This window comes from Coregonus lavaretus, assembly GCF_964263955.1.
Source record: "Coregonus lavaretus genome assembly, chromosome: 24".
In the NCBI taxonomy this organism is placed as follows: domain Eukaryota; kingdom Metazoa; phylum Chordata; class Actinopteri; order Salmoniformes; family Salmonidae; genus Coregonus; species Coregonus lavaretus.
Genome location: NC_140011.1, coordinates 30,369,840 through 30,427,853, shown reverse-complemented (window position 1 = coordinate 30,427,853; position 58,014 = coordinate 30,369,840). Strand labels below are relative to the sequence as shown.

Sequence of the window (58,014 nt, the reverse complement as noted above, 5' to 3'; positions counted from 1 at the left end):
ACCTAAAATATATATTTCAAGCTCTATATGGTACCTCTGAGTGACAGTATGTGGGTGCATTCTTGTGCTGCCCTCTGTCTTCATTTCAGTCATGTCCATGAAATATATCACTTTTTCCTCAATAAAAAGTATTACTGTAATGCTTGCTGATTGACAGGTCCCATGATTTCTCAGCTTGCTTTAAGGAACACGGTAACTGAATCAAGCCAGCAAAAGTACAAAGTCAGTGAGAAGAAGCACTATTTTAGTGCATTATCTTCACACCCGGCCGGTAACCTTGCTGTCCTAAAACTGGCTACCTCTGCATAGAGATGGAGTATAGTTCTGATAACAGCCCCCATCGATAGGCCTAATCGTTTTTTACTGAGGAAAGCATCATTTTCTATGGTCATGTCACCAGAGCAAGGATAACAACATCTTTTGAGGTAATAAAAAAACAGCATCCCTTTAAAATCCATTGTCCCGGTAACTCGGATTCTGTCATCAGAATTTGGATAATACTTATTGAAACCATAAGGCTTTACAATAAATGAAACTTGGCCATATGATGGCAAAAGTCTTCTCTGTAGGTGTTCCCCTTGGACTCTAGCTGCTCTCGGAAGACGTGGGTGGTGCCGTGGAGGAGGACCTCCGTCTGGACACAGACTGCGATCGTTCAGGGCTGTGTTTGTCGTACGGCTGGAACTGCACCTCCAGGAAGTCCCTGTGTTGCTGGCTGATGACCTGGCTGATGAGTCCTGGCAGGGCCTGCAGGTTCCCCAGCAGTGTCTCCAGCTTGGTCTCCAGCATGGCGATCCTCTTCTCCATGTCCTCCCCTCTCTCGTTCAGGTCTGAGATCAGGTCATACATGATGTTCTGAGTCTGGAGGAGGAGAGACACAGTCAGAGTAAGAGTGCGAGAGCCTTCCAGAGCATGGGGTGCTTTAGGCTAGAGGTTGCAGGCAGTTGTAAAATTATTTGTTTTATTTACCTTATTTTGTATATTTTATTAACCTTTATTTACACAGGCAAGTCAATAAATGAGAACAAATTCTTATTTACAATGACGATTTGTCCAGAGGCGAAGACAGCAGCAACAAAGAAAACAAAACAAAGACATCACAAGAATACACATGGCATTGTTGAGCCATTTGACGGGCAAATCCTAATTTAGTCACATTTTCACTTAGTCATGGATGTCAAAAGGCTAAGTGAAAGTTTGACTGAAATGGAAGTTAGGAGTCACCCCTTAGCTGAAAAGAACCAGCATGAAATGTATACTTCTTAAGAGATACAGCCACTGTTTGCCACTACAACACTAAACTGTTCCCTGGAGATGTTAATTTTTTCAGACTATTAGTTCTGCCCTCCCTGGCAGAACTGAACTCAGTCTGCAGCTATTCTCAGTGCTACAAGACAACTGTCTCGGTGACTGTTGAAAAGACAACAATCTTGAAAAAGTGTTAGAAATGCACAGCTGAGTCAATGTAGACATAAATATAATAAAGTGTCTGGATACGCGTAATTCAAATTTCACAGAGATCTCCATCACAACAAACAAAACCTGATGCTGAAGATAAGCAAATACAATATGAATTGATAACTTGCAGAGAAATTCTGCTGTATACACTTACTAACTTCTGCATCATGAAGTTGATCTTCTTCCTCTCGACACATGGCATGTTATCAAACAGTGAGATATCCAGTTCCGAGGGGGCTGGAGAGTGGGAGTGAGTGAATAATGGGCTGGGTGGCTTGTTTAGAATCACAGTGATCCACCAAGGGCCAAAACAAAACTGGCAGCTTTTCACCACCCTGGCACTCCAACTTGGGCGGGCAGATATGGTTTCACTACGTTGCATCACTACCAGAGCCACTCATCACTTCCTATGATGTTTTAAAAGGCAATGATTTTCCACAGATGATCAAGGAATTTAGAATTGATATGCTTAAAGGGTTTAAATCTATATTGGAACTTTATGAAAATAAGGATGGAACCTTGAGGCAATAGCAAAAAGCAACATTATGAGATATAGAACTGCCAAAATGTTAGCCTTTCTGGAGGTAATAAGTGAATTGGATAGACGCATAGATGAACTGACTCAAGAGTTTGCCTCAGTTAATCATAAACAAATTAAACTGCGAATGAATTAAATCTTTATAATAGAGCACTTATAAAATATGACCAGAACTCTGTCAAGAGTAGACTGGGACTGTAAGTATATTCAGTTAAGGCACAAAAACGCTTATGTAAGCATACACGCCTGTGCATTGTGGGCTGATTTCAAAGACTCAGATTAAGCGACTCTGGGTGCAGGAAATGACCTGTGGGTATACATAGGCCTTTGATGTACTAAAACCATGTTACTGAAACCCAAAACTACAAGTAGCTGAAATTATATAGGCTCCAAACTCAGTAAAAAAATTTTGGGGAAAATTACAATAAATTATAAAGAAAATAATATCCTGCATTTTCATTTTCAATAATAAAAGGATTATTCAAGGTGAGGACAAATGCTGAAAAAATAGTTTATGATGCTGTAACTGTAGGCCTACTACGGAATTAATGTATGCTGACTCAAGTGATAACCTGCTTTATGTTGCGCCCCAAATAGATATAAAAATTTTTTTTTACAACTGCTATGTAAGAGATTTCTCATAGCTTTGCAGAGGCTATGCAGCTGCCAAAGTTATTTTAAGCTCCATTTTACAGCGCTATCGATCCACAGGGAGCTCATGTACTGTGATGATTAATGCTATGCTGCCCTCTGATGGCGATAGCCACTTATGACAAGGATTAAAGATGGCTGAATGGGCTGTGTGAGTCATCTTCTTCCCAAATGTCAACCCCCTTTTTAAATAACTCACTGTGAGGCTGGCTCTGTGCCAGGTCTTTCCCTAAAGTTTGTCAACTTCTGTTTAGTGCATCACAAGATCAACACCAAAGAGAGATTTGCTGAAACATAGCAATGTGTTCATTACCATCAAGGGGCGGTTTCCCAGACACAGATTAAGATAACTCCTGGACTAAAAAGCCCTTTCAAGATTCTCCTTGACCATGCATTTTAATCCAGGACTAGGCTTAATCTCAGTCTGGGAAACCGAACCTTAAGGTATTTGACAAACTGATGACATATAAATTCAAATAAATTACTGTTTGACTTACCTATCAGGGTGGGGATCCTGACCTCATAAAATAATACGCATACCTTTATATCATCTTTAAAACCAAGATACTGTAGGTTTCCACCAACAACCAGGGTTGGAAATGGAGGGGAACCTGGGGGAACCGGGTTCCCCCTGGGAGATCGTTTTGACATGCAGAAATGTACATTTTTACATTTTCATGAATAATTTTGACATGCACTGAATTCAAGGATTTTTCATTGGAGGGTTCCCATAGGGATTTTTTTTCCCTTTTCCACCCATGATAATATACATATCTTTCTATAATTTTTGAAACCAAGATACTGTATGTTTCCACCAACAACAGTCCTGCATCTAGCCTGAGTGCCAGTCTGTTTAATGTGCTATCATGCCAACTTCTTGTCAACGCTCATTGTCATGCCAATGACAGCAATGGAGTTGGCAAGAGCTCAAACAGATCTGGGACCAGGCTATCCTGCACCCAGTTCAAGAAGTGGAAATATATTGTGTCTTATTTCTTCCAATGACAGTAAACAACTGGTTCTTAACATTCATATGGAAACGTCTGTTTATTTGACACCTGTAGATTTTGTTTGTTTATATGAAAAGGTGTTATTAATTCACCCGGTGCATTGATATCACATGTATCAAATGGAATCCTTCAAATCAAAAAGTGGGTTAGATAGAGATCAATCCAAATGCACAACCAAACTTCACAACCAAAATAAACTGGAATATGTGACGTTTGTCAGTCCAGCTTACCTTTGCAAGGTCCACTAGTGAGTTTGCTTGGTCATTCAGCTTGCGTTGCTCCATTTTAACACTTCTCAATCTGAACAGAAGACCATTCAGAACCCAATAAATGTATCTATTCGGTAAAGATGGGTTTAAAAAATATGTGCACACAGAAGGCATACACATAGAGAGCACTCACTCCTAGGACATGCACAGGATGTGTGTAGAAAATGCAGGAATTGGTTTAAGACAGTTTGATTGGTTGAGCTGCATGCAAGTGAAGACCACAGAGGGTAGAAGCTGCCAGAGAGGAGAATTTGTCTATTACTGCAATAAATCTTCAGCCCCTGAACTCTACAACAAAGAAACATACAAGGGCTCAACTAGGGAGATAAAATCACTTGCAATGGGATTTTGCTGAAATATAGGATTAAAGCAGTGTATATAAACTATAATAATAAAAGCTTCATCTAAACACCTAGGGGAGGTTTCTCCATTTGATTCTAGTGAATTATTTAATCCCTCAAAAAGCTGCAGATAGTTCAAGTAGTTCAAGTGAGATAGTATTTTTCTATTTTGAGAATCAAAACTATGTCAATCTGAGCAATTCCACCTAAAGTGACATGATAGCCAAACTCTACATAAAAGGGGATATGAATTCATTTTTCAATTAAAAGTAGTTGAAAAACGTAAATACAGCATTGTAAAATATCATAAAAGGATACAAAAAAATTGATATAAAAATTACAGATGGAGCTTTATGCAGTTTACCAGCGCATATCTTTAGACTGTGTGAGTGTGTTATTGATAAAAGAGAAAATCCATTTGGTATATTATGTAAAATCACCTTAGTTACTGAGTACAGACAGTGATATGCTACATTGTTACATAGTGGGAAACTCATCCAGCTGGCATGAGGCTTTTCTGTGTTGGTGACGCAGACTCGTTAAAAAATAAATAAAAATACCCCTCTTCAAGAGCCAGAGTGAAATTAGTAACTTTCTTTAATCCATAAAGCTGTCTTAAATAATTCAGATCTCCTGTTTAATTAGGGTACTAAAGCAAGTGATTTTCACCCACACTCACTGGCACGTCGAAAACAGCAAATGTGCAGTACTCAGGAGGACCACACTCGATCTTTCAAGATATCAAGAGAGCTTTTTTTCCTGCAACCACCCGTGCTGCATGCTAAATCAGAATGAGACCAACACACAGTGCGAGTTGGAGGTAGGACTGTAACATAGCCCTAGTGGTCAGCTTTTTCTTTCAGATAAAACCCAACGCTCTCAGACTAATTGTATAAACTGATGAGATGGGCTTTTGAGTTAGCAGCTCTAATTGGACTGTGTGAATTTGATGGTGTACAGCACAGTAGATCAAGGGGAAGAATATGAGGGGTCTTTAGTGACCCTCTGCTAGATTAATCCATTCTCATGCAATGGAGCATCATTGTTAGGCATTCCAGTGCACAGGCAAAGATGTGTGGAGCTAGATGACAGGTTAGACCAACAGGGGGCACTACAGGAGCCACTGAAGGACAATACAGGCAAAGGACGATGCCTCAACGACTAGAAAGAAGCACATTCTAAAACAAGTAGCCAATGTTATTGCAAAAATAACACTTTTATTGTTCAAGTAATCTGGCAAATTGAAAGGAAAACATGTACTATAGGGTGAAAGACATCGGCATTAAAATGTTTGTGCAGCTGAGATGTTAGACTTGTAAGAATTCTCAATTTCACAGTTGGATGACCAATAGCTGTCAAATGGTGTTGATGAACAAGGCAGGCAGGAAGCTGGGGTCAGAATGTGAAAGTATCCTGCCCCCTCATACTCAATATTCTATGTTATTCTGTGATTCAGTGCTCCTGTGCGGACCTGCATTTTCAATAGGTGCTTATCTGCTTTGCTATTCATCAGGGGAAAAACAGCTATGCTAAGATTTTCAATACCCCTTTGAATTCTTTAAAGGAGGAATCTGCCGTTCAAACAATAACAAAGTGTGACCCCTCCACTGTTTCAAAAGCTGAGGGATGGGGTTGGAGAAATGTAACCACTCAAATTCATAGACAGAGCTATGGATGCAAGGACTGACCATCCATGATATCAAAATTATAATTTTGAGGCTATACAGTGTTTTCTTACAATTACATTGTTTACAAACAATGTTGGGTCTTTCCACCTCAAAAAGCACAAGAAAGAGGATTTCGACATCCACCATCTCAGATTGTTCTGAAATCGTTTCTGTAGTTAGTAACATATACGATTAGCGTTCCTGAAACATTATCTTGTTGAAATATAATTTGATCTCTTAAAAAAGCTAATTGATTGCATCCAAATTGCATCCAAATTGGCCATTCAATAAATATAGTTCCCAACATTTGGACCAAACTTCTTCCTACCAATGAGTAAGACATGAGGAATACCCCTCCCCCCCAAAAAATCTAAAGCCACCCATGGACCCCATGCCAATCCCACCCCAACAACCAGTATACAGTATCAGTTCTCTATGTTTGACAAGTAGTATGAAGCTGTGGCTTGGAGCATTGCTTTTCCATACTATGTAATGTATTCCCTGTGAATCTGTTAATGTTTTTTGTCCCCTTTTCAGAGAAATTAGTAATTGAAGTTGCTTGCATTATTTACCATAAAGTAGTATGAAAGTACCAGGATTTGACCAATAGATTACATTTACATTTTAGTCATTTAGCAGACGCTCTTATCCAGAGCGACTTACAGTTAGTGAATACATATTATTTTTTTATACTGGCCCCCCGTGGGAATCGAACCCACAACCCTGGCGTTGCAAACGCCATGCTCTATCAACTGAGCTACATCCCTGCCGGCCATTCCCTCCCCTACCCTGGACGACGCTGGGCCAATTGTGCGCCGTCCATGAGTCTCCCGGTCGCGGCCGGCTGCGACAGAGCCTGGATTCGAACCAGGATCTCTAGTGGCACAGTTAGCACTGCAAAGCAGTGCCTTAGACCACTGCTATACCACCACACTATCAATTTTGCTGGTCTCTTGTGTTTATTAAATAGATCACATTTACTTTGCAACTTTGGGTAGAAAACCTACATATTTGCCTCATTATGAAAATAAATTGTGTGGTAAACCTCACAATTCAAGCCAGTCCTCCATGAAAGCAATTCAGTTTGTCCTTCTTTTAGCAACATAATGCAACCCCAACTCTCCTTGAATAGTCCAACAAGTGGCATCTCTCTGAGAGGGCTATCTGTATGGTGCAATTCTCATATGAAGTCTTTTCCTACAAGCCCAGAACTTTGATGGAGAAATGGGCTAGGGATTAAAATGTTGTGACAATCCTAATAAAATAATACTTTGCATGGCAGTCTTATGATTTTCAATTCAATTATCAGGAAACAGCTCTATATGTATTGTGATTAGTGACATTACCATTTAACCCAACCCAACGCAACCCAATACCATTACCATTGCAAAACACTATACAGTGTGTGTTTGGGACTTTTACCAGTGAAGACCATTAGAGACCATAACATTGAAGCCATCAGAACTGCTGTAGCCTAATGGTTTGCTTGTTCACAAGGAATGGTCTAACAGTAACGAATCCAGATTTTTTAAAAAGGGAATAAACCACATACAAAGGGGCCATTTCCTGGACAAGATTAAGCGTAAAAGAAGGACAAACTGAATTGTATTCATGGAGGACTGGCTTGAATTGTGAGGATGACCACAATGTATTTTCATAATTAGCCAAATCTATTGGTTTTCTATCCAAAGTTGCAAAGGAAATGTTGTGATATACAGTATTTAATAAACACAAGAGACCAGCAAAATGGATAAGAGGGTGTGGCGGTATAGCTAGTTGTCAAAAGCTGATACTTTCGTACTATTTTATGTTAAATAATGCAAGTGACTTTAATAACTAATTTCTCTGAACAGGGGGGAAAAACATCACCAGATTCACAACGAATACATTACATACTATGGAGAAGCAATACTCCATGCTGCAGCGTGATACTACTTGTCAAAGATAATGTAGAACTGATACTGTATACTGGTCGTTGGAGTGGGATTGGCATGGGGTGTGTGGGGGGGGGGGGGGGGGTCAGTTGGCGGCTTTTGACAATTATTTGGGATTCCTTATGTCTTACTCATTGGTAGGGAGAAGTTTGGTCCAAATAGGATGTTGGGTACTATTATTATTGAATATGATCGGAATCCTATACATTTAAATGGACAATTTGGGTACAATCAATTTGCTTAATTTCTCTGCGATCAAATTAAATTTCAATAAGATAATGTTTCAGGATTGCTAATCTTACCTGTTTCTAACTACAGAAACGATTTCAGAACAATCTGAGATGGTGGGTGTCATGGCTTGCTGAAATGACATGGAACGACTCTGTAGTAAAACAAGCTTATATTTTGGGTTCTAATGGGGTATGACAGTTAAACTAATCCCATGAGGCATTGATAAATTATGTTCTTGAAGAATCAATGGGTATATTTCATTATTTTAAGAGTTATAAAATGGATGTAGCAATCACAGATTGCCCCTTTAAGGCAATATCAATAGTGCTGCACCATATATTATTTTGAGGTTGCTCTCTTTGTCTTGACCCCTGTTTACCTCGCTGTAGGAAGACTGATGCTAATTCGTCTTCAGTGTAATGGACAGGCCGTTCTGCTGCCTGACTCTGCCCTGCCCTGGCTGTGTCTGTCTGACAACTGGGATTCGTGCTGAGGAGGAGAGTGAGCCTCACGCTGTGTCAGTTACAGCACAGCGTCTCTAAAGCAGGATGAGATTTCGGAGGCTTACCCCGACCTTTGCCTCTAAGGTCGTGTCCCTGTTTTACACCCTCACTGAGTCACCGAGCTAACGGACACATGCTGCTTCCTGTCCCGCTTACTCCTGTACCCCAACCTTCCTCCCTGCCTCTATCTCTTCCTCCTGTACCCCAACCTTCAGCCTACCTCTATCTCTTCCTCCTGTACCCCAACCTTCTTCCCTGCCTCTATTTCTTCATCCTGTACCTCAACCTTCCTTCCTGCCTCCTGTTCCCCAACCTTCCTCTATCTCTTCCTCCTGTACCCCAACCTTCCTCCCTGCCTCCATCTCTGCCTCCCGTACCCCAACCTTCCTCCCTGCCTCCATCTCTTCCTCCTGTACCCCAACCTTCCTCCCTGCCTCTAAGAGTGTACGGGTGATGTCTTTATAAAGAGGACGATCTGGTGCCACCGAAAAAATACTCTCATCTTCTCCAACATATTGTAAGACATCTGGTTGTGTACATGCATCATGCTAGTTGTAGGCAAATGCATCACACCACTATGGGTGTTACGAGCCATTATGCTAGACTAATGAGTGTGGATAGCTCAGTGCAGCTATGCATGTCAAATGCATCTCCCTGAAATCTAAGAATTCTGCTGGTAGTCATAATGGCCACTGTCTTTATTGCTACCAGTCATCCAAGAGAAAAATGGAGGAAATGCAAATGTTACAGGCGTCACAATTGTTTCACAAGCCGAAAGATGACCCCTAGTCCTGGTTAATGTAGCTAAGGCAGACTGATAGGGGGAGTAAGCATTGACCTGAACAGATATTCTATTCTGTAGTTATTAGAGCAAGCTTCTCATCTCCTCAAGCACCAGTGGTCATCCTTCGGTTCATGAAAGCACAGTTTATTGGAGTTTAATCAGTGTCTTTCTGATTAAAGATCAAATTCTCATCACATTCATGCAACAATGGAAAGAAAAACACCCTCTATCACCGATAATTGAAATTCATCAAAGGAAGATACATGGGAACATTAGCAGTGTAGGTGTCTTCTCATTAATGAGATGCACAGGGAAGGGGTTGGCATTAATGCTTAATTGGCAGATGTGTAATGCTTTGATAGATAAAAAGTAGGACAGAATTGATCGAGAGGTCTTTGCTTTCTCTAAAGAAACCATGCTGGGTTTCTGTAGGCTAGTGCATCATATGAACTTATTTTGGCCTAATCATCATGCTGTTCAGGTAATGATCTAAAAGAGAAATTAAAATCTTGACAACGGTGTTGTGTAACTGGCTATATACAGTGAGGGAAAAAAGTATTTGATCCCCTGCTGATTTTGTACGTTTGCCCACTGACAAAGAAATGATCAGTCTATAATTTTAATGGTAGGTTTATTTGAACAGTGAGAGACAGAATAACAACAAAAAAAGCGCATGTCAAAAATGTTATAAATTGATTTGCATTTTAATGAGGGAAATAAGTATTTGACCCCTCTGCAAAACATGACTTAGTACTTGGTGGCAAAACCCTTGTTGGCAATCACAGAGGTCAGACATTTATTGTAGTTGGCCACCAGGTTTGCACACATCTCAGGAGGGATTTTGTCCCACTCCTCTTTGCAGATCTTCTCCAAGTCATTAAGGTTTTTCGAGGCTGACGTTTGGCAACTCGAACCTTCAGCTCCCTCCACAGATTTTCTATGGGATTAAGGTCTGGAGACTGGCTAGGCCATTCCAGGACCTTAATGTGCTTCTTCTTGAGCCACTCCTTTGTTGCCTTGGCCGTGTGTTTTGGGTCATTGTCATGCTGGAATACCCATCCACGACCCATTTTCAATGCCCTGGCTGAGGGAAGGAGGTTCTCACCTAAGATTTGACGGTACATGGCCCCGTCCATCGTCCCTTTGATGCGGTGAAGTTGTCCTGTCCCCTTAGCAGAAAAACACCCCCAAAGCATAATGTTTCCACCTCCATGTTTGACGGTGGGGATGGTGTTCTTGGGGTCATAGGCAGCATTCATCCTCCTCCAAACACGGCGAGTTGAGTTGATGCCAAAGAGCTCCATTTTGGTCTCATCTGACCACAACACTTTCACCCAGTTCTCCTCTGTCAATGAACATCTGAATGATTCAAACTTCAGACGGGCCTGTATATGTGCTTTCTTGAGCAGGGGGACCTTGCGGGCGCTGCAGGATTTCAGTCCTTCACGGCGTAGTGTGTTACCAATTGTTTTCTTGGTGACTATGGTCCCAGCTGCCTTGAGATCATTGACAAGATCCTCCCATGTAGTTCTGGGCTGATTCCTCACCGTTCTCATGATCATTGCAACTCCACGAGGTGAGATCTTGCATGGAGCCCCAGGCCGAGGGAGATTGACAGTTCTTTTGTGTTTCTTCCATTTGCGAATAATCGCACCAACTGTTGTCACCTTCTCACCAAGCTGCTTGGCGATGGTCTTGTAGCCCATTCCAGCCTTGTGTAGGTCTACAATCTTGTCCCTGACATCCTTGGAGAGCTCTTTGGTCTTGGCCATGGTGGAGAGTTTGGAATCTGATTGATTGATTGCTTCTGTGGACAGGTGTCTTTTATACAGGTAACAAGCTGAGATTAGGAGCACTCCCTTTAAGAGTGTGCTCCTAATCTCAGCTCGTTACCTGTATAAAAGACACCTGGGAGCCAGAAATCTTTCTGATTGAGAGGGGATCAAATACTTATTTCCCTCATTAAAATGCAAATCAATTTATAACATTTTTGACATGCGTTTTTCTGGATTTTTGTTCACTGTTCAAATATCAGCAGGGGATCAAATACTTTTTTCCCTCACTGTAAAATGAAATCTAGCGTTACAGACAGATGTACATTATGTGACATTATGTAATCAATCGTTGCTCGATGGGAAATCGAAATGTGTAGCTATGGTATGAATTTCACTTATCAAATGAGGGAGTGTAATATTTAGTCAAATCATTGAGTCAAAAAGACAAGCTCTCATTTGCATGCACACAACATTTCTGTAGCTACATGTGAGGCGAAGACTTACTTTCGAGCTCTATTGCATTGTGTTGACACAAACAGGAAAAAAAGGAAACATAAAATAGACAAATGAATTATTACAACATCAGATAAATGTGTCCAGATGGCAGGATCAGTCTCCTGCTCAGGCCTGGGTACTGCAACCCGAATCCCACTGCTGCCATTTTGAATAACAACAACAACACATAAAAATAACAACACTAACATTGACTTAATACCATCATCACTATCACCATCAGCAGCACATTTTTACCTCATAGCTATGCCTCACCTCAGGCCATAACAGATGGAATCATGGGGTTTAAAACATACATTTTCCTGTCACATTATTCTGGTCCGGCCCCTGCTAGCTACTCCCTGAGGTCCTGTCCTAATCCTCCCCTCCAGCCGGCCAAGCTTATCAGGCATGCAGTACTGTATGTAAGACCAGCCTCACTGAGAGAATCAATGACCCGACAGGCAGCCGTGGCAGGCTGACAAGTTTTCTAGCTAACATTTACCTAGGTTTTCCCCAGGATCACACCATTGAAAAAGCCTCACTTCAGAAGAACAAAGTTAACTCCTCCTCCCCTCAGACCTGTCCCCTACATTGGTGGAGGATCTTACAGGGTGATTGATCCAGCTCAGGCATAGGAACTATTCTTACTTTTTCCACCGCAATTGCCTCAAGGGATGAGCATGCTCCCAGGCACACCCTGTCTGTGGCCACTGACTCATCCCAACACACGGTATGCGTACATCCACCCAGGCAGCCCACGCTTGGAGCTGAACCCTGCAGCTGAGGCCACAGGCATCACTTCACTTAACACACACCAGGAGGTGCTCTCCGAACTACAACTTCTCTGCTAAGACCCACTCCCTCTTAATACGGCTTACTGAGCCTGTATAAAAGGGCAGATGGACATGCCCTTGAACAAAGTCGTGGAAGTGGCGTTTTACAGCTGAGTCTGGTCCTGTGGAGATTCTGCCTAAACTCTGAGGGTTTCCTATAATTAGCTCATCCTAGAGAAGAGGAGGTTGACATGATATGCTGTCATTACCACAAATAGCCTGAGGACATAATAACCCTGGCCGAGCAACTATGCCAGAAACCTATAAAACAGCCCCATTTGGGATGGGGATCGCAGCAGCAGCAGCCAATACTCCCTTTCAATATTCAAATCTCTTAATGTCGTCATTGTAAACGATGCATATAAAAAATGATCATGAACAAATTAAAAACAGCACACAGGAGACCACACCGTCCAGTTAACACAGATAAAACACATCAAAACATACAACACAGAAACATTTATCAAACAGAGAACAGTTTCACTATAGCATATGAATATAATCTGACCCTAATCATAATAATAATTGAAACCAAACCTGATCTCAAAAAGGGGAGAAATATAGTGCCTTGCAAAAGTATTCATCCCCCTTGGCGTTTTTCCTATTTTGTTGCATTACAACCTGTAATTTAAATGGATTTTATTTGGATTTCATGTAATGGACATACACAAAATTGTCCAAATTGGTGAAGTGAAATGAAAATAATAACTTATTTAAAAAAAATCTAAAAAATAAATAGTGGAAAAGTGGTGCGTGCATATGTATTCACCCTTTTTGCTATGAGGCCCTAAATAAGATCTGGTGCAACCAATTACCTTCAGAAGTCACATAATTAGTAAAATAAAGTCCACCTGTGTGCAATCTAAGTGTCACATGATCTCAGTATATATACACCTGTTCAGAAAGGCCCCAGAGTCTGCAACACCACTAAGCAAGGGGCACCACCAAGCAAGCGGCACCATGAAGACCAAGGAGCTCTCCAAACAGGTCAGGGACAAAGTTGTGGAGAAGTACAGATCAGGGTTGGGTTATAAAGAAATATCAGAAACTTTGAACATCCCACGGAACACCATTAAATCCATTATTAAAAAATGGAAAGAAAATGGCACCACAACAAACCTGCCAAGAGAGGGCCGGCCCATCAAAACTCACAGACCAGGCAAGGAGGGCATTAATCAGAGAGGCAACGGAGAGACCAAAGATAACCCTGAAGGAGCTGCAAAGCTCCACAGCGGAGATTGGAGTATCTGTCCATAGGACCACTTTAAGCCGTACACTCCACAGAGCTGGGCTTTATGGAAGAGTGGCCAGAAAAAAGCCATCGCTTAAAGAAAAAAAGAAAGGCATGTGGGAGGCTCCCCAAACATATGGAAGAAGGTACTCTGGTCAGATGAGACTAAAATTGAGCTTTTTGGCCATCAAGGAAAACGCTATGTCTGGCGCAAACCCAACCCTTCTCATCACCCCGAGAACACCATCCCCACAGTGAAGCATGGTGGTGGCAGCATCATGCTGTGGGGATGTTTTTCATCGGCAGGGACTGGGAAACTAGTCAGAATTGAAGGAATGATGGATGGCGCCAAATACAGGGAAATTATTGAGGGAAACCTGTTTCAGTCTTCCAGAGATTTGAGTCTGGGACGGAGGTTCACCTTCCAGCAGGACAATGACACTAAGCATACTGCTAAAGCAAGACTCAAGTGGTTTAAGGGGAAACATTTAAATGTCTTGGAATGGCCTAGTCAAAGCCTAGACCTCAATCCAATTGAGCATCTGTGGTATGACTTAAAGATTGCTGTACACCAGCGGAACCCATCCAACTTGAAGGAGCTGGAGCAGTTTTGCCTTGAAGAATGGGCAAAAATCCCAGTGGCTAGATGTGCCAAGCTTATAGAGCTGGGGTGAATAGTTATGCACGCTCAAGTTTTCAGTTTTTTGGTCTTACTTCTTAATTGTTTCACACAGAAAGATATTGTGTATTTTCAAAGTGGTAGGCATGTTGTTTAAATCAAGAGACTTTCAGCTGTAATTGCTGCAAAAGGTGGCTCTACAAAGTATTGACTTTGGGGGGGGTGGGGGGGGGGGGGGGTGAATAGTTATGCACGCTCAAGTTTTCAGTTTTTGTGTCTTATTTCCTGTTTGTTTCACAATAAAAAATATTTTGCATCTTCATATGATAGTCAGTCTCTTAGTTAAAAGGTGGGAAATACAGTGGTAGAAGTAGGCTTAGGTTTGTAAAAGGAGAGAACATTAAAATCAATAGGGTTTTAGAGATAGAGAGCACTTGCACCCTCCCTGGAGACTGTCTAAGAGACTACCTGACAGGTAACTGTCTGATCATACAGGGCTAAAGGAACCACACAAATGTGTAGGCCAAGAGGTCAGCATGACATCTGACTCAGATCTTAGGTACACAACAAGGACACTCACAGTCATCTTGACATGCAATAGAACTGGCAGGTCCTTACATCATGGTGATGCAGGATGAGATATAGGGGGGGGGGGGGGTTTCCTGTCATCACTGAGAAGGCAGGAGAGTGAAAATGGTCCCCAGGAGTTTAGTTTAGGTCGTGATTAAAAGGGTGCCCTCCCAGTCCTTTTACATTCTCCTGATCTAATAAGTAAATTGCTTTCAATAAAAAAGATTGAATGATTACTTTGCAATTCCTACCACTTTGTAGCTAGTAACACAGTAACACCACTATGACACCATTATATTATAATATATAATATAGCAGTTAGTATTAGAATGATCTTACTACCAAGTCAACTTTGATGTTAAATACTTGACCTATGAGGGTTAGTTTCTGGACATTCTTGTGAATACTAATATAGCTAGCATGATTGCTACTATAATTCATTCCTTCTCAAGAAAAAAGTCTGCAAAACAAGACTGAGCTGTTAGGGCACTACTGACATGTTTTGGAACTAAATACTTCCCGACTCCAGTCCAACTTATCAATACTACAAAACAATGGAGTGAAATGAGAAACAACAAAATAAAAAAGGTAAACACAGATTGTAAATACAGATTTCGGCTACAGGTGTCAAACAATTCAGATCTCAGGTTCGTATTCTCATCTATGATACTGTAGGGACAGTTGAAGTCGGAAGTTTACATACACTTAGGTTGGAGTCATTAAAACTCATTTTTCAACCACTCCACAAATGTCTTGTTAACAAACTATAGTTTTGGCAAGTCGGTTAGGACATCTATTTTGTACATGACACAAGTAATTTTTCCAACAATTGTTTACAGACAGATTATTTCACTTATAATTCACTGTATCACAATTCCAGTGGGTCAGAAGTTTACATACACTAAGTTGACTGTGCCTTTAAACAGCTTGGAAAATTCAGGAAAATTATGTCATGGCATTAGAAGCTTCTGATAGGCTAATTGACATAATTTGAGTTAATTGGAGGTGTACCTGTGGATGTATTTCAAGGCTTACCTTCAAACTCAGTGCCTCTTTGCTTGACATCATGGGAAAATCAAAAGAAATCAGCCAAGACCTCAGAAAAAATAATTGTAGACCTCCACAAGTCTGGTTCATCCTTGGGAGCAATTTCCAAAAGCCTGAAGGTACCACGTTCATCTGTACAAACAATAGTACGCAAGTATAAACACCATGGGACCACACAGCCATCATCTGTCTCCTAGAGATGAACGTACTTTAGTGCGAAAAATGCAAATCAATCCCAGAACAACAGCAAAGGACCTTGTGAAGATTCAGGAGAAAACAGGTACAAAAGTATCTATATCCAAAGTAAAACGAGTCCTATATCGACATAACCTGAAAGGCCGCTCAGCAAGGAAGAAGCCACTGCTCCAAAACCGCCATAAAAAAGCCAGACTACGGTTTGCAACTGCACATGGGGACAAATATCGTACTTTTTGGAGAAATGTCCTCTGGTCTAATTAAACAAAAATAGAACTTCTTTGGCCATAATGACCATCGTTATGTTTGGAGGAAAAAGGGGGTTGCTTGCAAGCCGAAGAACACCATCCAAACCGTGAAGCACGGGGGTGGCAGCATCATGCTGTGGGGGTGCTTTGCTGCAGGAGGGACTGGTGCACTTCACAAAATAGATGGCATCATGAGGAAGGAAAATTATGTGGATATATTGAAGTAACATCTCAAGACATCAGTCAGGAAGTTAAAGCTTGGTCGCAAATGGGTCTTCCAAATGGACAATGACCCCAAGCATACTTCCAAAGTTGTGGCAAAATGGCTTAAGGACAACAAAGTCAAGGTATTGGAGTGGCCATCACAAAGCCCTGACCTCAAACCTATAGAAAATGTGTGGCCAGAACTGAAAAAGCATGTGCGAGCAAGAAGGCCTACAAACCTGACTCAGTTACACCAGCTCTGTCAGGAGGAATGGGCCAAAATTCACCCAACTTATTGTGGGAAGCTTGTGGAAGGCTACCTGAAACGTTTGACCCAAGTTAAACAATTTAAAGGCAATGCTACCAAATACTAATTGAGTGTATGTAAACTTCTGACCCACTGGGAATGTGATGAAAGAAATAAAAGCTGAAATAAATCATTCTCTCTACTATTATTCTGACATTTCACATTCTTAAAATAAAGTGGTGATCCTAACTGACCTAAGACAGATCATTTTTACTAGGATAAAATGTCAGGAATTGTGAAAAACTGAGTTTAAATATATTTGGCTATGGTGTATGTAAACTTCCGACTTCAACTGTATGAGAAAGTGTGGGACTGCAGATACCAGTGTGTAAAAAGTATTTACCACACTGCCAGCAGCGTTTCAGGCAGGGTACCTACTGATGAATGGCTTGGAGGAATTTCCTCTGGTGCTTCCTGACTCTGGCATGGTCCATCTTCCTCACCAGTTTGGTGTTCTTGTAGATGAGCCACGTCTCCCTCAGTACATTTGCAGCTGTGTTTTTCACCTGGCACACAAAGACCATGGTTAGATACAGTGTTCACGGTAAACAAAATACTACTCATGTAATGGAAAACATACTGTACTCATTTTCAACCATGCTTGGTCTTCCTGAAATAGAACACAATGGAGAAACGGGGGAGCTGAGATTATTGTTTCAAATGTTTACATTTTAAACGACATGCAAGTAAAGTATTGACTTACTCTTTTTGTCAGCTGGGTGTCCATCATAAAATTATGAACATGTTTTTCAGCTTTGGTTAACTCCAGTTTCTTTGCAACCACAGCCACCACCAAGGCTGTGCAGCCAGCTCCCTGGGAGGAACAACAAACAGACAGTTATAGGTTGCCTGTATTTAGTCAGTTATTTTTATTTTTTTACCTTACTGGAATAATAGGATATTATGCTATAAATAAAAAGGAAACCGATTCTGACTTCAATATCCTCTGAATATGAATGTATCCACACTGCCACCCCACCAGAGATTTAAAAAAAGAAATATTGGCAGGTAAAAAAAAAAGGTCATAAGACACCTAAGGGCTGGATTTAAAGATATAACCTCATAAGCAGCACTGCAAAAGAGAGCGCAGCTGTGGCATGAGAATGTAATATAATTTCTGCAATAGGGCTCACCATAATACCAGTGAGGAGACAGACTCCTTTTCCACAGTAAGTGTTGGGTACCATGTCCCCATATCCAATGGTTAGAAAAGTGATTGAGATCAACCACATGGCTCCTAGAAAGTTGCTGGTTATGTCCATGTTGTCATGGTATCTGGAATGGAAGGTTCCAAATAAGAGTCAGACTGGAGTCAGCTTGCCAAATAGTTACACGTCTTATACATTATAGAAACATCCATGCCTAATTAATGTGCAGTATAAATAAGGTGTAAACAGATTATCTTATCTTCTAACAAGACGTAAACTATGGGCCATGATTGTCTATCCCTTGACATTTCCAAGCAGAGAATCAGAATTGTGGAGTGAGCACTATATCTGGATGTAAGCCTAAAGTATGACACACAACGAGTTAACGCCTGTTTCCCCAGCAAACCATGATGCCTTATTTATGGTTCATGCAGTGTTTTGTGCAGCATAGCGTGACTGTGATAGGGCAGCAGGTCCAGACCTCTCACAGGCCCTCACGGTCCACGCAGCGATGATCCACAACGAGATGGTAAAGACCAGCAACACGGTGCCAGGGCAGATGGTCATCAGGGTCTTCATTACGAAGCGTGTGTTGAAGTTGATCTTGTTGAGTGCCCCGATGCTGCGGGACGAGGCGTCTGTGAAGAGCTTGCTGTGGAGCAGCATGACACGGGCGATGAGGTACAGCCGCAGGAACATGGGGATGGACAGGATGATGTCCACGTCTGCGTCCGTCTTGGACGGGGTGTATGAGAAGGCCAGGCGCGCTGTCCAGGTGAAGGTGTAGTTCCCTGGGATAGGGTGGATAGCGCACACCAGGATCTCCAGGCAGATGAAGAAGATGCGCTCGTAGGTCATGGCTATCCTCCAGTCATCTGCTGCATTGTCCACCATGAATAACTGAATAACAACATGGATGGAGGGGGAGAGGGAAGCTGATAGAGGTTACTGAACAAGCTCTGGTTAGATGCAGCGTTGCATTTTAATAATGGTGGCATAAGACTAAATTGATCAAAACCATAAACTTTACCACCACACTCAGTCAATGGAAATGCATTAACTCAAGTTAAATAAAGGTTAAATAAAATAAATGTAAAAACCAGTCCCACGATTCAATGCTTCCATCTACCCTGAACTAATGACCTTATTGCCCCCTATCAACAGATCCACCTACCCCTCAGTGTCATTCAGTCAGAGTGACTGTGTTTGTGATCTAGATAAACTACTACTACCCTCTGTCTCTAGGGATGGTGTTCCCTTCTGCCCCTCATCCTTGTAAATACTTCTCTGCAGATGGACTAAACACAATCGAGCCTCTCTACAGTTCCTTTCTACAGTTGACAAATCATTCCCCTCTCTGACACGCAATGCCGATAGTCTGCACTATCCCGATAGTCCAAAATATGCACTCAGCCACTCCCTCCCTGCTCTCAATCACCTCAAGATCTTTGGGTTGTGTACGGGGCCGTCACAACTGGTGGGAAATATTTCACAAAATGTTGCCGTCAGCAAATTTCAGAGAGCTTTCTTTCACTAGGCTATATCCACCGTGACCTCAGCCATTCAATATAAAGGGAAAATACAGCAAATGACAAACCATATTTTAACTGAAGCCATCCTATGATGCTTTGTGATTAAATTAATGGTGCTGCGTCTAGAGACATCTGGCCCTCCAGTGTGTGGGGAATAAGATTATGCAAATCTGTTTTTGATCTTTCTTCTGACTTTTCAAACAACAGTGTTTTCTTCCTGGTTCTGTTTGAGTATCTGTAATTGGTCCTGTAAAGCATGTGCTTCCCATGGCTCCTCCTCTCTATCCCACACATTAGTGATCTGAACCACTAAATAAGAATTAAAGAACATTTTATATTCAGGATAAATTAATCTCAAACAAAAAGAGAAGAAGTCTGAAATCCATCACATATCAGCCAAATGTGTTAGCAGATCAGTCAAAAACACTAAAATGTTTAATAATTCAGATTTCTCTATGAGCACAAAAACGTAGGAAATAAATAAGTGAGGTCACACATTATGACTTGACATCCTGCCAACTAACCCCATTTAGTATAACTCCAGGATCCTCATTAGCGGAAACAAAATGCTGTCCCATTCCTGGAAGCATAATGGGATCAATGACCTAGATCATATATTTAGTGATAATAATACATGACTAAATCTTGAATCGATCAAATAGATATATATTTCCCACTGCCAAAGAAAGCTTTTATTCCACATCTTTACCTCAAGGACACCCTGAAAATAACAAATGGACACCTCCAGGAATTTGTGCTATAGTGCCACCCACACCACAGACACACACGTGCGTGCACTGCACATACTACAGCCCTCCAATCCCACAGGCACACTGACACTACAGCCACCTACACCACATTGCCACACAAAGAACATTCCACTCCAACATCCTGGCAAATGTCACACTCTCATTAAAGCTAACCTGCAGGCCAAACGCTTCCCACCGACAGTTACAGGAAATTCGAAGTAGATGTACAAAACACTCCCACGCAACATCTCTACCCAATTCATTCATCAAAACAACACATTTAAAGGTTCCCCCACAAATATCATTTTAAAGCACACAACTAAAGAGCCTGATGCCCATACTTAACAACATCTAGCTCCTTGAGAGCACTGACATCTGTCAGACTCTAAGGCTGAGAGATGCTGTAACACTAACCAGGCTCTCTGTTGGTATATCCCTGCTTGTTAAGCCTTTCCAAGGGAGTGTAACTTAGACATGGAAACACACTGTGTCGTGACAGACGCTATCTTACTCACAGACCTAAGCCATCAAAACAGCCCAAACACAATATCGTCTGCACACAGCACAAAAGCTCTCATTTGAATAAATAATCATGGCAACAACTTCATGTGACAAAAGAAAGTGTTTTGAAAGTTTGTTGCTTTAAAACAATGTAATTAAACATTTAAAACTAGGTTACATAAGAAAAGCCTACTTGGTTGGTAAAAGCAATTATGGTAATGGATGACCTGAAATACAATACTCAAGAGCTCTTTACCTCTCAGCATCAAATATTCCATGCCAGTAGCAGAAGCACTAGTTATGAGGGATGGGGGGTAACTTACATCTGCAGCTGAAAACCTGGAATTATGTATGTGGCATAAGGGACATCAGTCATGTCTCTTTCTATAGTATATTATATGCACATAATTGATAACTTGTCTGGTTTATATCCAGCTAGAATACACGAGACTGAAGGGGTTTATAATAATAATAATATGCCATTTAGCAGACACTTTTATCCAAAGCGACTTACAGTCATGCGTGCATACATTTTTGTGTATGGGTGGTCCCGGGGTTCGAACCCACTACCTTGGCGTTACAAGCGCCGTGCTCTACCAGCTGAGCTACAGAGGACCACATTATGGCTTACGAAGTTTAAAAGACCCTCAGTGCTACAACAATAGTCCGTCCCATGATCCATGGCCTAATTAAGAGCATACGAGAGAGGGGCCAGGAATAGAAAAAGCCCTGTTGATGAGCCAAACAAACTCTCAGGTCACTTAGCTCAAATCCTGCAGGGCTAAGAGTCATTTCACCCACATAGACCACTGGACCACACACACAAATCATCTTGGAAAATGATATTTATAGGAGAGAGCAACAAAGCACACGTGCGCGCGCGCACACACACACACATTTTATAACAGAGAGAAAGAGCGGTGTTGCTACACATGGTGTCCTACAAGCTGAGCCCCTGCAATGCACAATGATGGTTGGAAACAGAGCGCCAGAGTGACCGATTCTAACCAAGGCCAATCGTTCTTCAAATATAGCCTCCTGGCACGGTCCAGTGGCTGCTCTCAGATGGATGGCTTGTCATCTGATGGATAGTGTTTAATCATTAAGGTGCATTCCTCTGCTCATCATGGGAAAGTTGCACCCGTGTCGGCCGTGGTGTGCCTGTGCCACTGTGCTGACGTTTTTGCCCAGACAACACCATTAAGGATGTCCCGAGGTCATCCCATTCCTCAGTCTCTCTGTCGGTCTTCTTTCCTATATGGGTCATTCTACAGAAGTGGTGTAATTTGAGGGTTGGAATACAATGCACATTCGTATCCTATTTCTCCCAAATATTCAGTACATTTCTTCCAACATACAGTATGTCAGGTAGACATACTGTATACAGTATACTACTCACACACTTTGTTTGTATTGCATATTTGAAATATTTACCTGAATTCCTTACCACCCCACTAAATATAATAGTAAAAAGTTGCAATAAAGGGAGAACCATGCATAGTAGTGATACTTTTGATTAACCTTCTATTACAGATTAATTTGAGACATTTTATTTGCATACCAAATTAACAAAATAGTAAAAACATGCTTTTTAACCAGATTTTCAAAACCTTTAAATTGGAATTTAGAGAAATAGCATCTCTATTGTTTTCTGTAAAATGTTCAATGTTGATTGTATGAATCTGAAACTTGTTGATTGATTGAATAATGTATGTATCTAATTAATTATGTTGTTAGATGTTTAAATGATCACTTTACCTATCTTTATTTGGGCAAAATAACAGGCGTTTCGGTGTCAAGTGTCAATGGAGATAAATAGCGGACTCTAGATGGAATTTTTTTGGGGGGTATAGACTACCATTGAGGGCTTCCACCATTTAAAAGTAGTCAACTGGGTCGGGATTCCTATGGGTTGGGAGAAATCAGCCAATGAAGAATAAGAAAATTGAATACTTTAAAACAGGGGTTGGAACTGGTTCAGGGAACAGAACCGAAAACCGGAAAATAGAGCATTGTCTTCTACAAAGTGGGTTGCCTGTGGTCAGAGAAGAAGAGGCGAAGTGAGAGGTTTTACTCCTCCCATAATCTGTCCACGAAAATAAGCCCACGAAGTGAGGAATTTTGTATGGAGGTCAATGAGAGAGGGTTGAATTTGGTTAGCAAAAAATAGAATTGCTTATTTGCTACATGAGGCTTATCTGATTGAATATAAGTTTTGAAATGGTTAGGTTGTTACGAATTCACTGATATAAGTGGATGCACGTGGCATTTCGTCAATTTACCCCAAAATGACTTTATATCAGAGTTGTGCCTGTTGTCAGAGTCCTAGAGATAAGTAGAGGACTCATCATGGATATAACAAGTTTTAGCATAGACATTGCCATTGAGGGCTTCCACCATTTTAAAGTAGTCAACTGGGTGGGGATTCCTATGAGTTGGGAGAAATCAGCCAATGAAGAATAAGAAAATTGAATACTTTAAAACAGGGGTTGGAACTGGTTCAGGGAACAGAACCGAAAACCGGAAAATAACTACATTTTTAGAGGAACAGAATCAGAACCGCGAACAAAAGTTATCTTATTTTAAAAGCATGGGAACCGGTTAATAACGTTATTTTATGTTCCAGGCGACCGGGAGACCCATGGGACGGCGCACAATTGGCCCAGCGCCGTCCAGGGTAGGGGAGGGTTTGGCCGGCAGGGATGTGTTTTTATTTTAATTCTGGTGCCGCTCTGCACACACAAGCTTGTTAGCTAGCTAGCTAGCTAGTTGGTCCAACGTTAAGCCAACTCTGAAGTTCAAAGACATAGAACTGCTCATCCGTAGGTATAATTCTGTGGGCCTAATTCATATAATGCAAACAACAAAATGCCTCCTCCTCCACCCTCTCTCGCTCTCTCATCTGTCCAATGCATGTAAATAGCTTGCCTGCTCCATAGCAAGCTGCTCTATCTGAAGTAATTTAATGTGGAGCTAAATGTTAAAAAAAATATATATATTTCAGAGGTTTAAAAAGGAACAGAAAGGAATTATATAAACCATTACTTTTTGGGCGTTTGAACCCATTCAGAACTTTTTTTGCTGGTCGGAACAGTGGAACCGAATGATAAAAATAATGGTCCTGTTCAGACCGAAACGATTGGAAAATAATTTTGTTTCCAACCCCTGCTTTAAAATATAGATAGCCTCAATGGTGCTGCCCATGCTGTCACAGAGGCTGTAATGGCACAGATACAAAAATGACAATAGACAATCTTTGCTATGGTTTGTAAACCAAAGAGTACGTTTATATCCAGGAGCCAAGACCAAGATTTATACCAGGACATTGGTCCCAAGATCCAGGCCCAGTGAGTTGAGACCATGACAAGTTAAAGACCGAATTTATGTGGTCTTGAGCGGTCTCAAGACCACTAGATCAAGAGTCCATGGTCCCTTTCTTCAATTGTAAGAAACTCAAGTAGAGTAAACTTGAGTATAGCACAGTACAGTAGAGTACAGTAGGGTACAGTACAGTAAAGTAGAGCACAGTGTAGTGGAGTACAGTATAGTACAGTAGAGTAGGTTACAGTATAGTATAGTAAAGCACAGTACAGTAGAGCACACAACAGTACAGTAGAGTACCGTAGAGTAGGGTACAGCACAGTAGAGTACAGTACAGTATATCACATTATAAATGTCAATATGTTTTGGCCAAATAGATGTCAATGTTTGAGCTGTTGGATGGTTGGAGCCCCACTGCTGGCTATGCATCTCAATACTCAATACTTTTTCCTGAAGTGTGCACTTGTCCACTACACACATGGTGGTCCTCTGTAGATCAGTTGGTAGAGCATGCAACTTTAAATTGGAGATAGCCTCAATGGTGCTGCCCGTGCTGTCACAGACTCCATAATCTCTATGGTGTCAATTGTTTCGGTTGTAACCGTTTCGGTTTGGACAATTTGGACTTATTTTGGACTTTAAAGAATCCCTTTGGCTAACATATGGCTGGCTATCGTTCATTCGGAAAATATTCAGACCACTTTTTCCACATTTTGTTACGTTACAGCCTTATTCTAAAATTGATAAAATTCTATTTTTTCTCATCAATCTACACACAATACCCCATAATGACAAATCGAAAACAGGTTTTTAGAATATTTTGCAAATGTTTTAAACATAAAAACAGAAATACCTTATTTACATAAATATTCAGACTCTTTGCTATGAGACTCGAAATTGAGCTCAGGTGCATCCTGTTTCCATTTATCATCCCTGAGAGGTTTCTACAACTTGATTGGAATCCACCTGTAGTAAATTCAATTGATTGGACATGATTTGGAAAGGCACACACCTGTCTATTTAAGGCCCCACAGTTGACAGTGCATGTCAGAGTAAAAACCAAGCCATGAGGTCGAAATAATTGTCCGTAGAGCTCCGAGACAGGATTGTGTCGAGGCACAGATCTGTGGAAGGGTACCAAAAGAAATGTTTGCAGCATTGAAGGTCCCCAAGAACACAGTGGCCTCCATCATTCTTAAATGGAAGAAGTTTGGAACGACCAAGACTCCTCCTAGAGCTGGCTGCCCGGCCAAACTGAGCAATAGGGGGAGAAGGGCCTTGGTCAGGGAGGTGACCAAGAACCAGATGGTCACTCTAACAGAACTCCAGAGTTCCTCTGTGGAGATGGGAGGACCTTCCAGAAGGACAACCATCTCTGCAGCACTCCACCAATCAGGCCTTTATGGTAGAGTGGCCAGACGGAAGCCACTCCTCAGTAAAAGGCACATGACAGCCCACTTGGAGTTTGCCAAAAGGCACCTAAAGGACTCTCGGTGAAGCATGGTGAATACATATATTTTTTGATATATTAGATGTTTGGTAGTGACACCTCTTAAAAATACATTAAGATTGATCCAATTTGCTCTTTTATTTTCCAAAAATGTTTGCAGACAGACTACTCACCATGTGGCCATAGTCGAGAGGGTTGCAATCCCATCACCTGGTGATATTTGTAGTGTTGTTGCTTAAGGCACATTCATTTTACAGTCTTTTAAAGTGTGTGTTTCGGTAGTGACATCAAAAGTGGGGACAGCATTTTTCAGAGAATAATTAGATCAGTATCTTTCAATGTAATAATATATCAACTCAAGACGTTCTATTGAAATAAGTGTTTTAAAAAATTTAAAAATCATTGATTGCTTTATTTTCAAACATGAAGTTTAGGAGTCAGGGATTGGGACAGCCACCTCTCAATAGAAATAGGTGTATAAACACTGACTTTGAACTATATTAATTTAACAATATGTTTGTTATTGCCTTGGATAGAACTAGAACATATCATGATGTAAATAAATGTCCTACGTTTGGAGACTTAACTGTTTTTTAAATAGTTTTTTTGGGGTGGGACCGCAATTTACAACACTTACATTGAATCACCCATATACTGTATAATAATAATAATTTGGTGGGTGCTTATATTTGTCCTATTTCACACATGTACACGTGTGTATTAATACGCATGTGTGAATTGGAAATGTATTTTTTGCATATCCCAACTTCCCCTGAGACACCCTCGGAGAGTAGGGTCACGGCCAGGGTCTGCCATTATCAACAGCGACCCTGGAGCAATTAGGGTTAAGTGCCTTGCTCAAGGGCAAATCAACTAGCAACCTTTCAATTGCTGACCCAACGCTCTAACTGCTAGGCTACCTGCCGCTCCTATAGGAGTTCAACCTGCATTGGTAGCAGCCTGGGTTGGTTACTAGTTTCAGTATGCTCAATATAACTAATGGAGTCCAGCTCAATATTTAATCTGTGTAATGTGGAGATAGGAACATATATCTTGTAACTGAGACAAACAAATCACTCAATTTCATTAGGGAATTAGGTTGAGAGGTTCAGCCCAATAAGAAATTAATGCAATGGTTTATTTATGATATCAAAGTGAGGCACTAAGAGGCCACTTTGCTGAGTAAATCTCAAGCTGTAGGTTACATTTTCTTTGCATCTGAAATCAAGTGATTACTTGACAACATAGTGTAGCATTCAATTGAAATTCAAAAATACACACCCCTATATGAAAAGAGAATATCATAAGTAAATCTCTCTTTGTTTGGATTGCTCTAGCTGGAGACATGTTTCTCATATAAATTATATAACATCTATGTTTCTGATCATATATAGTGCATGGGGTAGCAAACATGATCAATTAATAATCATTTGGATTCTCATCCCGTTCAGAGACAGAGTATCTGTGCCCTTGAAATCCTGTTTGTTCAGTAAAAGCATTGAGGTCACCAGCCAGCAATGGCTATCTGACTCCAGTCTGGCGTCTCAGGTAGAGGACAGATTTCACAGCATCTCCTGCATTAACACCATGGCGTCTCTAATACAGACACAGAGCAAGCACACACACAGGACACACGCACACCACCCAGGACAAACTAAGCTAGGCAAGGCTGACTTTAGTCACGACAGAATGACAGCTGGGACTCAAATTGGTTGTTATAATAATAGGTTAAGAAAAGGGCTGATTTCTGTGATTACATCAAACTGTACATGGCCACTGTATTGGCCTTTACATAAAAGCCTCTTGGCAAATAAACATTAACACAAGGAGAAACCAAAGTCACATTTCAAAGTGTCCCTCACAGTCCTTTTAAAGTAATCAAATATCTTAGAGAGGGCAAACAACATGCTTAGAGCATTTCTCTTGCTAATATCAATCCTTGAGAGTGACAGTGACAAATCTAAATCAGAGTAGAAACCCAGCTTTCAAGCTGAGCTAAGTTCACACAGCACCCTAGACAGCTGCCTGCCACCAGAGGAAACAAAAGATGCAACTATTATAGATTGCTAGGTGTCACCAAAAGACATATGACGTCTGTATCATACCTTGCACAGATTGTATTACCTGAAATAGCATGTCCTACAACATTTGTAGATGCTTGCTGACGTTTATATTCAGAATAGTGGATAGAAAAACAGAGGATGGCTTCTAATTGCATAGAGAAGTCTGGAGGGTCTCTGAACCTTGAGACATCACACTGAGAAGATGGAGAGAAATCCTATTAATGTACCATGTCACCAATCATTGCAATCTTAATGTACAAGGTGTGTCCCCTAAGCCTCCCCATGACAGTCTATGTCCAAGAGATGTCCTCTGACTGACCTTGGGACATTTCAGACACTAAAAACAAAAGGAGTGTCCCTATACTGTCAAAGCATCCCAAAAAGCGTGGAAGTCAACTCTTTCCAGTTTATACAGTTTGGACAAGTAGATTACTTTCAAGGAGCTAGTGTAGAGTGTGGGCACCTCTCTTCAGTCTGAACTATGCAACTATATTTGACAGGCATCTGTGAGTACAGATGGATGTGCATGCATAATCTATCTCACTGAGGATGGAAAACAGCCCATACAAAGAGAAGGATAGGGTGCAAGCTCTGTGCTAGAGAGATATACCAATACTACCACTACAGATACAGCTGCAAGCAGCAATAAAAGAGCCATTGAGTGGGGCCACAACCTGGGTGACTAAGGATATTGTTGAGTAATAATATAGCTGCAAACAGTAGATATGGAATTTAAGTGAGAGTCACTAGCCAAGGTGAACAAGGTGAGAATTTCTATATTGAGTCATATACCAGTCTGAATAAGACTGGAGGATATGAAAATCAAATAACTGAATGTAAGCCACACGTATCAATCTGATATTTATAATATAAACAAACATATTGCAACCCATTTTACTTTGAAAATAATATCACTGAGCCAAAACAACCCTCAGCATATTTGTGCTTTTTCCATAATCGCAATAGTCATTCACAATATTGCATTCCCTTTGATGTTGTCAAACAAATTGTTTGAGTCATGGAATCTCAATAAATGTGTGTCTAGAAATACAAAGGGCTGACAACTAAGTAAGAACCATGGAAATGATACCATCTTGGAAGTTGACACTTTACACTATAGAGAACCATTGCTGAGGCAATGTAAATGGTTTTGATCAATATGGTCATGATCAATAAAACTGTTCTATCATCCCTTGCAGCAAAGAAGGCTTTACAGTAGGCCATTTGAAAGGTAGACACGTTTTACTGTTGAGCAATTGTAATGATTGATATCCCTCTGGGGGCTTTTAAATCCTAAATATAAATGTATGCTAATAGATAACAGGCCGTTGTAATTCAACAATGCACAAGATAATGAGCTAGTGGCCTATTCAGACATGGGACCTATGAGTTCTACTACAACACTGAACCCTAATATAGTCATGAGGAAAAGTATTGATTATTTCATGGACTTGACACAAGTCATTTGAGAATGACAGGATTTCCCTTCCACATCATCCTTGTCGCTACATGAGGTTTATCTACATTGGTATTTGAAAATATCTAGATAACCTTCATGTTTTCTCGCTGTTTCAAAGAAAAGAGCCTGCATAAGAAGAGTGTTTGGACGTTCTAATAATAATTAGGTGGGTACTTATATTTCACAATAGGACAAGTTATATTATATTTTTTTGCATATCCCAACTCCCCCTGAAACACCCTCTGAGAGTGGGGTCACGACCAGGGTCTGCCATTATTACTGCCGACCATGGAACAAATAAGGAAAGTGCCTAGGTCAAGTGCATATCGACAGATTTTCACCTTGTCGGCTCGGGGATTCGAACTAGCGACCTTCTAGTTACTAGCCCAACGCTCTAACCGCTAGGCTATCTCCCGCCCAACGCAGCCTCAGCAAGGTTAAAGAAAATGCCTGGCATAGGCAAATGTATTTCTTCTCTGGTCAATTTCATTAACGTGGAGCAACGTAATGGGTTCCTGACCAGACTATACCTCTTGATGAGGACCACCATTGAGGGAGCACCATAATTTTTTTTATAACGTGGTTCTACAACCAAGACATAAGTGCTGAATTGCAGGAAGAAAACACGGTAAGTAAAGCAACAATGCTCTGACACAAGGTCATAAAATGTTGTTTTGTTCAAGTGCTGGAACTATTCAATGAAGCTGACAATCCAGATCAGTTAACCCCTGGAGGTTTCGAAGATGCAGGAGACAACCTTGAGATGCAAGTGCCAGCCACTATCATAGTAAAATATTGATTTGGCTCAGAGTGGGCAATGAATGACATTCCATAAGAGCAAAATACAAATGCATTATTTGATTACAAAGTCTCCAATGACAAGGAAAATATAAACAATGGAGCAATAGTGTTTTGGTTATGATAAGGTAAGACACTTGTACTAACCTCATTAAGGTGTTTATAAGTCATATATTTCAAGGGGTATATTTTATTACTGTTAATTACCAGAAGTCTTAAAGCTTTACAGCTTAACTTTTCAAGGCATGGGTCAACATATCAGTAAAATGATTTCATGCCATAATTAGATTATGTCACCCGTTAAAGAGGAAATGTAGGCCTACTTAATTTGGAAACAATCCACTTAATTTCAGAGTAATTGCACTCAGTGAAGTCAATGAAGGCACTGCACTGACCAGTATATAAGACCTGTATATAAGACCTGTATATAAGACCTGTATATAAGACATGTATATTAGACCTGTATACAAGACCTGTATATTAGACTTGTATTTTAGATCTGTATTTTAGACCTGTATATTAGACCTGTATATTAGACCTGTATATTAGACCTGTATATTAGACCTGTACATTAGACCTGTATATTAGACCTGTATATTAGACCTGTATATAAGACCTATATTTTAGACCTGTATATTAGACCTGTATATAAGACCTGTATATAAGACCTGTACATTAGACCTGTACATTAGACCTGTACAATAGACCTGTACATTAGACCTGTATATTAGACCTGTACATTATACCTGTACATCAGACCTGTACATTAGACCTGTACCTTAGACCTGTATATTAGACCTGTATATAAGACCTGTATATAAGACCTGTATATTAGACCTGTATATTAGACCTGTATATAAGACCTGTATATTAGACCTGTAGATTAGACGTGTACATTAGACCTGTACATTAGACCTGTACATTAGACCTGTATATTAGACCTGTATATAAGACCTGTATATAAGACATGTATATTAGACCTGTATATTAGACCTGTATATAAGACATGTATATTAGACCTGTATATTAGACATGTATATTAGACCTGTAGATTAGACCTGTATATTAGACATGTATATTAGACCTGTAGATTAGACCTGTATATTAGACATGTATATTAGACCTGTATCTAACTGCATTCTCATGTTTCTTTTCTTTTTTTCTTCTCTCGCATTTCACGTGTTTTACGTCCCATCTATATTACTACCTTTACTGTGCATTGTTGGGAAAGAGCTCACAAGTTAAGCATTTCACTGTACTGTTTTATACCTGCTGTATCCTGTGCATGTGACAATAAAACTTGAAACTTAAGTCGATTGAGCACATCAATGTCTTGAATACAATTATTCTGCAAACTCGCACGCATACTGACAGGAAATGACAGTATAATAACACGTATGACACTATTATAACCATAGTTAACATCTAGGGATGTTAATGACAATGACATGAAAAATAACCATGTTACCTGAATTTCCCTTGCGTGGTATATGATAACCAGACCAAGGAGAATGATTGTAGAAAGGCTTATCAGGCATTTTAGAGCTAATGAATACAAGGACTCCTGTAAAAGAAAAATAGCAATAGTAATACAACACATGTATTCATGCAACAAACAGTACTACTCTTTAAAAAAATAAAACGAAGATTCTTCTGTATTGAATCATTATAAATTAAGAAAATGTCAAGACACTCAAAAATAAAACATGTAAGGTACGCCTATATATTGGCTTTGCACATAGTTCAATATAGTACAAGGCTATATTAGTAAACCCTATCTAAATGCTTTTAACGCTTGGGATACCATGTGTCACTATGTCAATGGAGCATGTAAACTCACCTGGACTAAAAGATCGAGAACCTATCCAGCCATGCAAGGTATGGCTGATTGCATGGTTTACGGGATAAATCTTCAGTCTTCACTGTCTAAATATTTGATTTGTAAATAAAACAAGACGACTATGCTACTACTGGTTTAAACCACTTTAAAATCAAACTTGCTGTTTTTCCTGGTCCACACAACATGCCAGTCAATTAATTCTTCCGACCTAGATGTAACTGCACTGTACCGGGATTGAGTTGAATACGCACCTTTCCATAGGCTCCCCATGAGAGTTCAGTCTCTATAACCATAACAACGATCCCAAACATCCCAAAGATCAAAGCATAGTCGCTGAGGCGCTTCCTTTTCTCAAACAAGGCCCTTCTATGTCCAAGCTTTTGCCCAATGTTCTGGTTCTTCTTTTTACCCGATTTACTGCCACTGTTGTTACATCCACCCCCTCCGTCTCCGGATGCGTAAGGCATCAGGGTGGTCGAATTGTTCTCTGGTTTAGATGCTAGGGTGTCGGACGCATCTGCGGTGGAGATTGGTTGTAAAGGCTGGGACTCTGAATCAAACTCGTGTAGGTTTCTGCGGGACGAGCTCAAGTTGCTCAGCGGCCGCATTACGCCGCCGTTGTATCTGCAGCTGCTCATGGTTATTTCGTTATACGAGTTACTCTCTTTGTGGCTGCTGCTCGGGCTGCCCCGCTGCGGATTGTGGCAGTGCTGATGGTGGTGATGTTTGGATGAACTACCATGACTGGAGGGCGTGAACTCACAGACGCTAAATTGACAACCTTGTCTCGAAGACGTTACGGATGGTGTCTTTAAAGTTCCTTGAGTGGTCGGCGACGTCCCGCGAAAAACTAGGCTTTTTCTTGCATCACAGGTACAGTTATTACAGGTGCAGCATTGGTTGCGCTGTTTAGTGAACCGTTCCTCTCGTCTGCAGTAGTGCTGATACTTACAGTGATGCTGGAACTGCTGCTCTTGAAATAAATCGTTCTTCAACTGCAATGGGGTTTCCATGTCAGTGCTGCTGTTTAAAGCAGCAGTCGGGTACCACCATGCACCCGCCGAAGGGCGTTGTGGTAGGTAAAGGAGGACAGCTACAGAGCAAGATTAGACACATTTCGGCTCCTGTAGAATGTAAGCGATGCCTCCGATTGGATAGACAGGACCAACACAACTGTCTTGACGTCATTGAAAAGGTTGCAACATCTTTTCGAATATTCATCCAAGGAAAGTAGCATGTCAGTAGAGAAAAAAACTATCTTACAAGTGAGACTGCTGAGACTGCTCATGATGAGGAATAAAATCCTTGAGGGTGAAATATTAGGTTATTCCATAGGCTCCTAAACTAAGCCTACTGTACATTGGACCTCTCACCAATGTTCACACTGATGTTCACTGTAATGTAACAGTGGGGTAGCCTACCATGTACACTAAAACAAATGTGTTAAACAACTCATATTATGTATTTTTTTGGTGTACACAATGTCTATGTGGGTGCCAAAAAAAAATGAAAACTTGGATTACATTGAAAATGCACATATATCCATTGCATTCATGAAATAACAACCAAAACAATGTAAAGCCTTATAAAGATGTAGCCTAAAAGATAGCACTGGAGTTTTTTCATCATCCAATATTATTCTGGTTAAAATACCTTTTATCAGCATGCACTATTTTAGGCTGGTGTTGAAGGTAAGCGATAATAATAATGCAAACATGTTTTGTGCATTTTATGTAGCCTAGCCTACTGACACAGATAAGTCACCAGAGGATTTTGGCGGTGGTGGGTTTGAATGGGCTCACTGGCTGCCGCACTGAATACCGCAGTCGAAAGCACGTCACGGCTCTATAAAAATGTTGATGGTAAACGCGCAACGTCAGCACCATAGGAAAAAACCTTTTGTCACCATGAATGACCCATGCCAATGTCTATGTATTTTGCTAATGAACAGCTAAATTGTGTTAATGTCTCTCTCATTATCTACAAAAAATCAACTGCTGCCAAGACTGGCACTTGGACACATTTGGGAGCCCAAAAATATACCCCACTCCTGGGATAGGATGGGATAGGATTGGAGATAATATATTGGAGATAATATATTGGAGATAATATATTGGAGATAATATAGCCTATTATTTTTAAGCAGTTTATGTTTAAACAACCAAACCTCTCAATTAATCAAGTGTTTGTTACTAGGGCTAATCCTGTAGCCTACTATTGAACATGGACAGTGATAGGTTGACTAGTTGCTTATTCCAGATTAGTTACAATTACATTATTCAGGATATAATACATTGTTCACGGTCAGAATAGAACACATGCTATAGTATCACTCAAAACCATTGTCTATTATTTTATCAATCCGTAGTAGGCAGCCTATGCGTAGCGGATGTGCTGATTGATCCACTCAAGATGTTGGAGGTGGATATTAAATTCAAAAGGTATGTGCCTGTTCATCTTGGTTACAATTATTGGTCACAGACCATGTGACTTGCAATCCAGCCAGACTGAGGGCAGCCGTCTGAAACCTCAGATTGATGTGATCACTGGTGGCGTTGTTATTAATGGAGTGGAGGAGTTCTCTCACCCGGAGGAAATATAGGTAACTGCTCGAAATTGAGCATCTGGGGAGCCATAAAGCAAAGCCTGAACCCAATCATCCACAAGTCTCGGGTGCAGCTGCAACCACAAATTATTATAAAATGTGTTTTAAAGTATTTTTTAAACATCCAACATCTTAGTTCTCTCAAACTAGGCCTAATATTGTATTTTCTAAATCCTGAATCAGAATCCTGCCTGTTTAGGCTATCTGGTTGAAATAGACTATTCAAATAATTGTAGGGCTCAATATATAGTAGACTACGTGGTTAATAATACTCCAATCCCCTCTCGAATTATGAAGGGATCTCCAGTTTAAATCAATTAACCTACGCACCAGTTACTCCAAATCTTGAAATGAGGGGAGCTGTCCAAGGTCCTGAAGAAGAGTAACCTACATCTGTCACCTACAGACTATGTTGTCCCTTTAAATTATTTATTATTATTTTATTTTACACGGGATCGCAATGCGCACTTGTCTCTGATTGGCTGGCCAGACTGCCCACGTGCCGTTTTCGGAATTCGTCGGAAACAAAGTTGCTAGCTAGCTAGCTATTTTAGCAATGAAATGTAACGAAGCGTTGTAAATATGTTTATGTAATCAGTAAAGAGGACGCCTGATGGCAAGAATGTAGCTAGCTATCTTACGAGTCTAGGTCAGAGGTAGAATAATTCACGTGCACGTTGCAGAACGCATCTTGCATGCATTAATTAGCGTCGTTAGCAGCATCTATCTCCATACGCGGATTGCAAGGTAGCTAGCTAGCTAATCAGCGTCAATCGAAAAACAAAAGAACGTTTGAAATCCTCTCTGGTGAAGGATCCATTAGCTAGATTGCTATTCTTGCCGACAGCGAACGGTCATGTAGGCCGGCTTGTTTGATTTCACGATGATGCTTGTTAGCTCGAACACATATTTAACATTCGACTGCAGCTACCGTAGTCAATTGTTGTGAGCTCATTTTGATAGGATAATACTGTAGCAGCTAACTGAATCGAAGAATATTACAATGAGGAATCAAAGAAGATTTATCAACCATAACACAGACTCAGTGAATGAAGATCCCACGGGGCAGCAAACGCATGGTAATAGAGCACACTTACGGTTTTGTCTAGGACACAGCTTTGGTCAAAATTTACTTTTCGTGGCAGGTTAGGAGAATTAGGAAAATAGTTAAGGTTACCTAACATGCACATTTGGACGTCAATTGGACAAAAGCTGTATCCCTTCTAGACATGACCCTTGCTTACATAGACCACACATTTATTCAAGAATTTCCGGTTGGGGTTGGCAAAGGTGGTCCCTGTAGTGCCTGATACCAGACCCAGTATTGACACTGGGATGTAAACCAAGACATGTTTGGACAATATTTACTCATATAGAAACCCCAACCAAGACCAACTACCTAACAAAATAAGGCGTCTTCTCGCCAAATAGTCAACATGCCCACCCAGCTCCCACAGTAGGCACTTTTGTGTTGAGTCTTTTTGCTTTGACATTTTTCACTTGCAGAGACTGTTGTCCCGGAGACCCCAGAGCTCAAACGTCCCCCAGGGCCTGGATCAGTGAGAGGCATGGACAGTGTGGTTCTAGACTCTGATTCAGATGAGGAGATATCAGGGTCCTCCATGATGTTGTCGGGGAAGTAAGTTAGTTGCTACCAAACTCATCTAAATAATGTAGATCAGACTACACCCCTCTAGGTTTACACAGGGTCGAGAAAAGCACATGTATTAGCATATATCATCAAGATTCTACTTAAGTTTACCTGGCTCCATCCTTCTTACCTGCACCATGCCTTCAACACAATGCATGTACAAGTGATTAGGGGGATTTGTCACACCTGTGACATACTAATAGGCAGGTGGATGTACTGGTGCCATACACATTGGTCACATACAGTGAGTGCTTGACTTGTGCAGGAGCTCACTAGAGCTGAGTACCGGATCCTCAATTGTTCTACTGCTTGAGCTCCTGTTCCTCTTATAGAATATTAGCTCAACAGTATTGTGGAGCTCCTGCACCTAAATATAAACAGTACCGGCACCCAAATTGAGGGACCTATTTCAGTCCAAGTCCAGGACTGGACACATATACACACTAATCAAAATCGTGAGGAAATGTTTTTAATGATTCAAGACTCATGTTTTCTTTGTTAAAGGAGTCTGGAAAAGGAACCAGTTATGGGTGCTGTTATCATACTGTCAGATGAGGAGGGAGAGGTGGAGATGAAAACTACTCTACAGAGAAATGGCGGCCAGCTCCCCAAAAACATATCGGGAAGTCAAGGTAAGGGTTCATTCATCTTATCCCTGGCCTTAATACTTGCTGTTGCACAATTACATTCACAGTGGTGCAAACAATACTATTGAATGGAATGGAATCTGCTGTTTCATGTTCTATAGCCTGCTCTGTGACATGGAGGTCAATGAGTTAGTGAAACGTTAGCCCATTCATAGATGCTAACAACCTTTAGTGCCTATTGACGATAGTATTGCTTATTCTAAACATTAACACGCATCGCTTGCGGTACAGTTTTGGAAACATAAGGTTAAATTACTACACACCTTTTTATAGGGTTAGGGTTCACACACAGCCATATTTCCATGTTACAGCGCTTGTTTACGGAAAACAGAAGGAAGACAGTGGACTACCTGTGTTAATTAGCTATCTCTGAACACCTGTGTGTGTAACGGAAGAAGGACGCCAGAAACGTGTTTAACTGTGTTAAAACTGGTTAAAACAGTGTACAGTAAGTGTATATTTTACATTTGTGAAATTACATTACTTTGATGTGCTATGAAAGTAGAGGGCTTTATGTTTCTAGAACCGTATCAATGAGAATCGATTCACTTTTTATATGGCTTTTTTGGTTGCCAGAGCCAGTTTACCTCTGAATATAACATATAAGGTCCATGGATGTTAAAGGAGTAGGCTTTAACAGTACATTCTTGGGTTAGTGAAACATGAACATGAAAAGTACATTTAACTGAGAAGTGCAGGACATACCTTGAATTAATCTCTGGGGCTTCTATTCCCAGCACCACAAACTAGATGCAGTGTGGTGTTGTTCGTGCTGTGTTAATATGCCCCCTTAATGTCCTGGTTTAGACCCAGACCGTAAGAGGAGACTAGAGGTGTGTGACAGCTCCCAGCAGAGTGGGACATCCAACTCCAGCAAGAAACCAGCCCTCGAGGAGGATTCAGTGGTGAGTCCACCTGTCTGCACTCCTATCCAGCCTCCCTGACACCCCAAACCAGGGTGTGGGGGGGGTGCATATTCAGTTTACACCTGACATGTGAGTCATCTGTGTTGAGCTAGAGATTTACTAAAGCAATTAAGCTAAAGTGCCACGCTCAAGGGTACAAGAGCTGCATGCCCCACCTGAGATTTCGACCTCCAGGTTACCAGTTTATTACCCTGGCCAAGATGATGTACTGCCACCCTGCTTGTTCATGTATTATTTGTCATCTCCAGTACAGAGGGGGTAGGCTTGCGTGGGGATGAGCTCACACTCTAATTGGTCTGTCTGCCTTGGGACTTCATGCGCCAATGTGTTTCTGTTCCGCCAGACAGATGATTCTGAGGATGAGGGTCCAGAGCCCAGCTGGAAGAGCCAGGAGGACATGGTGAGGAAACTGCAGACTAAGTTTCCCCGTCTGGTCAAGGAGGTGAGGCTTCCATTGGCTGTAGAATTCCACTCTGCCAACAACAGGCCCTGTGTTCTGTCACTGCAGTTCCACAACACATTCATCAGTGCCTTAAATGTTGGCAAATGTGAACTAATATTGTTTGAAATGAGTGGGAGTTGCATATTAACGTTTCATATGAATAATTTATTTTGACAAAAAGGTGTTTTGTTGTTTACGACTATCTGTTTGTCTTATCCTGCATACACATAGGAGCTTAGAGAAGTGCTTCTCGAGCATGATTGGCACTTTGAGGACACCCTAGAAGCACTGCGCATGTTTTCCGAGGAGGGTGAGAGTTTTGTGTTTCATGGTGTGTGTCTCTCTGTCTGCATGTGTTTCTATGTGTGCCTGTTCTTGAGTGAATCCGTTTATACAAAACCAAAACATTATTTTAGGTAGCTAGTTAAGTCCCTGGCTGTCTTGCAGCCATATAGTTTCCTTTGTTTCCTACGTTGTTTTAAGGCAATGTACACTACCAGTCAAAAGTTTGGACACACCTACTCATTCAAGGGTTCTTCTTTATTTTTACAATTTTTTACATTGTAGAATAATAGTGAAGACATCAAAACTATGAAATAACACATGGAATCATGTAGTAACCAAAAAAGTGTTAAACAAATTAAAATATATTTTATAGTTGAGATTCTTCAATTAGCCACCCTTTGCCTTGATGACAGCTTTGCACACTTTTGGCATTCTCTCAACCAGCTTCATGAGGTAGTCACCTGGAATGCATTTCAATTAACAGGTGACCCTTCTTAAAAGTTAATTTGTGGAATTTCTTTCCTTATTAATGCGTTTGAGCCAATCAGTTGTGTTGTGACAAGGTAGGGGTGGTATACAGAATATAGCCCTATTTGGTAAAAGACCAAGTCCATATTATGGCAAGAACAGCTCAAATAAGCAAAGAGAAACGATAGTCCATCATTACTTTAAGACATGAAGGTCAGTCAATATGGAACATTTCAAGAAATGTGAACGTTTCTTCAAGTGCAGTCACAGAAACCATCAAGTGCTATGATGAAACTGGCTCTCATGAGGACCGCCACAGGAATGGAAGACCCAGAGTTACCTCTGCTGCAGATGATACGTTCAATAGAGTTACCAGCCTCAGAAATTGCAGCCCAAATAAATGCTTCACAGAGTTCAAGTAACACACATCTCAACATCAACTGTTCAGAGGGCACTGTGTGAATCAGGCCTTCATGGTCGAATTGCTGCAAAGAAACCACTACTAAAGGACACCAATAAAAAGAAGAGACCTGCTTGGGCCAAGAAACACGAGCAATGGACATTAGACCGGTGGAAATGTGTCCTTTGGTCTGGAGTCTAAATTGGAGATTTTTGGTTACAACCGCCGTGTCTTTGTGAGACGCGGTGTGGGTGAACGGATGATCTCTGCATGTGTAGTTCCCACCATGAAGCATGGAGGAGGAGGTGTTATGGTGTGGGGGGGGGTCCTTTGCTGGTGACACTGTCTGTGATTTATTTAGAATTCAAGGCACACTTAACCAGCATGGCTACCACAGCATTCTGCAGCGATACGCCATCCCATCTGGTTTGCGCTTAGTGGGACTATCATTTGTTTTTCAACAGGACAATGACCCAACACACCTCCAGGCTGTGTAAGGGCTATTTTACCAAGAAGGAGAGTGATGGAGTGCTGCATCAGATGACCTGGCTTCCACAATCCCCCGACCTCAGCCCAATTGAGATGGTTTTGGATGAGTTGGACCGCAGAGAGAAGGAAAAGCAGCCAACAAGTGCTCAGCATATGTGGGAACTCCTTCAAGACTGTTGGAAAAGCATTCCAGATGAAGCTGGTTGAGAGAATGCCAAGAGCGTGCAAAGCTGTCATCAAGGCAAAGGGTGGCTATTTGAAGAATCTCAAATATAAAATATATTATGATTTGTTTAACACTTTTTTGGTTACTACATGATTCCATATGTGTTATTTAATAGTTTTGATGTCTTCACTATTATTCTACAATGTAGAAAATAGTAAAAATAAAGAAAAACCCTTGAAGAAGTAGGTGTGTCCAAAATGTTGACTGGTACTGTATATACTGTAGGTAGCCCAACATCCCTCCCAGGACCTGCAGGCTGATTCTGTTTCCTTCATCAGGGGAGAGGTCCAGTCAAGGGGACACTCAGGCATCATCATCAGCTAGTTCAGCTCCCCAAACCTCAGCACGTCAGGCAGCCCCAGCAGCCAAACCCCCTGGTCGTCCCACATCACTACCTCACAAGCCTACCATTGGGACCGTAGATAAGACCATCAATAGGCCGACTAAAGGAGCAGACAGAAGGAGGAGGGTGATTCCAGAGCCAGGCACCAGCTCTGAGGACGAGGCCAGTGATGACTTTGATGAGTCTGCTGAGGGCATGAAGCTGAACTCTGATGACTCGGGCTCAGATCAGGAGGTTGGAACAGGGTCTATTGTGAAGGGCCAGATCCTCAGGTTCTTCCAGGAGGCATCGCTGGACGAGCTGTCTCTCATCTCTGGCTGCTCTGTGAAGAAGGCTCAGAGGATTGTCGAGCTGCGCCCATTTAACGAGTGGGAGGATCTGGTGAGTGGCATAACGAACTTGTGTGCATGGGTATGTGCACACACACACACACACACACACACACACTTGTGAGTGTATAAGATGTTTTCTTTTCAGCATGATTCATTACTGAATGCACAGTGTTACTATGACCTCTCCAGGTTCCAATTGAAGCCTTACCAGCTAGCTAATTGGTCTAAGTTGGCTGACTCGGCTACATCAGAACAACCTGAGCGTAACCTTGTGTGGATAAAAGATTGTGTGTGTGTGACCCCAGGTGGATGCTCTCGACAGAGGGAACGGCCTGTCCACTGATCTGGTGCAGGGCTGCCGTGTGGTCCTGAGAGAACGGGACGTCGTGCGCAGCCTCATGACCAAGTGTGAGAAAATCACCAACAAGATGATGCAGGACGTGACCCAAGTAGTGGAGCGGGACAAGGGTTCCCAGAAACAGCCCGAGATCCTCAACAGCAAGTGGGTTTAGCTGCTGTTTTTATACTAATCTGACACACACGTTCAGATAGTTATGTAGTATGATTTTCGTCGAAAACACAATCTCATACATGTACATAGGCAGTCTTGAACACTATTTTCATCATTACTGAGTTCCCTGTGTTAATATGACCTCTCCAGATACCAGTTGAAGCCTTATCAGCTCATTGGTCAAAATTGGCTGACCCTGCTACATCAGAACAACCTGAGTGGAATCCTTGCTGATGAGATGGTGAGTTGTTATTCCTGACCAGTCTCCAACAGCTTATTTCAGATCCTCTTAATCCTGTGGTAATGTGATTGGGAAGCAGGCATCTCTTTTTGTTGTACCAAGTCGGTCTCTGAAAAGTAGAGTGTTTGTAATGCACCACCTCCTGTCTTTTGTTGGCAGGGTTTGGGGAAGACCATCCAGGCCATCTCATTTCTGGCCAGCCTGTACCAGGAGGGCAATAAGGGCCCACATCTCCTCACTGTACCTGCCTCCACACTGGGTGAGCTTTGGGAGTAGTGCTGCATACAGAGATTTTATGGTGCCTTGAGATCTGCATAGATAAAATATTAAAGTGTGACTTTACTATCTTTTTAAGATGTCTTTTTACAATCTGTGAAGGTTTTTTAACAGATTTTGCTTCTCTGGTGCAGATAATTGGGTACGGGAGCTGAATCTGTGGTGTCCCAGGCTCAAAGTCCTGGTGTACTATGGTGAGTGAATCTTCTATTCATTCTGAATGGCGTGACTCATCATACTGTAGTTGTCATGGGTCAGGCTTTATGTTTATTTGATTATACAGACTTCAACCCGTTGGTTTTAGTCACCATAAGTGACAGAATTACTAAATATAGATACAGTCTAGATGGTCCTATTTATATTGTGTGTGTGTTTAGGGTCTGTGGAGGATCGCAAGTACCTTCGATATGATATTCTCAACAAACAGGTCGACTACAACATCATCATTTCCACGTAAGTCTAAAATCTGAGAATGACTGTTATGCAAGAATGAGGAAAAAAATATGTCGATGTGCCCTTGAGCAAGGCACTTAACTCTAATTGCTCTGGATAAGAGTGTCTGCTAAGTGTTTAAAAATAATAATAATAATAATAATATGCACGGAACTGCACTTGAGTCTAGTATTCTACAGGTTCACATCCTACTGTCTTAGCTACTGTGTGTCTTCTGAGCAAGACACTTAGCCCTAAGTGCCTCAGGTAATATCTAGCAGAATTAGTGGCGATCTTATAAAACCGTCAGCCATGTAAGTCACCTTGGCTGGGCTTCTGCTAACACGATAATATATTCAGGGTTTGACTAAACCTGAAAAGTTCCTCGTAAGCTGGACCTGTGACTCATTCATACTTCATGGTAATCAAGTGATTGCCATGCCTCACAGACTACTTGTGAGGATCTTGTGTGTTTTGTATGGCTCCTTGAGCTGCTCTGTTTCTGCTGCTAGGTACGCTCTCACCACCAGCAATGACAACGACCGCAGCCTGTTCCGAAAGCTCAAACTGGAGTATGCTGTGTTCGATGAGGGCCACATGCTGAAGAACATGAGCTCGCTGCGCTACCGCCACCTCATGGCCATCAACGTAAGTACATTGCGGGGGTTGGGGGGGGCTGGGTCACCTTGGTTGATGCGATAATGATTTTAAGATAAGTCTTAACTTTAGCCGGTAAACTGTTCCTCTACCTGCCTGAACAATGTCTTGTTTATCTCCTGTGAGTCACCCCACTTTCTTCCTTTTCACTGCAGTGCATTCTGATACCTTTTGTAAAATGGTGCTATACAATGCACTATATTAATCGAATCAGATTTGATTTTGATGTGATCTCAGGCCAAGTACCGTCTGCTGCTGACTGGGACCCCAGTGCAGAATAACCTCCTGGAGCTCATGTCCCTGCTCAACTTCATCATGCCCAATATGTTCTCCAGCAGCACTGCACAGCTCGCCAATATGTTTGCCATGGTGAGGCTAGAACACGTGCTCTATGGGATCACTCCAAAATATTCATCTTAGTATGCAGCAAGTTTGACTCATCCAGTCAAAAAGTCTAGCTAAATAAGCCCACTGACTATGCTAAGATTTCCTTTGAATAGATTGAATCTTTTATTTCCTATTAGAAATCATCAGAGGAGCAGAGCAGCTTTGAGATGGAGAGGATTGCTCATGCCAAACTCATCATGAAACCCTTCATCCTCAGACGTGTCAAGAGTGAGGTAAGGAACCGCTCAGTCTAAACTCATTACCAGATAGGGTTATGGCATGACTTGGGACAGTGATACTCTACCACAGTGATATATACTCATGGTTCATTTTGAGTTCTACTGTGCTATATTCCCTTAGTCTCCCATTGACGTCAATGCATGACTAAGTGAAAAATCGATTTGTGGAAGTTAGGATTCGCCCCAAAGGGACTTTCCGATGACATATGACTGGATCGACTTGTGTCTCTGCCTCAGGTGCTGAAGCAGCTCCCAGCCAAAGAGGAGAAGGTGGAATTCTGTGCCATGAGTGACCAGCAGCAGCAGCTCTACAACACCTTAATGCAGAAGCTCAAGGGATCCATCAATGGAGAGAGTATGTTAGGGAGAGGAGGAATGAGAGAAAGGCATCTGGTTCATTTGAAAAGTGATGGAAGGCCTAAGAGAATATTAAAAAGTAGAATTTTAAGATGCACAGATTATCTGATTTTAAAACCATATGTTGCAAATGTGTCCTCCACAGAGAGAGAACTGACCAATGTGATGATGCAGTTGAGGAAGATGGCAAATCATCCACTGCTGCACCGGGAGCATTATACCACTACCAAACTAGCTGCTATGAGTCAACTCATGCTCAAGGTCAGACCTGAAAACGTATTGGTGTTTTAAGAGAATGTTTTGAATGGGTTTGTAACTGCTATTGAAGGGGCTGTCGGAAGCTAAGGGCATTACAGTGTGTATTTTGGTCAGTCTGTGATTGCTTTGACTCAATTTGACCCTTAACCCCATCAGGAGCCGACCCACCGTGAAGCAGACCCAGCACTGATCAAGGAGGACATGGAGGTCATGACAGACTTTGAGCTGCACCGACTTTGTCTGCAGTATCCGTCCGTACAAGACTATCAGCTGAACACAGACATGCTCCTGGACTCAGGAAAACTCAGCCTGCTCACACAGCTTCTGGCCTCTCTCAAAAACAAGGTATGAAAGCTACAGTGGAAGTGGATCAAATGGAGACAGCATCTTTATTATGCACTATTAAGCCTTGCCCGTTGTGATCCAGCTATAGCCTTCTCCATCTCCCTCCCTGGCAGTTTCTTCGCCCCCCATAAAACCAGTCACCCTTTTATTCCCCGTCCCTCTACCTGTCAGACACTTCATCTCTTCACTGCTCTCAATTACAATCACTCTTTTCTTGGCTTTCCCCCTTCCAACATGCAGTCAACCACCTCTATATTTCTCTTTCTCACTCTTTCTTTCTCTCTGATCCCTCCGGTCCTGTAGTTATTAATCACAGTGACTGTGTTTCTCTGTCAGGGGGATAGAGTGGTGCTCTTCAGCCAGTTCACCATGATGCTGGACATTCTAGAGGTGTTCCTGAAGCACTTGAAGCATCGCTACATTCGATTGGATGGATCAACGCCCATGTCTGACAGGTAGGACTTGTCTGATGAATCAGGACTTTGAACTCTGTCCCTACATCCGCAAGGCACATTGTTTTTTTCCTGTACTTACCATTCTGTTCAATGAGTGCCTATAGCACAGGCTGTACTTGTTTAGAAATGTATCAAATTATGTATGTTTCAATTAGCTGTTAATTTATCTCCTAATAGGATATGACAGGCCTTTGTCATTTAGGAATGGATTGATACATAGTAGGGACTGAAAATGGTCACAGCTAGGGTTTTCTCCAAGGACATTATGCAAATTAAACTGTTAATCACAATTTTAAACATTTTCTTGATAATTATGCTTATTAATAGAAATATCTTAATGTCCATGAATGCCTTTATGGACATTAATAGATATGTTAATTCTCCCATCCTCTTGTAGAATCGTGCTGATTGACCAATACAACACAGAGTTGGACATCTTTGTGTTCTTGATGTCTACTAAGGCTGGAGGCCTGGGCATCAACCTGGCCTCAGCCAATGTGGTCATCTTGCACGACATTGACTGCAACCCCTACAATGATAAGCAGGCCGAGGATCGCTGTCACCGTGTCGGACAGACAAGGTCAGTGAGGAAGGGGAAACTATGTTTACAAGCAAGCAATTTGCTAACGTTACCCGCCATACCCAGGCTATGTGCTTCCTTTGAGTTTGTGTTGCTCATACAGTAGATGTGAGTGTATATGCCCTGTAGTAAAATTCTGGCATCTTTATGTTGCAGGACTGTGAAGGTGATCAAGCTGATCAGTAAGGACTCCATAGAGGACGGCATGCTCCGCATCGGTCAGAAGAAACTCAAACTGGAGCAGGATATGACTGCCTCTGAGTCCCAGGACGGTGAGCTCATTATCCCCTCCTACCTCTCACATTAACCACAATATACTGTACCGCGCATGCTCATACCAACACATACCAGCATTCATTTTCATATAGCCTGCCAATGAACATATTCACTGACAGTCGATTATAGATTTTACCGTCTAAAACTAGATGCATTTCCTTTGTCAGGCGATGAGGACTCGATACCAGAGGACATGGCCTCCCTTCTGAAGGCATCACTGGGGCTGTGAGGATTTTTCCATTTGTCTGGAGGGGTCCTCAAGGTTGTTGATTGTCATGGCATTCAGAGAGCCAGTTTCGCGAGGCACCCACGGCAAGGTTATTTAGGAAAACATTTTATTTTACATATTCTACACATTTTGCCATGAGGCTGAGAGAAAATGTTGATGTTTTAAAGATAATTTCCTGCTTTGTAATTGAAAGGTTGTTGATTGTCAGGGCATTCAGAGCCATGGATGCGGCATGTCTCCTCTTATCTTCACTGTACTTTATGTACAAATAGTTTCTTAAGGCAATGAATTTATGTTGTTTATAAGGAATTTTGTGTCACTGTTGCAACAATTTTTAATAAAAGATTACAAGCAGTGATGTCCAATTTTCCATGATTATATGTGGGCTACATTCTGAAGCGCAGGCGCAGTCTGGATGGCTGCGCAACTGTATTGCAGTGATGATCGAATCGTGCTGCCAAGACGAGGTTGAAAATGAAAAGAACAGGCAGAACATTAGCCAGCTAGCCTAGCTGTTTTCCATGTCTAAAAGTAGCCAACTCGAAAACACTCAGTCAACTACGAAGTGATAACTTTATGCAAGTTACTCTCAATATTACTGGGATTTTTTTCTACGTCAGAACATGTTTTACTAACCGGTGAACCTTAGTGTATTCAGATAAACTAGCTAATTTAGCTAGTTAGCCAGCGTTGTGGATGTGGTTCTCGAAATTCATACTAGATTGAGCTAGCTAATTTTCCCCAAACATCAGACACCCCCTGACCTCGGACACTTTCTAGCGGTTGGAGGACTGAATCACCTCGAGCTCAACATTTAAATGGACTGAAAAATAACGGTAAGTTTTGTGACTAACGACACCCTTTTAGCTAGCTGACAACCGATTTTCAGTGCAATTTATGTAAGTTAAGTTAGGTTTTGAGAGTTTTCAAAAAAGTTATATGTACACATTTTGTGGAACACGCTGCATATTGTAAAATTCGACTGCGCGACAGACCACACCTAATTTAATATCCAACTTTTTACCTCTGAAATATAGCTAACGGATTTTCTAATGTTGCTATCTTAGTTGCTAAATGTTGATAGAACTGCTAAGTAAGCAAAAAGGAAATAAATTGTAAGTGTTAGATAATACATATCACGAAAACAGCTGCATGTTGTCAAGCTTTACCGTATCAAAATTGGAGTCCTCTGACGGAGGCGTTTTGCACAATCTGCAAAAATGTATTTGGAACTTTGAACCATGAACTTTTCGACACCTATCACTGTTGGCTATATTTCATCTTACAACAGCTACATAGAGGCAGTATTTAGTTCAATGGTACAATGTATGCATCAATATTACACTAATTGGGACACTAATTGTCATTACAGATAACATCAAACAAAAAACGTGGGTACACTTTCAGTTATTGTGAAAACTTTCATCACCTTTCAATGCCTTAGCTTTGAAATGTAAATGTTTATACATATTCAGATTGAGTTATCTTTCTAAAATGTGTATAGTATGCAAAGTTATTTAGCTACATGTATTTACCACTGCAGCATGGAGAAAGTCAAGAGGAAGCAGTGGAGTGAGGTGGACATGTTCCATGCCATGGAGGACTGCGGGGCAGGGATGGCTATCCGCTAGGCTGCCAAGGTTAGGCATCTTTTGTTTTTAGGAGATTACCATGTGTATGTGAATTTTATCTGCTAGTAACAGTTTTCTTTTCTTATCTACCAAGGTGCATGGTGTACCTCGGCAGACCCTGGCGGACAGGCTGAGCGGCCGGGTGACCCATGGTTGTCGCAGTGGACCACCCACATTGCTTGCACCAGAGGATGAAAAGTCTCTGGTGCAGTACTGTATCTACTGCGCCAGCCATGGGTTCCCCTTCACCAGACAGAGGCTGATGAAATACGCCGACAAAATACGCAGGTATTTGGTGTTCTATGTGTTTATGTATGTAGAATGCTGGACTGACTGTTATCAATGTGTGTGATGTAAATGTGGATGTGTATGGTGATGCCAAAACAAACATTTTCATCCTGGATGGACAATTATATATTCTATTCTATTGTAGGTTTCGGCACCCAGGGGAAACAATCCCACCACTGGGGAAGAGGTGGTGGGAAATGTTCAGGAGGAGGCACAAGAACCTAAGCATGAGGAGGCCGGACACCCTGGACAGGGGGAGAGCTGAGTGTGCCACACGTCCGACGATGGACACCTTCTTCACTTCTTATGAGAAGCACTTGGAGGAGAGTGGGTTGAGGGAGAAACCCAGACAAATCTATAACTGCGATGAGTCTGGGTTTCGTAGCGACCAGAGCAGGCACAAAGTGCTGGCTCCCCGGGGCGCAAAACACGTGTACCAGCAGGCTCCGGGGACCAAGGAGCACATCACAGTGCTGGCCTGCTTCAACGCAACTGGGGAGGACATCCCCCCGTTTATCATCTACCCCAAGTGTTTCCCCGGTGGCCACTACACACTGGGAGGCCCCCCCCAAGCCTTGTATGGACGGTCAAGCAGTGGCTACATTGACGGGGACCTGTTCAGGAAGTGGTTTCAGCACTTCATTAAGTATGCAGTGAAAGAGCGCCCTCTCCTTCTCCTCTTTGATGGGCACAAGAGCCACATGGACCCGGAAGTGCTCGCGGTGGCACTAAGGGAAGGGGTTATACTTCTTTGTCTTCCACCACACTGCACCCATGTCCTGCAGCCGCTGGACGTGGCATACTTTTGCCCTTTAAAGGCTGAGTTCTCCAAGGTAGCTGGAGACCTTAGCCATTTTGACCACTCCTACATGGTAAACAAATCAGAATTTGCCAGAGTATTCCGCTACCCGTACCAGCGATGCAAGGACATGCGCTATGTGGTGGAAGGGTTTAAGAAGTGTGGCCTCTTCCCTTTTGACCCTTCAGCCATTGAAGGGTCCCGTTTAATGCCGTCTCGGACCCTACCGGGTCCCAACACCGCCTCTACTGGAACCAGCAGCAATGTGCCATCCATCAGCACCTCCTCCCCAGCGACCACAGGAGGACCCTCAGCCCCTGCCCCAGTCCCAGCCGCTGCTCCAGTCCTATCCCTAGCTCTAGAAGAGCACCCCCTAATAGAGGGGGGGCTGATAGCGAAGGACCTGGGGCACATCCTTACTGTCCTGAAGTATCGGCTGGACCGATACAGAAGACTCCCTGTGGTCGCCACATGCCTCACCGGGGAGGAATACACGCGCCAGTGGCAGGAGAGGGGTGAGAAGGAGAGGGCCGGGGCAGAGGAGAAAGAGCGTCGGGCAGCCCTCAGAACACAGAGGGCACAGGAGAGGGCTGCCATGGATGAGACCATTGACGCCATCGCCTCTGCTGGACCCCCTGCTGGAACCACTCCTGACAGCTGCATCACCACTGCCAGTGCCTCCCAGTGTGCAACACCTGTAGGAGCCGCCAGAGTCCCCAGCTGCAGAAGAAGGCCACATGCCTACTCTCCCGGCCACACCATCGTCGGCCCCTCAACCCCACCATTACAAACACCAGCTCCTCCAAGCCATCGTCGGCGGTTTTGTCCACCACCACCCCAATGCACACCACCCCCCATGTCTGTCACCACCAACACGGCCTCCTCTGGACCAACTTCCTCCTCCGTCTCCCCTGGTCACACCACCATAGCAGCCTCGTCTGGTGTCCCTGCCCCCTGCAATTTGAATACCACCACCTCCACAGGTAAACACATGTTAAATTACGAAAAAATGACTGTTTGTTATCTGTTTTATAAAACAGCAATGTAAAAAATATATATATATATCTTTATATATCTACAGTAAATAGCACCAGCCCTCAAGTCATCTCCGCCTCCTCCAAAACCTCTGCAGCTTCCTCCAGAGGTATTGATTTAAAAAAGTTGAAAAGGGTTTTCATGCAACATGCTCTGTCTAACACTACTTTTTCTCAAACTGCAGCACAGAAAAGGAAGAGAAAAGCTACACCGGTCACATCTGTCACACCACCCATGGCACCACTCTCAGGTACTTCATAATCTGTTTTTCTCGCTCTCTCAGTTGTATCAATTACTATTGTTGTTGAAGAACTTCTACATTTTGCAAAACCATATTAATCAATTTGTATTATTATTTAATTTTTTATAAAAGAAGACACCACCTGCTGTGCTCGCTGCGGGGAGCGTGATCCGCCTGCAAGCTCCCCTCAGGAGTGTAGATCCGAGGTGCCATGGGTGTGCTGTGACTTTTGCCAGCACTGGTTCCACTGCAGGTGTGTGCAGTGGGATCAAGAGGTAGCGGTGGAGCTGGATTTTTATTGTGATTTTTGTGACAATATAGGGATGGAGGTCGAGATTTAATTGTTTGTTTTGTTTGTGTTCATATGAAATTATTTATTTGTTCAAAAAAATAAATGTCTAAAATATAATATATATATTTATTGAACCCATCTTGTGTATTTCTTCCTTTACATTCCAAGTGCACCTCTGCAACACAAACTCCAACAGTGTTTTCATTGTTTTATGTTAATGCACATAACTGAAATTAAAGTGTATTTGATGTAAATTATTAATACTCATATTTCATTTGGTTACAACACTGAATATGTTGGTGAATAACCATTTTTTAAGAGTCCACAAGAGGGCGCACCGGGCTACGCAATGAAAAGTTGACAGGCAAGTCATTATTTTTTACCTGAAGACTAGCCAACTAGTCAGCTATCTAGTAAACACTTCGGGTACGTGGTTGGTGTCTCTTTTTTCAACAAAATTAAACGGATATATCTTGTACTTGAACAAAATAGTAAGGTGCCCAATAACTGGGGGCCGTATACAGATAATACGGGACGTATTTTTTTTGCTAAACCGCTTATCAAAAGCAGATAACAGTAATATTTTCAAATGAAATGTCAAACTTGCTAATTGCTAAACCGTTAGCTAAAATTTTTACGACACCAATAATCACAAAACATTGAAGGCTTGATCACAAGATAACACTGTTGAAGGTAATATATTTCTTAAACGCTGTTGAATATGACGATAATACGGGCAAAGCAAAGTTTACAAGAACGAACATAAGTCAAAAGCTTCATAGCTATGCTTTTAACTGTCAATTTTGTTACTTACGTTTTATTTACAACGGAGTAACTAGCAAACTAGCTAACACGTTTCCCTAGTATAAACTGTAACGTCATCAAATGGATACATGTATAGATACATATATTAATCTATACATTCATCCGATAAAGTCTAGCTAAATCATTACGAAAGGAATACTAATTCTAAGGTTATACCGTACTGTACCTAAAGCATTGTTTTTTAAGACAAATTACAACAAACATCGGTGTAATCAAGCCTTATATTTTGGGCTATGATCGGGGAAGACGTGAAGTAGCCTAAATGCCTGAGTTTGTTACAGTGCCTTCAGAAAGTATTCATACCCCATGATTTATTCTACATTTTGTTGTTACAGCCTGAATTCAAAATGGATTACATAATTTTTTCTCACCCATCTACACACAATACCCCATGACAGTGAAAACATGTTTTTAGACATTTTTGCAAATAAGTATTCACACCCCTTTTGCTATGACACTCCAAATTGAGCTCAGGTGCATCCAATTTCCATTGATCACCATTGAGACGTCATCACAACTTGATTGGAGTCCACCTGTGGCCAATTCAATTGTCTGGACATGATTTAGAAAGAAACACCAGTCTATATAAGGTCCTTCAGTTGACAGTGCATGTCGGAGGAGAAACTACACTGAACAAAAATATAAATGCAACATGTAAAGTGTTCCCAGAAATGTTCCATATGCACAAAACTCTTATTTTCCTCTAATTTTGTGCACAAATTTGTTTACATCCCTGTTAGTGAAAATTACTCATTTGCCAAGATAATCCATCCACCTGACAAGTGTGGCATATCGAGAAGCTGATTAAACAGCATGATCATTACACAGGTGCACCTTGTGCTGGGGACAATAAAAGGGCACTCTAAAATGTGCAGTTTTGTGTCACAACACAATGCCACATGTCGCAAGTTTTGAGGGAGTGTGTAAATGGCATGCTGACTGCAGGAATGTCCACCAGAGCTGTTGCCAGAGAATTGAATGTTAATTTCTCTACCATAAATGTCATTTTAGAGAATTTGGCAGTACGTCCAACCGGCCTCACAACTGCAGACCATGTGTATGGCGTCATGTGGGCGAGCGATTTGCTGATGTCAACATTGTGAACCGAGTGCCCCATGGTGGCAGTGGGATTATGGTATGGGCAGGCATAAACTACAGACAATGAACACAATTGCATTTTATCAATGGCAATTTGAATGCACAGCGATACCGTAATGAGATCCTGAGGCCCATTGTTGTGCCATTCATCTGCCGCCATTACCATGTTTCAGCATGATAATGCATGGCCCCATGTCGCAAGGATCTGTACACAATTCCTGGAAGCAAATGTCCCTGTTCTTCCATGGCCTGCATACTCACCAGGCATGTCACCCATTGAGTATGTTTGGGATGCTCTGGATTGACGTGTACGACAGCGTGTTCCAGTTCCCGCCAATATCCAGCAACTTCGCACAGCCATTGAAGAGTGGGACAACATTCCACAGGCCAAAATAACAGCCTGATCAACTCTATGCGAAGGAGATGTGGCACTGTATGAGGCAAACGGTGGTCACACCAGATACTGACTGGTTTTCTGATCCACGCCCCTAAATTTGTGCAAAAAAAGAGAGAAATTCAATTTTTGTGCATATGGAACTTTTCTGTGATCTTTAATTTCAGTTCAAGAAACATGGGACCAACACTATACATATTGCGTTTATATTTTTGTTCAGTGTAGAATTGTGATGAGGCTTATATTTGGGGAAGGATATAAAACAATTTGTGTGAAAGTTTCCAAGAGCACATCATTGAAATATTCATCTACCCAGACTCTGCCTAGAGCTGGCCGTCCAACCAAACTGAGCAACTGGGCAAGAAGGTCCTTGGTCAGGAAGGTGACCAAGAACCCAATGACCAATGACAGAACTGCAGAGTTCCTTGGCTGAGATGGAAGAACCTGTCAGAAGGACAACAGTCTTCACCAATATGGGCTTCATGGGAGATTGGCCAGACGGAAGCCACTCCTGAGAAAATGGCACATGACAGCACGCCTAGAGTTTGCAAAAAGGCATGCGAAAGACTGAGAAGGCAAAAGATTCTGTGGTCTGATGAGACAGAAATTGAACTCTTTGGCCTGAATGCAAAGCGCTATGTCTGGCCAAAACCAGGCACAGCTCATCACCCGTCGAACACCATCCCTACCGTGAAGCATGGTGGTGTCAGCATCATGCTATGGGGATGCTTTTCAGCGGCAGGGACTGGGAGACTGGTAAGGGAACAATGAATGGAGCCAAATACTGGCAAATCCTTGATTAGAACATGCTTCGGAGTGCAAATAACCTTAGACTAGGGCAAAGATTTACGTTCCAACAGGACAATGGCCCCAAGCATACAGCCAAAGCAATGCTGGAATGGTTTCAGAACAAGAACGTGTAAGTCCTTGAATGGCCCAGCCAAAGCCCATTTGACCAGTTTGAGAAATGTGTTGGCCGCCAAAAATACCTACTGAAGAATTTAAAGGTTTTGCATGCATGCTTCACATTGCATTTTTAGACGGATCCTTTTTAGCTTGTCTGGATTGCAATATCTTAAAGTACGCTATTTGTCCTTTATGTCAGTGTGAAATCCGAGTTGTAATTATAAACCTAGACTGATAATGATTGACTGTTCTTTTTGTCACAGGAACTAGAGGAGTGCTTCCTGAAGGATGTGAAGGATGGAAAGCACCTTAGGGACAACATGCCCACACACATGTCAAGGAAGGCACAGCCAGCAGTCTAGTAAGGATACTGTGTGTGTTGGAGGATGTTATAAGAGGAGAAGCTACAGAGTACCAACCAAATGAATTGTAAATGTGTTTGTCCTCTATTTTGCCTCCTTTGATATCCCAGTGGAAGCGGGCCTGTGAGTCAGAGTGGACCTGTGGATGTGCAACCAGCCCAGCAGGAGCACCCCAGGAAAACCTCCAAGAACCAGATCAGAGAGATGGAATTCATCACCTGCCCAGAGTTTAAGACCATCCCTCAATGAGTCCCCCTCAAGACTATCTGTATACTGTAGTGCAGCTTTTATTTATTTAAGATGTTACTGCAGATCTGGCAGTTTTACCAGTAAAAAAATAAATAAAAAATGTTTATAATATATCTCTTTCCTCTGTATCTCTCTTTCGCTCTCTAGGTACATGAAAGGCTGTGTGACATATGACCAACTGAACGCTGCTGTGGAAAGCATTAACACAGCCGCAACAGGGAAGTACAAAATCATGCACCAGCCAGTAAAATCCTGAATAATGCCACACGCAAGCTTCATCAGCGATTATTAAGGAGGAAGAGAACAAGGACACTAAAGGTACCTCACTCAAACTACTGTTCTAAAGAAGTCTCTGTGCTTTGTTTCCCTATGACACACAACACGGTTGATCATTGCATTGCTGCAGTTGTAGGAGTTGCGTAATTTCTTCCAAGAAAGGGACATTATCTTCTGACACAGATACTATTGTTCTGACAACATTTGATCAAGGATGGCCGCCTGCATACTGATGGGAACTAACTAACTTCCTGTCTCAATACTCCTGTGTTCCCCTACAGGTCTGTTTTTCATTGTAGAGGCGGACATTAAAGAGTTCACTCGGGTGACAAGCGCTTCCAGGGCATCCTCAACATGCCAGCGTCTGCGAGAGCAGCGAGGAGGAGGTATCACACGCTACGTCCTGCTGTGAAAGGAGCAGAGATGGAGAAAGGGAGCTTGTCATTTGTATTTGTATTTATTAGGGATCCCCAAAATGTTTAATACCACCATACAACAATATCACAATGTGTGCGTATGCTTGTGTCTATACCTTTGTGTGTGTCTCTTCACAGTCCCCGCTGTTCCATAAAGTGTATTTTTACCTGTTTTTTAAAATCTGATTCTACTGCTTGCATCAGTTACCTGATGTGGAATAGAGTTCCATGTAGTCATGACTCTATGTAATACTGTGAGCCTCCCATAGTCTGTTCTGGACTTGGGGACTGTGAAGAGACCTCTGGTGGCATGTCTTGTGGGGTATGCATGGGTGTCCAAGCTGTGTGCCAGTATTCCAAACAGACAGCTCGGTACATTCAGGTTGTCAACACCTCTTACAAAAACAAGCAGTGATGAAGTCAATCTCTCTTCCACTCTAAGCCAGGAGAGACTGACATGCATGTCATTAATGTTAGCTCTCCGTGTACTTTTAATGGCCAGCCGTGCTGCCCTGTTCTGAGCCAACTGCAAGTCCCTCTTTGTGGCACCTGACCACACTACTGGACAGTAGTCCAGGTGCGACAAAACTAGGGCCTGTAGGACCTGCCTTGTTGATAGTGTTGTTAAGAAGGCAGGGCAGCGCTTAATTATGGACATACTTCTCCCCATCTTAGCTACTGTTGTATCAATATGCTTTGACCATGACAGTCTACAATCCAGGGTTACACCAAGCAGTTTAGTCACCTCAACTTACTCAATTTCCACATTATTCATTACGAGATGTAGTTGAGGTTTATGGTTTAGTGAATGATTTGACCCAAATACAATGCTTTTAGTTTTGGAAATATTTAGGACTAACTTATTCCTTGCCACCCATTACGAAACTAACTGCAACTCTTTGTTAAGTGTTGTCAGTTGCTGTAGTAGCTGACGTGTATAGTGTTGAGTCATTTGCATACATAGACACACTAGCTTTACTCAAAGCCAGTGGCATGTCGTTAGTAAAGACGGAAAAAAGTAAGGGGCCTAGACAGCTTCCCTGGGGAATTCCTGATTCTACCTGTATTACGTTTGAGAGGCTTCCATTAAAGAACGCCCTCTGCATTCTGTTAGACAAGTAACTCTTTATCCACATTATAGCAAGGGGTGTAAAGCCATAACACATACGTTTTTCCAGCAGCAGACTATGATCAATAATGTCATTATTGGCACCCTTGATAAAGATGAGCAAAAAATACTGTATTAAATAAATACAAATACTGAGCTATAATTGCTCAAAGAAATACATTTTGTTTAAACTGGAAGTGCAGTTAACGTGATTTTCCTGCTTTTTTTTATATTTCCACACTATGAAGTCGAAATAACACCTGGTTGCCTCAGCCAGGTGGCTGCCACTTGGCCGCACAATATTCTGTATGGAGGAATGGTCTAAGACCCCCCCCCCCCCCCCCCCCCCCCAAAGAAAACAGCTGTGTCATTATCATCGCAAGGGGAGGGTGCTAGAGTATTGAAAGCGGGTGCCAATAATTTTGACACTTCTAAAGCAAAACTTGTAGAACAAAATCTCTTTCTCTGAGCAATTGTATAAAATGTAATTTCCCCTTTTTTTTGGGGGGGGGGGGGGGGGGGGGGGGTTAGCACACATTATAGCTCAGTATTTGTATTTATTTTAGTCTTTTTTTGCTCATCTTTATCAAGGGTGGCAATAATTATGGACCTGACTGTAATTGGCTACAACAGGACAGTATTGACTGAGAGAGGGGGTGAAAATAAAAAACCTAATTCTATTGAGAATAGTGGTTGAGGCTGTTAACGTTTATGTGCCTGGTTTAGATTATTTATTTATTTTTGTGTGGGGGGCGAGGGGCTTACAGTGGGGAGAACAAGTATTTGATACACTATCGATTTTGCAGGTTTTCCTACTTACAAAGCATGTAGAGGTCTGTAATTTACTGTATTAACTGCACCTGTTTGAACTCGTTACCTGTATAAAAGACACCTGTCCACACACTCAATCAAACAGACTCCAACCTCTCCACAATGGCCAAGACCAGAGAGCTGTGTAAGGACATCAGAGATAAAATTGTAGACCTGCACAAGGCTGGGATGGGCTACAGGACAATAGGCAAGCAGCTTGGTGAGAAGGCAACAACTGTTGGCGCAATTATTAGAAAATGGAAGAAGTTCAAGATGACGGTCAATCACCCTTGGTCTGGGGCTCCATGCAAGATCTCACCTCGTGGGGCATCAATGATCATGAGGAAGGTGAGGGATCAGCCCAGAACTACATGGCAGGACCTGGTCAATGACCTGAAGAGAGCTGGGACCACAGTCTCAAAGAAAACCATTAGTAACACACTACGCCGTCATGGATTAAAATCCTGCAGCGCACGCAAGGTCCCCCTGCTCAAGCCAGCGCATATCCAGGCCCGTCTGAACATTTACATTTACATTTACGTCATTTAGCAGACGCTCTTATCCAGAGCGACTTACAGTTAGTTCATACATTATTCTTTTTTTATACTGGCCCCCCGTGGGAATCGAACCCACAACCCTGGCGTTGCAAACACCATGCTCTACCAACTGAGCTACCTCCCTGCCGGCCATTCCCTCCCCTACCCTGGACGACGCTGGGCCAATTGTGCGCCGCCCCATTGGTCTCCCGGTTGCGGCCGGCTACAGCAGAGCCTGGATACGAACCAGGATCTCTAGTGGCACAGCTAGCACTGCGATGCAGTGCCTTAGACCACTGCGCCACTCGGGAGGCTCGGGAGGCTGAAGTTTGCCAATGACCATCTGGATGATCCAGAGGAAGAATGGGAGAAGGTCATGTGGTCTGATGAGACAAAAATAGAGCTTTTTGGTCTAAACTCCACTCGCCATGTTTGGAGGAAGAAGAAGGATGAGTACAACCCCAAGAACACCATCCCAACCGTGAAGCATGGAGGTGGAAACATCATTCTTTGGGGATGCTTTTCTGCAAAGGGGACAGGACGACTGCACCGTATTGAGGGGAGGATGGATGGGGCCATGTATCGCGAGATCTTGGCCAACAACCTCCTTCCCTCAGTAAGAGCATTGAAGATGGGTCGGGGCTGGGTCTTCCAGCATGACAACGACCCGAAACACACAGCCAGGGCAACTAAGGAGTGGCTCCGTAAGAAGCATCTCAAGGTCCTGGAGTGGCCTAGCCAGTCTCCAGACCTGAACCCAATAGAAATTCTTGGAGGGAGCTGAAAGTCCGTATTGCCCAGCGACAGCCCCGAAACCTGAAGGATCTGGAGAAGGTCTGTATGGAGGAGTGGGCCAAAATCCCTGCTGCAGTGTGTGCAAACCTGGTCAAGATCTACAGGAAACATATGATCTCTGTAAT

The 58,014-nt window shown here is 42.1% G+C and overlaps 3 protein-coding genes and 1 pseudogene across 6 annotated transcripts; 3 read left to right on the top strand and 1 right to left on the bottom strand.

Moving 5' to 3' along the window:
• Nucleotides 1-585: 585 nt before the first annotated feature.
• LOC311100133 (small conductance calcium-activated potassium channel protein 2-like) lies at nucleotides 586-32,799 on the bottom strand (the record flags this gene model as incomplete). 2 transcript variants are annotated; one of them, XM_084140905.1, is made up of 8 exons in its annotated part: nucleotides 586-861; nucleotides 3,888-3,957; nucleotides 17,289-17,416; nucleotides 17,614-17,724; nucleotides 18,044-18,185; nucleotides 18,540-18,958; nucleotides 31,400-31,495; nucleotides 32,023-32,799. In XM_084140905.1, 8 exons carry the CDS (start codon nucleotides 32,782-32,784, stop codon nucleotides 586-588), a joined length of 2,004 nt encoding a protein of 667 aa, XP_083997031.1. The 2 variants fall into 2 exon arrangements, with proteins under 2 accessions (XP_083997031.1, XP_083997030.1); XM_084140904.1 differs by having other exon boundaries at nucleotides 31,400-31,492; nucleotides 32,023-32,409.
• Nucleotides 32,800-34,891: 2,092 nt separating this feature from the next.
• Nucleotides 34,892-46,182, top strand: LOC311100131 (SWI/SNF-related matrix-associated actin-dependent regulator of chromatin subfamily A containing DEAD/H box 1B-like). The gene is made up of 22 exons (XM_084140902.1): nucleotides 34,892-35,455; nucleotides 35,883-36,015; nucleotides 36,532-36,659; nucleotides 37,482-37,579; nucleotides 37,944-38,042; nucleotides 38,274-38,352; nucleotides 40,189-40,634; nucleotides 40,891-41,087; nucleotides 41,247-41,337; nucleotides 41,497-41,596; nucleotides 41,748-41,807; nucleotides 41,991-42,066; nucleotides 42,558-42,693; nucleotides 42,940-43,071; nucleotides 43,227-43,322; nucleotides 43,566-43,683; nucleotides 43,831-43,946; nucleotides 44,100-44,288; nucleotides 44,625-44,743; nucleotides 45,141-45,323; nucleotides 45,480-45,595; nucleotides 45,767-46,182. The coding sequence occupies exons 1-22, from the start codon at nucleotides 35,380-35,382 to the stop codon at nucleotides 45,826-45,828; spliced, it is 2,850 nt and encodes a 949-aa protein (XP_083997028.1). The 5' UTR covers nucleotides 34,892-35,379; the 3' UTR covers nucleotides 45,829-46,182.
• Nucleotides 46,183-48,654: 2,472 nt separating this feature from the next.
• Nucleotides 48,655-50,248, top strand: LOC311100136 (uncharacterized protein). 2 transcript variants are annotated; one of them, XM_084140910.1, is made up of 4 exons: nucleotides 48,655-49,529; nucleotides 49,628-49,690; nucleotides 49,766-49,831; nucleotides 49,955-50,248. In XM_084140910.1, exons 1-4 carry the CDS (start codon nucleotides 48,677-48,679, stop codon nucleotides 50,161-50,163), a joined length of 1,191 nt encoding a protein of 396 aa, XP_083997036.1. In that variant the 5' UTR covers nucleotides 48,655-48,676; the 3' UTR covers nucleotides 50,164-50,248. The 2 variants fall into 2 exon arrangements, with proteins under 2 accessions (XP_083997036.1, XP_083997037.1); XM_084140911.1 differs by lacking the exon at nucleotides 49,628-49,690.
• Nucleotides 50,249-51,608: 1,360 nt separating this feature from the next.
• Nucleotides 51,609-56,261, top strand: LOC311100143 (SKA complex subunit 1-like; annotated as a pseudogene). Its single transcript, XR_014615720.1, has 5 exons — nucleotides 51,609-53,350; nucleotides 53,601-53,698; nucleotides 53,810-53,944; nucleotides 54,096-54,266; nucleotides 54,506-56,261. The product of XR_014615720.1 is annotated as an SKA complex subunit 1-like (transcript).
• The last annotated feature ends 1,753 nt before the right edge of the window (nucleotides 56,262-58,014 follow it).

Bases quoted from the DNA above. Each gene is read 5' to 3' on its own strand.
- LOC311100131 (XM_084140902.1), top strand. From the start codon at position 35,380: ATGAGGAATCAAAGAAGATTTATCAACCATAACACAGACTCAGTGAAT. The intron at 36,016-36,531 runs GTAAGTTAGTTG...TCTTTGTTAAAG, and splicing joins TCCATGATGTTGTCGGGGAA to GAGTCTGGAAAAGGAACCAG. The intron at 43,947-44,099 runs GTCAGACCTGAA...TAACCCCATCAG, and splicing joins TGAGTCAACTCATGCTCAAG to GAGCCGACCCACCGTGAAGC.
- LOC311100136 (XM_084140910.1), top strand. From the start codon at position 48,677: ATGCGCTATGTGGTGGAAGGGTTTAAGAAGTGTGGCCTCTTCCCTTTT. The intron at 49,691-49,765 runs GTATTGATTTAA...CTCAAACTGCAG, and splicing joins CTCTGCAGCTTCCTCCAGAG to CACAGAAAAGGAAGAGAAAA. The intron at 49,832-49,954 runs GTACTTCATAAT...TTTTTATAAAAG, and splicing joins ACCCATGGCACCACTCTCAG to AAGACACCACCTGCTGTGCT.